This window comes from Eretmochelys imbricata, chromosome 23 (genome assembly GCF_965152235.1).
Source record: "Eretmochelys imbricata isolate rEreImb1 chromosome 23, rEreImb1.hap1, whole genome shotgun sequence".
Taxonomy (NCBI): domain Eukaryota; kingdom Metazoa; phylum Chordata; order Testudines; family Cheloniidae; genus Eretmochelys; species Eretmochelys imbricata.
The window spans coordinates 12,979,726-13,047,528 of NC_135594.1; the positions used below are offsets into that span (position 1 = coordinate 12,979,726).

The following is a 67,803-nucleotide window of genomic DNA, read 5'->3' on the forward strand; positions in this document are numbered from 1 at the left end:
GGCCGGGGCCGGGGCCGGGGCCGAGCTCGGTCGAGACAGAGGGTGAGCACGAGGAAGCGAGAGGGGCGACGGCGAAACAGCGACAGAGAGACATCCCGGCGAAAGGGGCAGAGCGAGGAGGCCGGAGGCGGAGGGAGCGGGCCCGGCTGGGAGGCGAGGGCCGGAAGCCGTGGGCGATGGGCTGGTCCCGGCCGGCGGGAATGCGCGGAATCCGGCCGGCCCGTCTGGTCCCAGGAATGCGGCCGGCCCCCGCCGGAGGAGAACCAGCGGCCCCCGGGAAGGGGGGGGGGGGCGCACTGTGTGGGGTCCGGCGGAGCACCCCACCCCAGAGCCAGTGTGCAGGGCCAGCAGGGGGCAGCACAACCTGTTGACATGCACACCCAGCATGTCTGGGATGGTGGAGGGGGGCAGGGGTTTAGCCACCATAAATGTATTAGCTGTGCTAATAGCTGGCCAGGGAGAGAACCCAGGAGTCCTGGCTCCCAGCTCCCCACTTCTCTAACCACTAGACCCCACTCCCTTCCTACAGCTGGGGAGAGAACCCAGGAGTCCTGGCTCCCAGCCCCACACTTCTCTAACCACTAGACCCCATTCCCTTCCTACAGCTGGGGAGAGAACCCAGGAGTCCTGGCTCCCAGACCCCCCCTTAGCCCCTCTCTCTCTCCCCCCACAGGCATTGTGTGCCGGCTGCTGGTGGCGCTGCTGAGTCTGTGTGAAGGGCTGCGGGGGCTCCCTGCCCCGCGCCTGAAGCCCTCTGACCCCCGGGCCGACTTCGACTCCATCATCAGCCTGGCCAAGAACCTGCTGAGTGACACCAAACACCTGTTCCATCACTTTGTACGTCCGGGTCTCCCCCAGCCACCCTGGGACCTGCCCCCGCCCCCGGATCAGACCCTGGGCACAGCTACCCTGGCCTCCCTCCTCCACCCCAGGCCACAGGTCCATCTACCCTGGTATTGCCCCCGCCATCTCCTTTCAGTCTATGGGACTGGTGTTGGGAGGGACTGGTGTGGTGAGAATACACACGGCTCTCCCAGCCCCACAGCCGTTCCCAGGGGAGGGGGCTGGGTGGAACGGCCTGGACCAGATCCGATCCCCTCCTTTCTCTCCAGAAATCCCGGTACCCAGCCGAGGGGGAGCACAAGATGGACACGTTGCCCGTGCTGTCCATGAGCGCTGTGGAACTGGCCAACATCCAGGTGAGCGGGTACACCCTGTGGGGGGCGGTTGGCAGCCTGGACCCCCACGTTCTATCCCAGATCTAGGTGGGGAGGGGGGTCGAGGGGAGGGGGGCTGGGAGCCTGGACTCCTGGGTTCTACCCCAGATCTGGGAGGTGAGTCGGGTCTAGTAGTTGGGGGGCTGGGACCCAGGACGCCTGGGTTCTATCCTCAGCTTATGTCCCTTTACATCTATATATAGAGGGGCTGAGGCCCCCCCACCTCTCCGGCCCCACTCCCACCAGGGCTGGGGGGGGAAGATGCTTGGCCACGTAGTGGGGCTGCAGTGCCCCTAGTGGCCATGCGCATTTCACCCCCCTCTCCCCCACTGGGGCCTCAGCCACTGATCGTAGGAGATCCTGGTGGGTGTAATGGGGCGGTGTGGGGGGGGGGGGAGGCTCAGGTCTAGGGGGATCCCAGCAGGTGCTGGGCAGGGATCCTGGCAGATCTTCGGGGCAGGCCCCGGGGGCTCCCCAGTGTGGGGGCTCCGTGGTCGTGGCTCATCCCCTCGTTGCCCCAGGTGCCCGGGGGCCTGGCGCGGCTCAGCGTGGACCTGCTGAACTACCAGAAGCACCTGGATTGGCTGCGCCGGGCGGGGCCGGTGCTGCGGCCCCTGGAGCAGGACTTGGGAGCCCTGCACGCCCGGCTGGAGCGCCTGGTCAAGCGCCTGGAGCACCTGGTACGGGGCGGGGGGGACACACACCTGTCCTGGCGGATGGGGCCTGTGGTACCTGGGGCAGGGCGGGGCCTGGGGGAAGGGGCGGGGCCTGGGGAGACAAACCTAGCATGGGGGGCGGGGCCTGGGGCAGCGGGTAAAGGGTGGGGCAGCGCCTGAATACACCCAGCATGAGTGGTGGGGGCAGGGCTGGGAGCAAGGGACGGGGCCTGGGGGGCTCTAGGGCTGGAGCCAGTGCTGGACAGATGGACACACAACACACCAGCAGGGGGCAGGTCTGGACACCCCCCCACACACACACACCAGCAGGGGGCAGAGCAGAACTAAACACACACACACACACACCTCAGCAGGGGGCAGGGCTGGACACCCCCCCCCACACACACACCAGCAGGGGGCAGGGCTGAACACCCCCCCACACACACACACACCAGCAGGGGGCAGGGCTGGACACCCCCCCCCCCACACACACACCTCAGCAGGGGGCAGGGCTGGACACCCCCCCCCCACACACACACCAGCAGGGGGCAGGGCTGAACACCCCCCCACACACACACACCTCAGCAGGGGGCAGGGCTGGACACCCCCCCACACACACACACCTCAGCAGGGGGCAGGGCTGGACACCCCCCACACACACACACACCAGCAGGGGGCAGGGCAGGGCTGCACACACAACACACCAGCAGGGGGCAGGGCTGGACACCCCCCCACACACACACACACCAGCAGGGGGCAGGGCAGGGCTGCACACACAACACACCAGCAGGGGGCAGGGCTGGACACCCCCCCCCCACACACACCAGCAGGGGGCAGAGCAGAACTAAACACACACACACACACACCCCAGCAGGGGGCAGGGCTGGACACCCCCCCCACACACACACACACCTCAGCAGGGGGCAGGGCTGGACACCCCCCCACACACACTCACACCTCAGCAGGGGGCAAGGCTGGACACCCCCCCACACACACACACACCTCAGCAGGGGGCAGGGCTGGACACCCCCCCCCACACACACACCAGCAGGGGGCAGGGCTGGACACCCCCCCCCACACACACACACCTCAGCAGGGGGCAAGGCTGGACACCCCCCCACACACACACACCTCAGCAGGGGGCAGGGCTGGACACCCCCCCACACACACACACCTCAGCAGGGGACAGGGATGGACACCCCCCCCCCCACACACACACACCAGCAGGGGGCAGGGCAGGGCTGCACACACAACACACCAGCAGGGGGCAGGGCTGGACACCCCCCCCCCACACACACACACCAGCAGGGGGCAGAGCAGAACTAAACACATACACACACACACCTCAGCAGGGGGCAGGGCTGGACACCCCCCCCCACACACACACCAGCAGGGGGCAGAGCAGAACTAAACACATACACACACACACACACACACACCCCAGCAGGGGGCAGGGCTGGACACCCCCCCCACACACACACCTCAGCAGGGGGCAGGGCTGGACACCCCCCCACACACACACACCTCAGCAGGGGGCAGGGCTGGACACCCCCCCCACACACACACCAGCAGGGGTCAGGGCTGGACACCCCCCCCCCCCCACACACACCTCAGCAGGGGGCAGGGCTGGACACCCCCCCACACACACACACCTCAGCAGGGGGCAGGGCTGGACACCCCCCTACACACACACACCTCAGCAGGGGACAGGGCTGGACACCCCCCCACACACACACACACCAGCAGGGGGCAGGGCTGGACACCCCCCTACACACACACACACCAGTAGGGGGCAGGGCAGGGCTGGGTGCACGCACACCCCCCCCCAGCAGGGGGCAGGGCTGGACACACACCCACTCTCTCTCTCTCTCTCTCCCTCCCCCCCACAGATGTCCAGGCTGAACTTGCCCCGGCCCAGCGACCCGCTGCCCGTGCTGCCCTCGCACGGCACCCACTGGGCGGTGGTGCAGGCCGGCCACGCCCTCTTCCACAGCCTGCACCTCTACCTGGACTGGGCCGCCCGCGCCCTGGTTCTGATCCGCAACAAGCTGTGACGACCAGCGCGGTGGGGGGCCCTGTCCCGGGGACACCTGGGGTCCCCCATCCAGCATTCCAGGGCACAGGGGTCCTGCCCCCCAGCTGTGGCACCCACTGGGCCCCCCCACACCAATAGGGGGTGCAGGGACCCTGCCCCCAGCCATGGCACCCATAGGGCCCCCCCACACCAATAGGGGGTGCTTGTTGGCTAGCCCCCCCGATGTAGCAAACTCTTATTTATGCAACCCACTATTTATTTATTTATTTACAGTAGGAGATGGGGGGGAAGGGGGCTCGTTAGCCTTTTCCTTTTTTTGTATTCATTTCTTGTTACAATTCTCCTCCCCCCCTCAATCTGAGGGGGGGTTATCAAGGCCCTTCAAGCGAAGGAATGAAGAAATGGGGCTAGAGGAGGAGAGTCTCATCCCCCCTCCCCCTGCATTTCACTCCTATCCCTACCGCACTGGGGCTGTCCCAGCCCCTCCTTCTGTGGGACCCTCCTCTGTTTGCTTCTCCCCCTTTCCATCTTTCCCCTCTCCTGTCTTTCCTTCTTTCTCTCCTTCTTTCTTTCGCTCCTTCTGTCTTTCATTCTCTCTTTTGTTCTTTCTCTCCTCTCTTTCATTTGCTTGTTCTTTCTTTCGTTCCTTTTGTTTTTTGCTCCTTCTTTCGTTTGCTCTTTTGCGCCTTCCTTCTTTTGTTCCTTTGTTCACTCGTTCCTTCTTTCTTCTCTCTCTCTATTCTCTGATTTTCCCATCCTTTCCCTCTTTCTTTCTATAGTCTCTTCTCTCTCTCCTCCTAGGGCAGCAGTGACTCCTAATGGCCGTGCTGCTGAACTGCAACCCCCAGGCTATGTAATTACAGATGGTCCATCCTTCATTTCCTGATGGGGGGCGGGGGGGGGGAATTTATTGCTGTCCGGGGTGAGGACGGCGCAAGAGCCACTCTCATGCCTGCGCCGGCCCTGGAAAGCCTGCGGCACTGTGCTCCGGAAGTTCACCACAGTCACAGATGCTGCTGGCCCTGCAGAGTTAATGGTGAAAAAGCAGAAGAGAGCAGGACTCCTGGGTTCTCTCCCCAGCTGTGGGAGGGAAGTGGGGTCCAGTGGTTAGAGCGGGGGCTGGGAGCCAGGACTCCTGGGTTCTCTCCCTGGCTCTGGGAGGGGAGATCCCAGACACAAAGTCACTGAGATCAGGGTCCCATCAGGCCAGGGCACTTCCCAGACACAAAGTTCCCCTACAGATGTTTACCCCCTACCATCCCGGATCCCGCAGCTGGGCCGTATTTCCATATAACCGCCCCCCCATCTCTGTATTTATGCCCTTGCTTTGGGTCACTCCACCCTCACGCTATTTATAAATCCATTGGATGTTGCTGTTTTAAATTATTTAATTTATTATCTATGCCAAGATTGGGTTGTTTGGCTAATTATTAATTATTGTTATTATTTGGGTCACGTTCACCTTATTTATTGAGCCAGCGATTTACTCCTTTTTTAAAAAAGCTTTAAAAAGAAAAAGAACGTGGAAAAGAAATACCGTTTTGAAATAAATCCTAAGCGGATGGACAAGGAATGCCGGTGTCTTGATTGGGCGGGAAGGGGGGCTCTTGCATCTTCATGGGTGGGGGTTGGGGGGGCAACCGCAGGCACAGACTCCTGCTCCGCAGCCCTAGGGACACCCCTCCCCCCCGGTCTAGAGCCGGGCTAATGAGTTTTTGGACCTGGGGATCTGGTTCCAGCCTGGTACATAGGGAGGGATCAGGTGTTGCCGGAGCATCGGGGGCTTCAGCCAGGGAAGTTCTGGGTCTGGCCCGGAATACAGACAGGGATCCGGGTGGGGCAGGGCGGAGCTGGGGCGGGTCTGGTTCTGACCCACTGCAGAGCCAGGGAACAGCTGGGAAATCCAGAGCTGGGCTGGAAAGTCTGCAGACCTGCAGGGGGGAGGATCGGATCCGGTACTGAGCTGGGAGGGGTCCGCTAGGAGCCAGGGAGAAAAACCACAACCCCACCCCACCCATCCTCCCAGAACTTCCCCCCACCTACCCAACCCCCCAGAGCCTCCCTCACCTGCCCCCTGCCCATCCCCCCCAGAACCTCCCCCAACCTGCCCATCCCCCAGAGCCTCCCTCACCTGCCCCCTACTCATCCCCCCCAGAGCCTCCCTCTACCTGCTCATCCCCCCAGAGCCTCCCCCCACCTGCCCCCTGCCCATCCCCCCAGAGCCTCCCCATCTCCCCAGAGCCTCCCTCCACCTGCCCCCTGCTCATCTTTCCTAGAACCTCCCCCCATCTGTCCATCCCCCCAGAGCCTCCCTCACCTGCCCCCTGCCCATCCCTCCACAGCTCCCCCACCTGCCCCTTGCCCATCCCCCCAGAGCCTCCCCCCACCTGCCCCCTGCCCATCCCCCCAGAGCCTCCCTCCACCTGCCCCCTGCCCATCCCCCAGAGCCTCCCCCACCTGCCCCCTGCCCATCCCCCCAGAGCCTCCCTCCCCCCATTCGACCTTCCAGCCCCACTTCTCCCCACAGCTCCAGTTGTCCCAGCCGCAGGCTCATGTGATCCCCACATCATATGATCCAAGGTTAATCCCCCCCCCCTCCGAGCTAGTCCCTCCTCATTGGCCTTCCGGGGCGCTTCCTCCAATCCCCATTGGCCACTCCGAACGCCCGTTGCCCTCTGGGCCCCGCCCTCTCACCCCCCAAGGGTCCGCGGGGCGGGTCTAGAACCCTGAGACCAGCTGGAGCCGGGTAGTTGGCAGCTCCCCCACGTGGGTCGGGGGCGCCTGGACAGAGCGACGGACAGAGCCCGGTGCCGGGGGGGGCGGGGCGCCGGGGAGGGGGTGGGGTGGGGTTGGGTTGGGTTGGGGGGCGGGAATCCTTGACCCTAAACCTCTTCCTGTGTTGGGGAGCGACCCCCATCTGCTTTAGCTCTCCGGCGTTTGTGGGGCTGGGTGTGGGGGGCAGAGGAGGGTGTGGGGGGATCCACTGTCTCCCTGATCTGCCCCCCCGGTTTGGATCTACCCCCCACACCTCAGATTCACCCCCCATTTCCCAGGGGGCGGGGAGAGAAAACTTTTCTCCCCTTCTGATCTCCGAGGTGGAAACTTCCGTGTTTCGGGGGCGGGGTTGCCACGTGGAGGGGTTCCCGAATTTATAAAGTCGGGGTGTCCCGTCCCCCCTTGTCCAGTCCGGCGGGGGGGAGTTCAACTGTAACCCTTCCCCCGCATTGGGAATCAAAAGGGGAAGTGTGGGAGGGCAGGGAGCAGGAGGGAGTGGCTAGGCCCCCCATTACGTTCCCACTCAGAAATCCAGTTGGGACCCCCCCACACACACACCCTGAACCCCCCAACCCCAGACCTCTGGAAATCAGGAATTCTGCCCCCTATTGAGCTCCCTCAAAGAGGTCTGGTGAGTGACTTTGATTCTCATGAACGCCCCCCATCCAGTTAACTGAACCTGACCCCCCCCACCTCGCTGCCCCCCATTTTTTAAAATCGCTGATTTTTTTTAAACTTTGGCCCCCCCAAAATAACCCAATTTGGGGGTTTGTGAAAACTTTTAAAAAACGTTTTCCCCTAGATACCCTGCATTCCCCAGGATCCCCCCCATCACACTTCCGCACCCCCCCCCCGCCCCAGGACTCCCCTCACGCCCCCAGGTGCCCCACCTCTGGCTTTGGCCCCTTCTGGGGGCAGTGGGGGGGTGTTTAAGAGCCTGGGAAACAGAGGGGTCCCCCGTTGGTCAGAGCTAGAGGGGAGGTGCCTGGATCCCCTGACTGGGGTGCAAGAGGGCAGGCTGCCTTTGGAAGACGGGGGAAGGGGGCTCCAGGGGAGGGGAGCAGGGCATGGAGGAGATTTTTGGGGAGGAAGGGGAGTCGGCCTCCCCTGCGCTCTGCGAAGAGCTGGTTTCGGGGCTGGCCGCGGGGCTGTATGGAGAGCTGGAGCGGCTAGTGGGGGCCTACGGGCGGGGGGCAGTGGCCGGGCTGCTGCCCCAGCTGGTCTCAGTGCTGGAGGCTCTGGAGCGAGCCGGTGGGCAGATCCGGGAGCGGGATGAGGCGCTGGAGCTGCTGCGAGACGACCAGCTCGGGCTCCTGGGCCAGTACGAGCGGGAGCGGGCCGGGCGCAAGAGAGCCGAGGAGGTGAGGTGCCCCCTGAGCCGGACCCGCAGCCCCCCACCCCATCCCCTGCCCAGCATCCCCCAATCCCGACGTGCAGCCCCCCACCCCATCCACCACATGGCGCCCCTCAATCTTGACCCACAGCCCCACAGCACGGTGCCCCCTGATCTGGACCCACAGCCCCCCACCCCGTCTCCTGACCAGCACCCCTCAATCCTGACCCGCAGCCCCCTTGTGTGGTGCTCCCCAGTCCCAACCCACAACCCCCCACCCCATCCCCCGCATGGTGCCCCTCGATCCAGACCTGCAGCCCCTCCACCCCATTCCCCACATAGCTCCTCAATCCCGGCCCGCAGCCCCCCCCCCGCACGGCGCCCCTGGATCCCGGCCCGCAGCCCCCCCCCCGCACGGCGCCCCTGGATCCCGGCCCGCAGCCCCCCCCCCGCACGGCGCCCCTGGATCCCGGCCCGCAGCCCCCCCCCGCACGGCGCCCCTGGATCCCGGCCCGCAGCCCCCCCCACACGGCGCCCCTGGATCCCGGCCCGCAGCCCTCCCCACACGGCGCCCCTGGATCCCGGCCCGCAGCCCGCCCCTGCACGGCACCCCTGGTTCCCGACCCGCAGCCCTCTGTGCCGGGGATGCAGTCTGGCGCCCGGACTCTTGGGTTCGCTGCCAGTGGCCTGTTCTCTGCAGCGCTACATGGAGCTGGAGGACGCGGTGGAGCAGGAGCGCAAGGGTCACAGGGCGGCGCTGAGCCGGCTGGACGGGCAGAGCCGGCGGCTGGAGGACAAGGCCCGGAGCTACGCGGACCAGTGTGAGGGCCGGAGAGCGGGCCGGAGGCGCTGGGGGGGTCGCAGGGCTGGGGCGGGGGTCAGGGAAGAAACAGAGGGTGGTGAGGGAGCCCGGGGGGGGACAGTGCCAGGGCTGGGGGGCATCCAAGGGGCTGTGGGGTCAACAGGAGGGGGACTCTGGGGGGAGGCTCCCCCCACTGGTGTCTCAGCATACTTAGGGCCCTACCAAATTCATGGTCCATTTTGGTCAATTTCACGGTCATAGGATTTTTAAAATCATAAATTTTGTGGGTGAAAGCAGACAAAAGACCAGATTTCACGCAGGGGGACCAGATTTCACAGTCTGTGATGCATGTGTCGTGGGTGTGAACTTGGGAGGGCTCTAAGCATCAACCTAGAAACCCTACAGTAACAAAGCGGGGATCCCCAGAGACCCTACAATAACAAAGCAGCCTCGGTAACTGAGACCAGATGAGATCAAACAGCAGCAGCTTGGGCCCTGGCGTCTCCCCGACGGGTTTTTCCGGCTCCCCAAGACCGGGGTGGTGGGTGGGTGTGGGCTGTGTCAGAAAAGGGGGATTTCCAGTGCCAAGAGGCACAGGGTGAGGCCCTGCCCCCTCACTGGCCCCGCCCCCTTACTCTGAGAGGGTTGGTGGCAGCATGGGGGCTGGCTGGGGGCAGGGGACAGCAATGGGGGCTGGCTCCCTGCAGACTCAGGATGGGGGGGGTCACTCGCTTCTCTTCCCCCCACCCCCGGCAGTGGCCAGCTTGGAGGAACAGAAAATTGCCTTGCTCAAGGAGCTGTCAGCCCTGGCCCAGACCCACGGCAAGGTGAGACCCCCTGGCCCCCACGGCCACCCCCTGCTGGCCCCATCCCCACAGCTGCCCCCTGCTGGTCCCGGGATCCCATGACTCCTACTGGCCCCACGCCCCATGGCCCACCCTTGGCTGCTCCCCCCCAGCTGCCCCATGCTAGCCCTGCCCCCCATGGATCCCCACACCTGCCCCTGCTGGCCCTCCCAGCCGCCCCCGTCACTGCCCCTCCTGGTGCCCCCTTGTGGCTGGACGTCGCCCCGCAGGACTGGGTCACGTTAGGGGTGGGGTCGGGGGGAGGGCGAGTGTGTTGTCCATGAGGGGCACTAGCCCCCACCCCCTTGTCATTGGCAGATGGTTCAGAGCTACAAGGAGCTGAAGGCCCTGACGGTACCACCCCCTGCCCCTGTGGCCCCCCAGCCCAGCAGGTATTAGTCACAGGGGGTGGCAAAGGAGCTGGGGGGCACTGTGCTGTGAGGAGGGGGGGCTCAGCAGGGGGGCGCTGGGTTGCGGAGAGCCGGGAGGGGTCTGGGTGGGAGTGCTGTGCCGGGGAGAGAGGGGGTGTGTGATAGGGAGGGGGCTCTGGAGGTGGGGGACTGGGAAGCTGGGGAGGCTCGCTGGGGGTGCCAGGGTGTGTTGGGAGCTCAGGGGGTGGGCACCAGGGAGGGAGGGCAGCTCGACCCACAGGGAGGGGGCTCGGGCAGGGAGTGGGGGGGTACCGTGGCGAATGTCTGACCTTTGACTTCTCCCCCCAGTGCTGCATCCGACCCCCACTGGCCTCCCCTGTTTCTCCCCAGCACATCGGACCCTGGCTGCCCCGGACCCCCCAAGGTGGGTCCCCCGCATTTGTGCAGTGAGTTGCTGAGGGCGAGATGGGCTGCTGGGCTGACCCCTCTACCCCCTCAGGGGGTATCTATGGGGCAGTGGGGAGCTCGGAGGAGTTCAGAGAAGGGAGCTATGGGGGAGATTCTCCTGGGGGGATACATTTGCGGGGGGGGAGGAGGGTTGCCCTGGATTAGGGGGTTCCCCTGGGGAGTACCTTGGCAGAGGGGGGTTGCTGTAGTGGGTAGGGGCTCCTTCGTTGTTCATGGGGGGCTGGTGGCTTGGCACCTTTCACCAGGGTGACCTGGCTCCAGGCCTTCTCCCAGGGCAAGGGGAGGGGGCACCCCAATATCCAGTGAGGGGAGTCCCTTCTCCCTGACTTGGCCTGCTCCTCACCCCGTCTGTGTCTGTTTTGGGGGGTGTAGGGCGCTGCGGAGGTTCCGGGCCCAGCCCCGGCGGAGGGGACCCCTGACCCCCTGCAGGACGGGGCAGGCCCCACCGGGAACAGCCACCCGCTGGCTCAGGAGCTGCCTCTGCCCACCAGAGACGGTACGGAGAGTGTGTATGTGGGGCCCAGGGCCTCTCCCCTCTAGGGGGCGCTGGCTCCCATCCAGCCGCAGGGCAGGGACTGGCTGGCTCAGGAGGGTAGGGAATGGGGCCTTTCCCCTCCAGGGGGCAGCGGGGTGCGGGGGGGAGCTGGCTGTCTCGGGGGTGTGGGGGTAGCTGGCAGATTGGGGAGCCAGCAGTTTTGACTTGTCTGTTTCTAGGCTCCCCGCAGAGGTGCCAGGAGTTGGCCGAGATCTTGAGCTCCACCCCGGAGTTGGACCGCACTCCAGATCTGCCAGCCAGGTAAGAGGGCTAATGTGCCCTGTGGCAGGCCCTGAAACATCCCCCCCACAGCCCCTGTTTCTCTTCATGAGCCTGGCACCGGGGGAGCCCCCAATTCCCAGAACATCCTGTATGCCCACAATGGTACTCCCATTCCGGGCACGACCCCTTTCCAGTGCCAGTCTCCGCTCCATGGCTCCGTTCCGGTGCATGCCTGTCCCTCTCCTGTCCCCCCAGCACGGGAGGCAGCCAGATCGGGCTCGTGGGGCTGCAGTGAAGCAGGGGAAAGATCCAGCCTGGGGCGGGTCTGGGGAGTTTGGGAGTTGGGATCTGGCATGAGCAGTGTCCGATTCCCGGCTTGGCGTGGCTGGCTCTTACAGCCCGTGGCCAGCCCCCTAGCCCCAGCACAGACATACCTCCCAGCCCGGCAGGTAAACTGAGGCACAGGCTGGGGGAAATATCCTCTCCTTGCCATGTTCTGGTTCTAATCCATCCGGCCCCCAGCGCACTGTCTCCGCTGCGGGGGAGGATCTGGGGGGGTGTGTCCCGGCTCTGACTGGGCGTGTCTCTGCCCCGCAGCCCCCCAACCCCCCAACGCAACATGGAGTCGCTGTTCGCTGAGGTGTCGGGCCTGAGCCTCGAGCTGCTGGGGGACGTGGACGAGGGGGCCGATCTGCAGGGTAAGCTCAACGCCCCCCCCCAGCCTGGGCCGACCCTGGGCCTGGTGCCCACCCTTCCCCGACCCCTTTCCCTCCCCATCCCTGCACCAGTGTCTCTCTCTCACCTGCTTCCTGCCCAGCTGGGCATCAGGTCCTGCCCTGCCCAGCCCCTATCTGGCCCCCTGATATGGCCCCCACATGCCCGCAGCGCCAGGCCACGGGTCTCACTCCCAGGATCCAGCCCTGGTGCCCCCGTGTGGCAGAGCAAAGGGAGGCGTTGGGCCCTAGGGACTGGGGGGTTTGGGGTGGTCAAACCTGCCCCCCCACATTGACTCCCCCTGTCTGCAGGTGACGCCGTGCAGACCCTGATGATGGAGAACGCCGAGCTCCGGGATACCAGGTAAGAGTCCCCTGAACCACCACACCCCAGCCCTCTTAGAGCCTCCGCTCCTCCCCAGCTCTTACTGTGTGGGGGACCCAGAGGAAAGCCCCATCCCTGGGGATCTGAATGGAGACCCAACAAACTTGATTCACAGTTGTGGGGAAAGGCCCTGGGGCCAGATGGGAGCTGGCGCCCCCTAGAAGGGAAAGGCCCCGAGCCCCATTCCCCACCCCCCTGAGCCAGCCAGTCCCTGCCCTGGGGCTGGATGGGAGCTGGCGCCCCCTAGAGAGGAAGGGGTGCGGACGGCCCGGGCAGAGCTCACTGTCGCTCCCTGCAGGCTGGTGCTGGACACTGCGCGCCGACACCTCATTGCCCGGGTAGAGGAGCTGACGGGCGAGCGGGAGTCGCTGCGGGGGGAGCAGGACAGGGCCGCCGAGGCCCTGAGCCGCTGCCAGGGGCGTCTGCGTGAGACCGAGCAGGATCTGAGCAGGTGAGACTGGGGTGGTGGTGGGGACGGGGGACACAGACCCCCTGGGGTGCCCCCTGGCTGGCTCTCTTCCTGCCATGCCAAGCAGGTGACCCCTCCTGGGTCTGTGGCACGCGGAGACACACCCAGCTAAGCCACTCACGAGCCACACGCAGGCTGAACACCCCCCCCCCCCGCTCAACGTCTTTGGCCCCCCCAGTGTTCTTGTTGCCTTCAGGGTGGGTGGGGCAGGAGAGAGGCCCTGGGCTGATGTCACGGACCCCAATTTATACCCCCCAGGCCAGGGGGAGTCGATTGTTTTGTGGTCAAGGTGCCAAATTTCTTGGTCCAAATCCAAATTCCGGAGAAAATAATAAAACAATCGTAATTATCATTATCGTGGGCGGGGTGGGAACCCCCAGTTGGGGAGGCTAGTCCCCAGCCCCACCCCTTTTGCCTGAGGCCCCGCCCCGACACTGTCCCTTCTGCCCCCCCTCACCCGCCAGCGTTCTGAGCGCCCCTAGGCAGAACTAACCCCGAGCACTGGCCCGCTCACCGCACCTGCCCTGAGCCCCAGGCCGCTGGCCTCCCCGGTTCAACCTGAACTGCCCGCCAGCCGGGCTCTGAGCTCCAGGCTACAGCCCGAGCCTTCGGGGGACAGGGGAAGCGAGGGCGGGGCCTTGGGGTGGAGTGGGCGGGGCCTTGGGGCGGAGTGGGAGGGGCCACAGCCTGGGTTCGGGGAGGCGTGGCTTCCTCTGGCCTATTATACCCGCTCCCCAGGGTCATTATAAAAAGTAAAGCAAAAGAATTTGGGGTCGGCTCCAAGGTGTCTGGGGGTCCGGATTGTTCCTGCAGCCTCTCGACTGCCCCTGCCCCGATCCGTGGGCGCAGAGAGGTATCGGCGCAGACGGGGGTCGCGGGGTCGCCAGGCCCTGCTGAGACGCTGTGGGGCAGGCCTGTGGGGCGAGCGGATCGTGGGCCATCAGCACGTGGCAGGCTAGATCGGTCCTTTGTCGCCAGCGAGCCCGGTCTGGGCGTCTCCCAGACTCCCGTCGTATTTCAGTGACACACACGGCGAACTGCTGAATATGTGGTTATGCGAACTGCTGAATATGTTCCCACCCCACCCACGATAATGATATATGGCACAGGGTGTCATTTTGGGGTACAGGGTGTCACAGGGCCCCCCCAACGACACCGCCTTCCTCCATGTCCCTCTGTGTCCCGGAGCCCGCAGGCCTAGGACCCCCAGCCCAACCTGAATTGGGGCCCCCTCTTGTCCGAGTCCCCCAACGTCCAGCTGCAGGGGGTACACACCAGGGTCTGACCCCTCCTGACCCAGGATGGGGAGGTCTGAGCCCCATTAAAGGGGTGATGGGTACAGGTGGGTTTTGAGGACCCAAGATCTCGTCCCATTGTCCAAAGCCAGTTTGGGGGCCCTAAAATAATCTTAACCCTCCCCCCAACCCAGGATATGACAACATCGGCCCTGGGCTCCTCACCCCCCAGCTCTGCCGTTGCCCCTTAATCCTGACCTGCAGCCCCGGCTAGCCCATCCCTGGGCTCCCCACAGCTCTGCTGGTGCCCCTCACTCCCGACCCGCAGCCCTGGGCTCCCCACTCTCAGCTCTGTCCCCAAATTGTTCTTTCCCCTCATTTTAGGATTCGGCAGGAGCTGGAGGAAATCAAGAAGCAAAACAGTGACGACGCTGAGGTACGAGATGGAGGGGAGTGGGGTCTAGTGGTTAGAGCAGGGAGGGCTGGTACCCAGGATTCCTGGGTTCTCTCCCCAGCTCTGGGAGGAGAGTCGTGTCTAGCGGTTGGTGGGGGGGGGAGCTGGGAGCCAGGATGCCTGGGTTCTATCCATGGTTCTAGTGGGCATAGGATCCCCTTGCTACCCCAGGCATGGCGGCAACCCTTGGGGGGGCAGCTATGGGGGAGAACAGTGAGCTCCCCTCTCACTTCTCCATTGCTCTGGCCTAGCAGCTGACCCACAGGCCGGGCGGGGGCAGGGGGGGAGACCGCCTGGAGACGGGGCTGGAGGGTTGTAAATCGGGGCGCCAGTGACTCCCACTGGCTAGGGAGAGACACAGAGTCATCGGCCACCCGCTGGGCGCCTGGGAAGGCAGAAAGTGGGCAAAGGGGACCCTCCCCTGGGAGGCATGTGGGTCAGAGCAGGCCAGCAGAGGGGAGGCTGGGAGCCGGACGCCTGGGTTCTCTCCCCGGCTCTGGGAGGGGAGTGGGGCCTGGTGGTTAGAGCAGGGGGGGCTGGGAGTCAGGACTCCTGGGTTCTCTCCCCGGCTCTGGGAGGGGAGTGGGGCCTGGTGGTTAGAGCAGGGGGGGCTGGGAGTCAGGACTCCTGGGTTCTCTCCCCGGCTCTGGGAGGGGAGTGGGGTCTAGCAGCGGGGCGGGCGGGGGGCTGGGGGTTATCAGTGACTCCTGTGGCAGGTGGAGGCCCCGGCCTCGCAGCGGAAGCGGTTCACGCGGGCGGAGATGGCGCGGGTGCTGACCGAGCGTAACCTTTACAAGGAGCGGCTGATGGAGCTGCAGGACGCCGTGAGGCGCACGGAGCTGCTCCGGTGAGAGACCCTGACAGATGGGCCCCTCTGCTGGGGTGGGGCGGGGGACCCGGGGACCCCTCGCCCGGCGCCGGGACGCGGCCCCTCTGCTGGGGTGGGGGCTGGGGACCCGGGGACCCCTCGCCCGGCGCCGGGACGCGGCCCCTCTGCTGGGGTGGGGGCTGGGGACCCGGGGACCCCTCGCCCGGCGCCGGGACGCGGCCCCTCTGCTGGGGTGGGGCGGGGGACCCGGGGACCCCTCGCCCGGCGCCGGGACGCGGCCCCTCTGCTGGGGTGGGGCTGGGGACCCGGGGACCCCTCGCCCGGCGCCGGGACGCGGCCCCTCTGCTGGGGTGGGGCGGGGGACCCGGGGACCCCTCGCCCGGCGCCGGGACGCGGCCCCTCTGCTGGGGTGGGGCGGGGGACCCGGGGACCCCTCGCCCGGCGCCGGGACGCGGCCCCTCTGGGATGGGGGGGCAGGGGCTGGGTATTCGAGGGTCCTTATTTAAACTCCTTTGTAAGCCGCTCATGTCAGGCTGGGGCGGTGGCCCGCCCAGCCCCTGGCACGGCCCTGGGGGCCCCTGACACACGACTTTGTTTCCTCCCTTCAGAGCATCTCGGGAGGTCCAGGCGGCTCAGATGAAGAAATCATCCTTCTGGAAATTGTACGTCCATGACCCCCCCGCCCCGTCCCCCCCAGTTCCCCCCGCCGGGCGAGGGCCGCGTTCTTCACGGGGTCTCTGAGCTGCTTGTTTTCTCTGCGTAGCTTCGACCGGCTCTTCAGCCCCAGCGACTCCCCTGAGCGGGTCCCGGCGTCGCCCCCGGTGTCTGAGCACAGGGGCAACGGGGGCAGGGCGCCCCCCACTGTGAGGTGCCTGCCCCTCCCCGCCTCCCCCACAGAGTGAGTATGGACGGGCGGCCCCAAGCGCCGGACAGGGGAGGGGGTGGAGGACGGCACCCCCTAGCGCGAGGCGGGGGAGATGGGGCAGCGACGGGAGGAGGGCAGACGGAGGGCTGTGCCCGCTAGTGTCTGTGTGTCTCTCTGTCCCCAGCACAGGGGAGCCCCCCAATCTCTCCCCCCAGCAGCAGAAGCGGGACCTTTACCGCCAGATCCGCTCCCACATCTGGAAGCAGCACGGCCGGGCCCCGGTTCACGGCTGGAGCCCCCCGGCCGTCCCCCAGGTAATTGCCCCCCAGGGTGCCGGGAGCTGGAGGGGTGGGGGTGGAGGTGGGGCAGTGATTGGGACACACTGTCCCTTTAAATCCCCAGGGATGGAACGGTCGGGACGAGGTTTGGGGGGGCGGGGGGGGCCCCGCAGCTGAGCCCAGGCCTCTCTCATTGCAGGTTCGGGCGGAGCAGGCTGAGGGCCAGGACCTGCCCATGCTGGCGCAGCTGCGGCTGCTGGACCAGAAAGATCCCAGCACCAAGGTGAGGTGAGGGGCTCAGCAGGAGGCGCTGGGCTGCAAGGAGCGGGGCAGGGGCTCAGCAGGGGGCACTGGGGCTGCGGGGAGTGGGATGGGGGGGGCTTGGCGGGGTGTGTTGTGCCGCAGGGAGCGGGGTGGGGGGCTGCAGGGGGCACTGGGGCTGCGGGGAGTGGGGCGGGGGGCTTGGTGGGGTGGGGGGCTGCGGGGAGTGGGGCTGGGGGGCTTGGTGGGGTGCGTTGTGCTGTGGGGAGCGGGGTGGGGGGCTCAGTGGGGGGCGCTGGGCTGCAGGGAGCGGGGCGGGGGCTCAGCAGGGGGCACTGGGGCTGCGGGGAGTGGGGCTGGGGGGCTTGGTGGGGTGCGTTGTGCTGTGGGGAGCGGGGTGGGGGGCTCAGAGGGGGGCGCTGGGCTGCAGGGAGCGGGGCAGGGGCTCAGCAGGGGGCACTGGGGCTGCGGGGAGTGGGATGGGGGGGCTTGGCTGGGTGGGGGGCTGCAGGGAGCGGGGTGGGGGGCTGCAGGGGCACTGGGGCTGGGGGGCTTGGTGGGGTGCGTTGTGCTGTGGGGAGCGGGGTGGGGGGCTCAGTGGGGGGCGCTGGGCTGCAGGGAGCGGGGTGGGGGCTCAGCAGGGGACGCTCTCCCCTGGCGGTCAGGGCTGGTCCTGTTGCCCCAAGCTGGCACTAAGCTGGCAAAGGTCTATAGGTATTGAAACACCAGAGTAACCATCCCCGGCACCACAGCCCAGAGGTGGCTGCATCTCAGTGCTGGGCGAGGGGTCCCTGTATAACCAGCCCCTGCACCCCACCCCAGAGGGGCTGTATCTCAGTGTTTGGGGGGGCCAGCAGTGGGGCTGGGTCCGACATCTCATCCCCACTCTCTCCCTCCCTCCCAGTTGTGGTGTGCCGTCGGGATGGGGGTGCCTAGGACAGACGGCGGGGACTCGGTTAGTGTCGGGCGCGCAATCCCTCCCATCTCTGCAGTGGTCCCTTCCTTTGCTCCCTGATGCCAGGGATGGATCCGGGGACCCCTTCCCTCCCCCCCATGTGGGAGAGACCCCATGTCTCCCTGGTTGCGGGGGTGGCATGTGGGGCACTTGACCCCTCCACGGCAATCCTATTTGGTGACCCTTCCTGCCCCTTTGGATGGTCCCCCCCAAAGTAGAGGAGACTCCCCAAACCCCCACTGTTCTCTGAGGGTGGAGCACAGACAGGGGGCCTATTTTGGGGCGTGCCCTGGCCCTCTTCTTCTCAATCTAGGCAGCCCCCAAACTTTTGGGGAGACCTTGCCCCTTGAGCTAATGCCGTACTTCAGGGCACCTCCCCTTTTTATCCCCAGGGGACTTTCAGTGGGGTTCAGTGGGTCTTGGGGAGCCCTTGTCAATCAGTGCTAAGCCCCACCCCCCTGAGGGGAGGGGACAGTGTGGGGAGGGGTGGGGTCCCCCTCCCAATAGGTGCCCGGCTTTTGGGTCCCTGAGCCAGCCTTGCAGGGTGCGAGCATCTGTGTGTCTCCCCCAGGGGGCACCCCAGCCTGCCCCACCGAGCCTGGTGTGGGTCTGCTCTGGGACACACTCAGCCAGTGAGGTCACGGTGATGGATGCTGCCCGCGCCAACCTCGTCCTGGCCCAGTTTGTGCTACCCAACACCCATGTGCTGTGTGCCGCCTGGCTGCCCGGTGAGTGTGGGGCACAGGGCTGGGGAGGGGTGGGGGGCAGCTGTATGGACCACAATGGGTGGAGGGAGCTGTATGGACTGGTGTGGATGGAGGGAGCTATATGGACCGGGATGGGGGCTGTATGGACTGGGGTGGATGGAGGGGGCTGTATAGTCCGAGGCGGATGGCTGGAGGGGGCTGTATGGCCTGGGATGGGAGCTATATGGACCGGGATGGGGGCTGTATGGACTGGGGTGGACGGAGGGGGCTGTATATTCCGAGACAGATGGCTGGAGGGGGCTGTATGGACCGGGATGGGGGCTGTATGGACTGGGGTGGACGGAGGGGGCTGTATATTCCAGGACAGATGGCTGGAGGGGGCTGTATGGACCGGGATGGGGGCTGTATGGACTGGGGTGGCTGGAGGGGGCTGTATATTCCAGGACTGATGGCTGGAGGGGGCTGTATGGACCGGGATGGGGGCTGTATGGACTGGGGTGGCTGGAGGGGGCTGTATATTCCAGGACTGATGGCTGGAGGGGGCTGTATGGACCGGGATGGGGGCTGTATGGACTGGGGTGGCTGGAGGGGGCTGTATATTCCAGGACTGATGGCTGGAGGGGGCTGTATGGACCGGGATGGGGGCTGTATGGACTGGGGTGGATGGAGGGGGCTGTATATTCCGGGACTGATGGCTGGAGGGGGCTGTATGGACCGGGATGGGGGCTGTATGGACTGGGGTGGATGGAGGGGGCTGTATATTCCGGGACAGATGGCTGGAGGGGGCTGTATGGACCGGGATGGGGGCTGTATGGCCTGGGGTGGCTGGAGGGGGCTGTATATTCCAGGACTGATGGCTGGAGGGGGCTGTATGGACCGGGATGGGGGCTGTATGGACTGGGGTGGATGGAGGGGGCTGTATATTCTGGGACAGATGGCTGGAGGGGGCTGTATGGACCGGGATGGGGGCTGTATGGACTGGGGTGGCTGGAGGGGGCTGTATATTCCAGGACTGATGGCTGGAGGGGGCTGTACGGCCTGGAAGAAGGATGCTGTGCTGCGCAGGTTATACAGGCTGTATACGGCCCTAGCTTCCATCTCACGGACCTGGCTGTCCCTGCTAGGTCACCGGCCACCCAGTGCCGAGAGCATGGAGCTGGAACCCGAGATCCTGGAAGACCCCCTGGCCCCCGACCCCCCAGAGCTAGAGGAGGAGATGGGGACCCTGGACGCGGACAGTGATGGTATTGGCACCACGGACACTGTCTGGCTGGGCACCCAGGAGGGCAGGTACGGAGACACCCCTGTATACCCAGCCCCCGCGCCCCACCCCAGAGGGGCCGCATCTCAGCACCAAGTCCCTGTATACCCAGCCCCCGCGCCCCACCCCAGAGGAGCCACATCTCAGCGCCGAGTCCCTGTATAACCAGCCCCCGCGCCCCACCCCAGAGGAGCCACATCTCAGCGCCGAGTCCCTGTATAACCAGCCCCCTTGCCCCACCCCAGAGGTGGCCGCATCTCAGCACCGGGTGCGGCATCCCTATATAACCATCTCCCCCTCCCGCCGCCCAGAGGGGCCGCATCCCAGCGTCAGGTCCCCGTGTACCCAGCCCCCGCGCCCCACCCCGGAGGAGCCACATCTCAGCGCCGAGTCCCTGTATAACCAGCCCCCTTGCCCCACCCCAGAGGTGGCCGCATCTCAGCGCTGTCCCAAGCTGTCATGCTCTTCCTCCAGCATTTCCATCTATTCAGCTGGTTCTGACTGGCGCCGGTGCTTGCGGACGGTGCAGCTGAAGGACGCCGTGCACAGCGTGGTGTGAGTGTGGGGCTGGGCCCGGGGGGGACAACGGGGGCGTCGGCCAATGATTCTTGCATTGGCCGGGTCGGTGGCCGGGTCGGCAAGAGCCAATCCAGGCGTGGTGACATCCTGTCTTGGGCCAGCTGCCGTTGGGAGAGAGACCCGCTCCGGAGCTTTCCCAAATAGGGTGGCCCAGTTGCGTTGGCCATATTCCTCGAGGTTTCATCCCATGACACAGTCTTGAATTCAAGATTCGTGTGAAATTCCTGGAGACTCCAGGACGATCCGGGAGCATTGGCCATCAAGAGATGTGGGTCTGACACGAGCAAATGCCTCCCCCAACCCAGCTCTCGGATGACTATTTCCGTCTATCGAGGTTGAGAAATGTCCAGCTTGATCACCGGTCGTGACCTGACTTGTCAGCATCGGGCGTCAACTCGCCCGGGAAACGGCCTCAAAGAGGACCCTCGTTAGTTCCCCAGCCGCGTTAGCCAGACTTGGCCTCTGGAATCCTGCCGGCGGCTTAAGAGTCGGGTGCGCCTGCGATTGCCCGCCACGTTTGTCTCCGTGCCCGTGGGGCCAGCCCTCGCGTCTGTCAGGGCCCAGTGCAGGGGGCTCCTGGCAGGCATCAGGAGCCCTCTGGCGACGGGTTCCTATGCGGCCCAGGTCCCCGTTGGGCCGGGGCGACCCGCCCCATGTCAGGCCGGCGGAGGTCCGTGGCCACTCATGACCGCTGTGAGCCAGGCTGTCGGGTGATCGCAGGCGCTGTACCCTCGGGCTGGGGGCCTTCACCGAACTGCGGGCCGCCCCAGGGCATGCTGGGGTGTGGCCCTTGGCGTGAGTGGCCTGGCCGCCCGCTCCGATTGGCACGCGCGCTCTCTCTCTCTTATAGCCACGCCCAGGGCCGTGCAGTGGCTGCACTGGGGAACGGGACCGTTGTCGTCTTCCACCGGGACGCCAGTAAGTACCAGACCCCCCATCCCCAGCCCCCCCGCAGCCCCCTACCCCACTCACTCCTCTCCCTTGCCCCCTGCAGCTGGCCGCTGGGACCTTCAGCGCCCCCGGCTGCTGGACTTGGGGCGCCCCCACCAGTCTATCCGCTGCGCGCTGGCTGTGGGGGGCCAGGTCTGGGTTGGCTACCGCAACCGGGTCTACGTGGTGGAGCCACGCAGCGCCAGGGTCCAGGTGAGGTGGGGCGGTGGGGGAGCCGGGGATCAGTGAGGGTACAGGGAGGGGAAGGTGGGGCAGTAGAGAGCTGGTGGGGGAGCAATCAGGTGCAGGGGGTGGGTGGAGCCAGGTTGAGGAGCCGGGGGTCGGGGGGTTCACTCAGAAGGGAGCGAGGGATCATGGAATCCAGAGGTGATCTCATGGGACCCACTTAGAAATAGTGGAAGATCCTGGGGATCCACTCAGGTGGGGGTGCGGCACACCGGCAGGATCAACTCCCGTGATGATAGTAGATCTTTATGGAGATCTCATGGGACCCATTCAGGGGGGTGGGGATCGACTTGGGTGATATCAGTACATCTCCTGGGATCCACTCAGATTGTGTTGGGGGTCTATGGGATCTTGGGGGAATTGACACGTGATGGAAGTAGGTCTTATGGGATCCACTCATGGGGTTGGGGAGCCATGGGGTCCTGTGGGATCAATTCAGGTGACACTGGTAGATCTCATGGCATCCACTCTGGTGGGGTGGGGTACTCGGGCAGGAGCATGTGGGATCGACTCTTGTGATATTAGTAAATATACATGCTGATCTCATGGGATCCACTCCGGTGAGATTAGGGTATCCACGGGGTTGCATGGGATCAACCCCGGTGGTATCAGTAGACCTGGTGAGATCCACTCAGGTGGGGTTCAGGGAACCATGGGATCCTGTGGGATCAACTCAGGTGAGGTTGGTGGATCTTGTAGGATCCCCTTGGATGAGCATGGGGGGGTCATCTCAGGTGATCTTGCAGGTCCACTCCTGCCATGGGGTTCCAATGGGATCTTGGGAGATTGATTGGCTCAACTAGGCTGGGGATGGATTCGGCGTGCCCTCATGGGTCCGATTCAGGGGAGTGAGGGATCTGCCAGCCCTGCCTCCAGCCCTTCGCTCTGCTCCCCCCCACCCCCCAGTGGTACTTTGAGGTGACCGGGCACCCCGAGAGCCAGGTGAGGCACATGGTGTTGGCGGGCGACGGAGTCTGGGTCTCGGTGCGACTGGACCCCACCCTGCGCCTCTTCCATGCAGCCACGGGCCAGCCCCTGCAGGAGATCGACCTGACACCCTTCGTCCACAGCATGTTCGGTGAGTGGCTCGGGGAGGGGGGGGAATGGGGCGTGGGGCGTTTCCCCTGTGTGGGGCGCCGGCTCCCATCCGGCCCCAGGGCAGGGACTGGCTGGCTCAGGGTGGGGTCTCATCAGCCCCGACTCTCTCTCTAGGCCCGAACACTCTGGGTTTCTCCCTGCACGTCTCGGCCCTGGGCTGCTTCTCCCAGCGGCTGTGGATCGGCACAGCCAGCGGCACTGTCTTGACCGTGCCCTTCGCACCGGGTGAGTTGGGGTGCTTGGGGGAAGGGGGTCCCCCAGGCATGGCTCAGATCCCACGGCCAGCCCAGCCCTGCCGGTGTGAGGGGGGGAGAGGGGCGCGGGTGTGTGTGTTTCTCCGGGATCCCATGGGCAGTGGGGGGGAGGAGGGGGCCAGCATCCTGCCCAACTGGGATGGGGGCGTGGGGGGCAGAGGGTCCTCAGTTAGCCTGCTGGGGGGAGGGTCTCTGCAGGCCACACCCCCAAAGCTCTGACCCTCCCCATCTCTCCTGCCCTCTTCAGAGTTCTCAGGGCGCTCAGAGCCCCCCCCGGCCACTGGGTCCCAGCCAGGCCCCTCGCCCGCCAGCACCCCCTACTGTGCGATGGAGAGCGCCCAGGCTTCCTACCACGGGCACCGTGATGCCGTCCGGTTCTTCGTCTGCATCCCAGGTACCTGCCAGGAAGCCTGGGTTCTGTCCCCGGCTCTGGGAGGGGAGTGGGGTCTAGTTGTTAGAGCAGGGGGGCTAGGAACCAGGACTCCTGGGTTCTCTCCCTGGCTCTGGGAGGGGAGGGGGGTCTAGTGGTTAAAGCAGGGGGGCTGGGAGCCTGGAGGCCGGGGTTCTCTCCCTGGCTCTGGGAGGGGAGTGGGGTTTAGGGGTTAAAGCAGCGGGGCTGGGAGCCTGGATGCCAGGGTTCTCTCTCTGGCTCTGGGAGGGGGGTGGGGTCTAGTGGAGATGTGGGGGCTGGGAGCCAGGATTCCTGGGTTCTCTCCTCACTCAGCTGCAGCCCTGGAGCGCTCCCTAGAGGTAGTTTCTGGGGTAACAGCTTGTCTTCCCTTCCCCCCCCCCCAAGGCTGCCTTAACCCTTCGCTGGCCGGGAGCAATAGCCAGGAGGAGCGGGCTGGGCAGAAGCAGCCCACAGCTTTGGTGCTGAGCGGAGGAGAGGGGTATATCAATCTCCGGATTGGTACGTGCCTTGTGGGGGGGTGGGAAACAGCGCTTCTGTGGGGGTCTCCAGATACCCAACCCCCGCCCCACCCCACCCCATCCCATCCCAGAGGGGCCACGCCCAGTGCCAGGCAAGGGGTCCCCATATACCCAGCCCCCACGCCCCAGCTCAGAGGTGGCCATGTCCCAGCACTGGGCGAGGTGTTCCCATATACCCAGCCCCCGCACACCACCCCAGAGGTGGCCGCATCCCAGCATCGGGCAAGGGGTCCCCGTATACCCACGCCCCACCCCAGAGGTGGCCACGCTCAGCGCTCGTTGTGGGGCGCCCCTGGGGCTGCTGTGACTCTTTTTCTCTCTCTCTCTCCCTTCACAGGGGATGACACGGACGATCAATTTGGGGACCTCTTGGTGGCCAACCCCCATCTGCGCCGCTCGGTGCGCAGCCACCTCATTGTGTGGCAGGTCCAGGCCTGAGGCTGGGGTGATGGTCGCAGGCGCTGGGCCTGGCCTGCCCTGTGAGGGGCACTGTCTGCTCCCTGGGGAGCCACTGTGTCCACCCCATCACACTCAGATACCAGCTCTGGGCTTGGGGGGTAGATCTTCCAGCTCCTGATGGGGGGGATGTGTGTGTGGGGGGGCTGAGTTAACCGCTTGCTGCCCAGGGTCAGGATGATGCTGTGACCCGAGTTGCTGGTGTTCAGTGGCTGCCGAGGGGGCTGGGGCGGGGGGATAATTGGCCTGTCTCCCTCCAGCCCCCCACCCCATCCATCTACTGGATCTTCCCCATGTCCCTTTGCAGCTGCTGCCCCCACCCCCGTTCCCTGCCAGTCTGAGCCCCCCACTGACACCTGCCCCACACCTCACCAGAACCCCTGGCCCTGCCCCCTTTCCCAACCCCCTCCCAAACTCCCCTTCCCACCTTGCCCTGCCCCTGCTAGACCAGCCCCTCCTCACCATGTCCCCCCCCCGACTGTCCCCCACATGCCCCCCCCCAACAAAGCCCCCCCATCACAGCTCTGTCTGTCCCAGCTTCTGGCCCTCCCTCGCAGCAGGGGGACCCCACCTCCAAGCCTGGCTACTGTAGCTCCTCTGTGCCTTTAAAGGGGGGTGGGGCCACTGTCACACTCAGGAGTATAGATGGCAGCTGCCATCAGGAATATTGTTTACAAGCTCCGCCTCCCTTCCAGGACCCATACATGTCTCAGGGCCCCTCCCCCTGCTGCCACCTAATTTACATCCCTCCCCTCTGGCTGCACAGACTCCGCTCTCCCTGGCAGGCTTCACCCACATCTCAGAACCCCTCCCTCTTTTGTCCTTTTACATGCAAAGTGGGTGGGGTAGGGTGGAGTCCTTGGCCCTTGGGTTCTCTCCCTGGCTCTGCTAGATCCTCCCCCTGCTTTGTGCCTCAATTTCCCTTCTGTGCACTGGGGCAGTGGATCCCCAGGCCCTTTCCTTGAGGCTTTAGGGCTTGGAGCCTGGCCCTGAAACCACCCAATGGAATCCATACTGACCTTAAGCCAGGGGGTTGGGGGTCTCCTTGTACCCGCCCCCCCGCACTGGAGACACAGGGGGGGCAGGCTAAAGGGGCTTTTTCCCTGCACTGAGTTACCCCTACCACAGCTCCTCACTGGGGTTATGCCAGCTGCCCCCTCCCCAGGGCTTCTCTGCCTCGTGGGGGGCACAGGCATGGGGTGCCCCATTGCTGCTACACGCTCAGGGTTGGGCTCTGTCCCATCTGTGAGTCTGTCTGAGCCACGCCACCCCCAGCAGCGTCTGGGAATCTTTCTGTGGGACAATTTCTAATAAAGCTTTATTTTTCTGGGCTAAAATGTTGTTAGGGTGGTACGCAGTGAGCCGGTGGGGGGCTCCTATCTGGCCCAAGGGCAGGGGTCTGGCTGGTTCAGGGCACTGGCTCCCATCCAGCCCTGGATGGTGGGAGGAGGGGAGGAACTGGCTGGCTCAGGGGTGTGGGGAATGAGGCACCCAATCTGGCCCTAGGGTGGGGGGAGCTCCCTGGTGTGCAGGGTAGCAGGGATTGAGGGGCTGGGGGAGTGGTAGGCTGAGAGGGGGACGGGCAGGGAGCCCCCCTGGCTCTTCCCCAGCCTCCCACATCGGGGGTCCCTGTGTGCTGAGCCATGGGGCGGCGGGAGGTTTGACAAAATGCTTTTCCGAGCACAAAAGGCTTTTCCAAGACCTTCGTCTCTGGGCCAGGGTCGCCACTTCGCGCCCCCTTCTCATGCCAAAATCAGGCCTGGGCAGGGGGAGGGAGCTTCAAGAACTGGTTCGGCCCCCCTCCCCTGAGCTTTTGGGATTTTCTGCCTGAGAAAAAGGTCCAAAATCTCCCGCTTTTTACCCCTGAGCTTTCCTTCTCGTCTCCATTTCACAGATGGGGAGACTGAGGTGCAGGGAGGGGGTCTGCCGGCAGGCCAGTGGCACAGCTGGGAATAAGGCCCAGGTTTCCTGAGGCCCTGGCTGGTGATCTACCCACTAGGCCCCACTGCCTTGCTTTTCCCAGACCCCACCCCGTACCTCCCAGCCTGGCTCCAGGGCTACCTTCCTTCCAGCTCTTGTGCTTCTGGGCTGCCAGATTGGTCCCCTGCCCCCGAACCTCTCTGGGGCTCTCAGACCTGGTTCAGGTGGCTTAGTGGGTGTGGGACAGCCCTGGGCAGGGACCCCAGTGCGCCAGGATCTGTGCCCGGCTCTGCCCCCAGCCTGCCTCAGTTTCCCCAGCTGCAGGAGGCTGTTCCCGTCTGAACTGGCACCAGGTGGGTGTTTCTCTGAGATGGGTTTGATTAGTCGCGAAGGGCCGGGGTGTCTGACCATGGCGGAGCTCGGGGATGGGGGTCCCAGCGCCCCCGCCCCCGCGATCCCACAGCCAGGGCTAGTCACGCAGGGGCTCTAGGGGCGGCAGCCCAGGACTTCGGCTTTGGAGGACCCCCCCGAAAAAACAAGGGGCGCAGGTAGCTGAGACTGGAGGCACCCCCCACCTCCCCTAAAAGTGACAGGTGCTGAGGGGCCCCTTGGGAAACCCCTATGGGGCAGCCCCACGCCCCTAACATCACCCAATGAGGGAACCCCAAAGCCCCCCCACCTTCAGAAGCCACCTCCGACGTCACCCACTCCCTGATTGGGTGGGGCGTGGTCTTTGGAACGTTGTGTCAGCCCTCCTTCCTCTCTCCCCTGCGTGATTGGATAGGAGCTAACGGGGGCGTGGTCTTTGAAACCTTCAGCAAGGCTGGACTTATTAAGTCATCCCCTCCCTCTCCTCCCAGATTGGGTGAGAAAGGGAGGAGGCGTGGTCTTTGGAACGTTGTGTCAGGCCCGCCTCGGTGTACATCATACCCCTTCCCTTCCCTGATTGGGTGGGAGGGGGGGCGTCGTCTTTGGAAAGTTTTGTCAGGCCAGCCTCTGCGAACATCAACCCCCCTCCCTTCCCTGATTGGATGGCTGGGCTGGAGGAGGGGGCGTTGTCTTTGGGACGTTCCGTTTGGCCAGCTGGGACAGCTCTCAGCGCGCTCCCATTGGCTGGGAGCCGAGGGGGAGGGAGGTGGTGGGGGCGTGGCCTACCCTGCTTGGGCGTCTCTGATTGGTCGAGGGTGGGTTTAGCTAATTAGGACCTTGGGGAGCAGCTGGTGGGGTGGGGGTGTTCTAGGGGAAGCGCAGAGGTGAGTGGGGCAGAGCGTGCAGGGGCGGGGGCGCCCAGGGGACCCACCCGCAGGGGCATGGGCTGGTCAGGGGACCCTGTGAAACCGGGGCGCAGGCAGCCCAGCGCGCCCCACGGACCAGGCGGGCTGAGTCCTCGCCCCCCCCCCCCCTAGCGCTTAACTGGGGCACAAGCAATTATCTCACTGACACACCAGCCCGCACTGCCTGGCCCCCAAACCGCGGGAGCTGCTGAGCCCGGAGAGATCAGAGTCCCCCGCAGGGCGGGGACTGGCCGGCTCGGGGGGGCGGGGAACGGGGCCGGGGCCACTCCCGTTCAGGGGGCATCCGCTCCCCGTCCGGTCCCATCCTCTCCTCTTCTTCTGGCTGCAGGGGCAGAGATGGCGCTGGCCCGGCTCGGGAAGGTGTTTCCCAAAACCAGCATCCTCTTCCTGTGCGACATGCAGGAGAAGTTCCGGCCCAACATCGCCCACTTCCCCCAGATCGTGGCCGTGGCAGCGCGCATGTTGCAGGTGAAATGCCCCCGGGCAGTGATAGGGGTGCTGGGTTTTGGGTGGGGGGGTCAGAAGGGGGTGCTGGGCCCTGGCAGTCAGGGCTGGCCCCAATGCACTACTGAGGGGTGCTGTCCCGTTGCCCCAGTGTTTTATGCAGCTGTCAAAAAGTGGGCCTATCCCACCCCAGAGGTGGCTGCGTCTCAGCACCGGGTGAGAGGTCCAGCCCTTGGAAATGTGACGTTCAAGAGGCTCAAGGAGGCAGCTGATGTCCCCGGGGGCGGGGGGAGGTTGCGCTTTCTGGGTGTCCTGATGAAAACAGGGCAGAAAGGGCCAAAGGACTATTAGGCAGTTGCAGACGCGGGCCACTGGATGGCGGCCTAGCCCTGGAGGATTGATGGTCATTAGCACCCCGTGAAATATTTTCTACTATTTATAATAGTTCGGGAAGGGTTGGTGGGAATTCCATGTTATTTCATTTTATCCAGCCTGGGTCAGGACCCGCCCTTGGGGGCAGGTCTAGGAGGTGTTGGGACCTGCCCCTGAAGGGGTGGGGCCTGTAGGGGGGGAGCTTTTAATTTTTCACATTTCCAAAAATCACCAGACTTTCATGATAATGCTGAGCATTCACCCCCTCCCATAAAGCTTATCTCTAACTGCTAGACCCCACTCCTCTCCCAGAGCCCAGGAAGAGAACCCAGGAGTCCTGGATCCCAACCCCCCTGCTCTAACCACCCCCCCCCTCACTCCCCAGGTGGCACGGCTGCTGGAGATCCCGGTGGTGGTGACGGAGCAGTACCCCCAGGGGCTGGGCCCCACAGTCCCTGAGCTGGGGGCCGAGGGGCTGAAGAAGTTCCCCAAGACCTGCTTCAGCATGCTGGTCCCGGAGGTGGAGCAGGAGCTGGGGGCACTGCCCCACCTGCGCTCTGTGCTCCTGTGTGGCATTGAGACCCAGGCCTGCATCATGGTAGCGGGGGGGGGGGGGGGCTGGGAGGGGACCCAGGAGTCTGGGTCAGTGCCCTTGTGAGAAGCTACCCACTGGGGATAGGACCCAGGAGTCCGAGTCAGTGTTTGTTGGGGGGTACAAGGCTGTCTGGGCCAGGGAAGGGCAGGGGGTCCAGGCTGGCTGGGCCTTGGCTGTGATTGGGGGGGGGAGGGGTTCGGGCTGGCTGGGGCAGAGCTGTGGTGAGGGAGTGGAAGCGGGGGGTCTGGGCTGGCTGGGCCTTGGCTATGATGGGGGAGGCGTGGTCCGGGCTGGCTGGGCCAGGGCTGTGATGGGGGGATGGGAGTGGGGGTCCCGGCTGGCTGGGCCAGGGCTGTGATGGGAGTGGGGGTCCCGGCTGGCTGGGCCAGGGCTCTGACCCATCTCCCTCTCCCCAGAGCACAGCGCTCGACGCCCTGGAGCGGGGACTGGATGTTCACGTGGTGGCCGATGCATGCTCCTCCAGAAGGTCTGGCTGTGGGGCTGGGATGGTGGCAGACAGGGGTCCTGGCTGGTAGAGGAACTGGGGGCACGGGGAGGAGTTCCCGGCAGATGGGACTTGGTGGGAGTTGCGGGCGGCCTGGGCTGGAGGGGGCTGAGATGAGCCTGGCTTCAGGGGTTCCCAGCAAACAGGACGGGGGGAAGTTGGGGGGGTGGGGACCTTAGCTGGCGGGGATGCGGGGGAGGCAGTGTGGCTGTGGTGGGGAACTGGAGCGAGGGGGGACCCCTGCCCCCCCACCCATGGCCACCGTGACGTCTCTCTCCCCCAGCCAAGTGGACCGGCTGGCGGCCCTGTCCCGCCTACGGCAGAGCGGTGCCTTCGTCACCACCAGCGAGGGGCTGATCCTGCAACTGGTCAGAGATGCTGCCGACCCCCGCTTCCGACAGGTACCCCCCTGCCAACCAGCCCCCCTGCCCTGGGGCCGAATGGGAGCCGGCGCCCCCTAGAGGGGAGAGGCCCCAGGCCCCGTTCCCCACCCCCTGAGCCAGCCAGTCTCTGCACTGGGGTTGGATGGGAGTTGGCGACCCCAGAGGCAAGGGCGGGATGTGGGGCCCGGGGCCTGTCCGTCAGTCTGGCGTCTCATGCTCTGTTCTGTCCTTCCAGATCCAGAAGTTCATTAAGGACCCGGCCCCGGACAGCGGCCTCCTCTCCCTGTTCCCGGGACAGAGCCCCGGCTTCAGCTAACCCTGTGGCCCCCAGACCCCGTGGCCAGCCCCCCGAGCACATGGGAGCAGGGCAGGGCTGGAATAAACCCTTCAATTCAGTGATCAGCTGGCACTGTGTGTGTGTGTGTGTGTGAGAGAAGGGCTGCCCCCTGCTGGTGTCTGTGTGGGTGTCAGACGTGCTGCCCCCTGCTGGCATGTGTGTGTCTTTGCCTGTCCACTGTCGATCGACCCTTTTGTTCAATATCTTCTTTAATGATCTGGAGGATGGTGTGGATTGCACCCTCAGCAAGTTTGCTGGTGACACTAAACTGGGAGGAGAGGTAGATATGCTGGAGGGTAGGGGCCCTAGACAAATTAGAGGACTGGGCCAAAAGAAATCTGATGAGGTTCAACAAGGACAAGTGCAGAGTCCTGCACTTAGCAAGGAAGGGGACAGCCTGGGGACCGAACGGCTTGGCAGCAGTTCTGCAGAAAAGGACCTAGGGGTTACAGTGGACAAGAAGCTGGATATGAGTCAACAATGTGCCCTTGTTGCCAAGAAGGCCAATGGCATTTTGGGATGTATAAGTAGGGACATTGCCAGCAGATCAAGGGACATGATCGTTCCCCTCTATTCAACACTGGTGAGGCTTCATCTGGAGTACTGTGTCCAGTTTTGGGCCCCACATTACAAGAAGGATGTGGAAAAATTGGAAAGCGTCCAGCGGAGGGCAACAAAAATGATCAGGGGACTAGGACACATGACTTATGAGGAGAGGCTGAGGGAACTGGGGATGTTTAGTCTGCAGAAGAGAAGAATGAGGGGGGATCTGATAGCTGCTTTCAACTCCCTGAAAGGGGGTTCCAAAGAGGATGGACCTAGACTGTTCTCAGTGGTAGCAGATGACAGAACAAGGAGCAATGGTCTCAAGTTGCAGTGGGGGAGGTTTAGGTTGGATATTAGGAAAAACTTTTTCATGAGGAGGGTGGTGAAACACTGGAATGCGTTACCTAGGGAGGTGGTGGAATCTCCTTCCTTAGATATGTTTAAGGTCAGGCTTGACAAAGCCCTGGCTGGGATGATTTAATTGGGGATTGGTTCTGTTTTGAGCAGGGGGTTGGACTAGATGACCTCCTGAGGTCCTTTCCAACCCTGATATTCTATGACCCTCAAAGCCTTGTGCCCCCCAGCAGCCCCCCAGTCCCAGCGCGCTCCCATTCCCAGACAGTGTCCCTCCCCCACTTCCCTCACCCCATCACCCCCCAGTTCCCACCCCTATGATCCCCCTCCCACATTCCCCTGTGGGGGGGGGGGCAGCTGTGCTCAGCCCCCCAATGTCCACACCCCCCCACACTCCTATTGCTCTTAGTACCAGCCTCCGACAGGGGCAGGCCTGGAACAAAGACCCAGCCGGTTACCGTGGTGCTGCTGTCTCCAGGGCAACGGGATTATGTTCCACGCCGGGAACATCGGTTAATTGAGCAAATTGCCACATTTTGCTGATTCCAGCGACAGCCCCTTCCCCTCCCCCCAGCATCCCAGCCTCTGAGAGCAACCCAGGAGCCCCCGCACCTGGATGCGGCCCCTCTGGGGTGGGGCACGGGGGCTGCGTATACAGGGACCCTTCGTCCAGGGCCAGAACAAGGCCCCTCTGGGGTTAGGTGTGGGAGCTGGGTATATGGGGACCCGGCACTGGTATGTGGCCTCTCTGGGGTGGAGCACGGGGGCTGGGTATACAGGGACCCCTTGCCTGGCGCCGGGACGCGGCCCCTCTGGGGTAGGGCGTTGGCCTTGTTATACAGGGACCCCTTGCCTGGCACCACATTGCAGCCACTTCACTTTGAAAGTGAATTAAACTAAATTCAAATTAATAAAATTCAGGACATTTTAATTCTGAATGTGCATCCGCCCATGGATTTAAAATGGCTCAACTAAGTCATTGAAAAAGGTGATAAAGGGTTAATAGTTTGTTAAGAAGGGGGTCACGAGGACAGTTAATCCACTTTCAGAATTAATTTGGATGAGTTAAACCACATTTTATCCCTGTGTGGACAGGTTTAGTTCAGTTTCAGGGCATGACGATAGAGCAAAATCGGGACACTTGAATTTGGAATGGGCGCATTCACGCCAGAGCTTAATAAGGTTTAACAAATTCACTTTGAATTCAGACCTGGAGTTGATCCGGATTAACCTTCCCAAGTGTCCCCGTGTAGACAAACTGAACCGAATTAAGCAGGGGTTTCTGATGCAGACTAACCAGCCTGCTGTGCATTCCCACCCATGGGGAATCCAGTTCCGTTGCCCTGGTGAGGATGATCTCTCACAGGGTTAACAGCGTCGCTGGCATGAAGTGCGTCTCCTGGCCTGTTTATGCCAACGCAGCCTTGGGGGCTGGAGTGGGCGCAGGCGTTGTAGGCTGGGCTGTAAAGGTTATCCAGGCCTGGCGGGCACAGAAGCTTGCCAAGCTGCATGGAGGGAAGCCTGGGTCAGTGTCAGCGTTGGGGGGATGCTGGATTTGTGGGGGAACCTGATCCCATCCTGTCCCCCCCCCAGCACCCCATCTCCCCAGCCTGGGGCTAGAGGGTGCATCCCTCCATTCTCCACCCCTGGATGTTGTCACGTTCCCGGGCAAGCCAGCAGCATGTCCTGTCTCCAACAGCCCGGTGCCCAGTGCCAGCTGGGAGCGTAAGCAAACCCAGGGGCACCAGTGCCAGGCCTGGGAATGGGTAGAGAGGTGAGAACAGGGAGCAGCTGGGCGGGGGCAGGGAGATGCTGCCTAGCTGGGCTCAGTAATAGAAGGGGTCCACGCCTCCCATCTGGTGGTGTGAACAAGGGCCTGTTGGGGCAGGGAAGGGGGCCTGGCATGAGTTGTGGGGGGCTGCAGGAGGTATAAGGAGCCTGGCTGGAGCTGAGATCCAGACCCCCCTTAGCTCTGATTCACCACCCCCGCCCCAGCTGGCCCTCCAATCCCTTTTTATCCTCCGCCTCTCTGGCTACAGCATCTCCTGGCCCTGGGTGATTTGAACCAGGGACCTCCAGCACTGACAAGAGCCATCTTGCTCACTTGAGGGAAAGTAGTGACTCTGTGAGTGGCTCACAATAGTAGATTGTCATCCTTCTAAGAGGAAGAACTCCTGGGGGACTCAGCAGCCTGCTGGGGATCCCCTTTCAAGTCCTTTCGCAGGTTTCCGTGGTGTTCCTTTCGCTGTTAAAATTGTGTGGCAAATGCGCCCATCTCTGGGGTGCACCTAAGAAGTCTGGTTCTTCTCGGGCTACAGGCAGTGTGGGCTAGCAGGTAGAGCCCTGGGCTGGCACTCCGGACACTGGGTTTTATTCCCACTTCTCCTTTGGGTGACCTTGAGCAAGTTGCTTCCTTTCTCTGTGCCTCAGTTTCTCCTTCATGGGGGACCTGCTGTGACTATCCCGACCCCCTGGAGTGTCCAGGCCAGAGACCAGCCCCTAATAATTCCCAGCACAGAGCGTTTAGAAAAACAGCCCATCTTGATTTAAAAATGGCCCTGTGCTGGAGAATCCACCACAGTCCTTGGGAAAGTATCCCCATGGTTAATTACTCACACGGCTCAACATTTACACCTGATTTCCAAGCGCAGGTGGTCTAGCTTCAACTCCAACTCTGCTAGACGAAGAGCCCATTATTCAATATTTGTTCCCCATGAAGACGGGGATCGAGTCACCCCTTAACCTTCTCTAGCTTGGGCTCCTGAAATCCGTCGCTCCAATCGTTCTCGTCGCTCTTCTGTGAACCCTCTCCAATTTATCAGCATCTTTCTTGAATGGTTGGCACTAGAACTGGGCACACCCGGGCCAAATCCAGAGGCCCAATAGCCTGTCTGTGCCCACTCTAGATGCCCCTGTTTGCACATCCCCGGATTGTGTTAGCCCTGTGGCCTCAGCAACACGTGGGGAGTTCAGGGTCAGATGATTGGTGTCCAAATGTTTCTCAGATTCGCTCCTGCCCAGGAGCGAGTCCCCCAGCCCGTAAGCATGACTGGTGTCCTTTGCTTCTAGGTGGACATGTTGGTCTTTACCTATATTAAAACACCCGTTGTTTACTTGTGCCCGGTCGCTCTGAATTGCCGACCCACCCGCTGCATTGGTTTATTTTCCCCAATCGTTGTGCAAAGCTCATCAGTGGTGAGCGTACGTTTTCTTCCAGGCTGTTGATGAAAATGTTGAATAGTGGAGGGCCCAGGGCTGAGCCCTGAGGGACCCCCCCCGGAAACCGTCCCGCTCCATGACAATTCCCTGTTTGCAGCTATATTCTGAGATCTATCAGTTAGCCAGTTTTTAGTTCACGGAGCATGGGCCATGGTAATTTTCAAGCAGGCTAGGGTTTTTTTTGTTTTCATCAAAATGTCGTGCCTTCATCGGCCAAACTCGGCATCTCCCCAAAATAGCTAGTGAGTGAGTTTGACAAGCTCTCCTGAGTTTCAGCCCCCCACCCCACGCCCTTCCCACCTTTCCACCATGCTGGCCGGCCATGGCTCGGGGGTCCGGCCCCTTCTCTGGATGCCGTGGCTCGGCTTCTTTTTCTTTAATCTTGGGCCCAGGGTTAATTTGTGAGGAGGAGCCAGCCCTCCTGCACCTCCTGCAGGTGAGGCGTCCCATCAGGGCCTTAGGAGGGGAGTTAGCAAGATGCACCAAAAGTTACAGGGTCATGGCTGGCTGACTGGCTTGCTATCTCTTCATCCCCATTTGCTTGCTTGCTTCTCTCTCCTATTGAGCCCCGCCCTAGTTTTCTTCTCTCTCTCTGCCCCCCGATCAACCCCACCCCTTTAAGCTAAACCAGCCACCAGCCCCCCAATCCCCCCTTCCCAACTGAACGCTGCAAAAAGGATGGAGACGGACAACCAGCCCCGGCCAATCAGGCTCTCCTGCATCCCACTCCTCAGCCAATCAGAAGCTGGGAGTTCACCCTTTTTGTTAATGAAACCTTCCCTCCCCCCCTTCCTAGGGTAGAGGGAGTGGAGAGCAGAGCGGAGGGTGGGGGGGATTTCCAGGGATTCGGAAAAAGGGGGGGCTGTAATTACCCCCCCCATTGGGCGGCCTCAACCAATGGAAAACCTCTCCCCCCTCCCTATCCCACGGCTGGCCAGCCAATGGCATGGCCCCAGCAGAATGTCTAATTCACCCGCTGGCTTCCCCTCCCCAGCCAAGGATTTGTGGAGGGGGAGGGGGGGTGTCAATAGAAAGTGCGGAAAGATTTTTTTTTTTTTTTTGGGTAGGGAAAAGGAGGGGTGGGAGGGGTGGGGCACTGGCCTCTGTCCAAGCCGGGGCTAGCCGAGGGGGCACCGGGCACGAAGTGGGGGCGCTGGGCACCGGCTCTTTGGTCCTCCTCCGCATCTTTAAAAAAAAAAATCTTTTTTTGCATCTGCCACTGCGATATTTTTCAAGCCGAAGTAAAGGCACTTGGGGTTTTGTAAACGGGAGCTGGTTTTCTACTGGCGGGTCGAGGTAAGAGCGAGCCCCCGCGCCAAGGCACCACCCCACCCCATTTGCCACCTGTGCTGGTTACGGCCTGGCCCCCCACTTGGGCGCCTTTCTCCAGGGAAGCCGGGTGCGGAGGGGCGCGTTCGGGCGGCATGAGCCACAGCCCAGAGGGCACGGCGAGGGGAGGGATGGTGGGCAATGCTTACCTTGTGCCAGGGCTGAGCCCTGGCACCTCTGGGCTCAGCAGTTCCTCGCCCCGGCACCTCTTTCGTTACAAATTAAGCACGGAGGGAGGCTGTAACTCTCTCTCTGTGTGTGTGTGTGTGTGTTTTCTCAGAGCAGCTGATGCCTCTGGGGGCTTAGTTCTTGGGTGCCGTTCTCGGGCAAAGAGGGGGGGCCCGCTAAGAGACGGGTGTCATACAGGATGGGTGCCTTGTGTTTGTGTGAGTGTCTCGTTGATTGCAGGCTGGCATGAGCACTGGGGCTTGTGTGTGTGTGTATGCGTTAATGCCGTTGTGTGCATCACGGTTTGTGCTGATTGTGTGAGAGCTGGGGGGGGGAGGTGTCAAGGGTTGTGTTGAGTGTGTGTGAGTGAGTTGGGCTGTGTGTCAAGGGTTGTGCACTTGTGTGAGTTGTGTGTGTCAAGGGCTGTGTGTGAGAGAGTTGGTGGGTGGGTGTCGAGGGTTGTGTTAAAAGAAAAGGAGGACTTGTGGCACCTTAGAGACTAACCAATTTATTTGAGCATGAGCTTTCGTGAGCTACAGCTCACTGCATCGGATGCATACTCTGAAACCTGAGGGTTTTGTTGAGTGTGTGTGTGTGAGAGAGAGCCAGTGTGTGTCAATGTTTGTGCTGATTGTATGTATGAGCTGGGGGTTGGGTTGTGTCTGTGTGTGTGTGTTTGGGTGTGTCAAAGTTTGTGTTGGTTTGTGTGTGTGTGCATGTGTGTCAAAGGTTGTGCTGAATGTGTGTGAGACAGTTCAGTTGTGTGTCAGTCTTTGTGCTGGTTGTGTGTGTGAAGGTTTGTGTCAAGGGATATGTTGATTGTGTGTTGATTGAGAGAGAGTAGTGTGGCATGGTTTGTGCTGAGTGTGTGTGTATGAGAGAGGGTTCAGTTGTGTGTCAATCTTTATGTTGATTGTGTGTGCTGCTATTGTTGATTGTGTGTGCGAGTTGGGGATATGTCAAGGTTTGTGTTAACTCTATGTGTGTGTTTGTGTGTGTGTGTGTACTGCTTTTGGTTTGTCTGTGCCTGTGTGCATGGAAAGCTTGTGTTGATTGTGTGTCAAGGTTTGGGGTGGTGCGCGTGTGCTGCTGCTGTTAGTTTTTGTGTGCATGACCTGGTGTGCGTGTGCATGCGTGTGATGTGATTGTGATGACTCTTGGGGCATGTGTGTCATGGCTGGTGGCCATGTGTGCACTCCAGTTTGTGTCAGCGTGTGAGACACACAGCATTTGTGCTTTGTGGGGGTGTTGTGTGTTGTGTGTGGCTTCCGCTTTGTATGTGTTGTGTGAGACAATTTATGTGGACATTGCTGAAGTGATGTGTGTGTGTCCCATATTGCGTGTATGTGTTGTGGTTATTTTTAATATGAATCCAAAGCATCTGAATATATCCAGCTTTTCTCTTTGTAATTCTTGGCTTAAGACCTCCAGGAAATACACCATGCAGGATCTATTTGCATTTTCTATCACAGACACAAACGCGCACACACCATCTAATGCTCTCTCTCTCTCACATACCCTGAGTCAAACTGATGCGAGATGACTTCTTTGGTATTTTCCTGGCTGGAGCATACGAAGCTGATGAGCCATTTAAAAAACAACAACCCCTCATTGCCGCATCTTCCGGGCTTTTGACATGTTTATTCCTCTTTAAGGAAACAGGTGCCGTGTGTATGTGCCTAGAAACGTACACCGGTGGCCGGGTGTGCGCCCATGCACGTGTGTTGTGTGTCAACGACTGTTAAGAGCGACTCATCAACGATCGGTCACTTGCCGATAATCAATAACCAATTCATTGATAACCAGGCATTTCACTAGGCTTAGAGGTGGGATTCGTTTGATAAATCCACCTGGATTGGATTTATTGATTGCCGGTTGGCAAAGAGAGGTGCACCGACAGTCCTGGACGATGGTCGTTCTCTGCCAGCCTGCATCCCGGCCGAGGGTATTAAATATCCTCGTTCCTCTTTAGATCAGGCCTGGAACGATAGCATTTCCTTCTTTTGGTGCAGGCTCCGTCTGCACTTTGGTTGATTTCAACATTCTCCGTTGCCTTGTGTCCAACAGCCTCAACACCTCAATGTTTAGCCCCCTTTTAGGGGGGCTGTTATCCGTCACCCCCTTTGCATTCTAGCATTATAACATCGCTTTGCCGCCATGGTGAAATCTGCACAAGGCTCAGTAAAATGCTGCTCCTTAAAGTTAGCTTAACTGCAAAGGATCCTGGGATGCTCGCTCACTGGGGCTTTCTTTGGCCTGTTGTCGGTGGTGACAGCTACCCACGTTGTTAGGGTGTGAGTTAGTCTCCCAGTAACACGCCCTAAATGGGTTGTTACACACACACGCAGCTGACAGCTTCCAGAACGGTTACCTTGAGCCGTCAACCAGTTCCTTTAGCTAGCGGTAACCCAGCCGTTGCGTACGAACCAGGACATGTTCCAGGGGGCCTGGAGGGAACACAAGGCCAAACACACGGGTGAGCCAGTTGTTGTTTAGCCACGGAGTCGGTACAATAGGCGACACTTGCTGAGCCATACGTGGGATCTCTGTCCGAGGATGTGCAAACAAGGAATGTCTCCGGCTGGTTTAGGGAATTGTTATCCTTTGGCCTGCTGCTGCCAAGATGTAGGCCATGGGTGGCTTTGCGCACCAGTTATAAGTTTAGGCGGCGAGATACAGGGCTGAAGTGTAGGGCCGAGGGAGGGGTACAGTCATCCCGCCGCCCCTGTGAGCTCCTTACTGTCAGTTGCAGAGTCCTTGTCGGAGATGGGGACCGGTGTGCACGGCTGAGCGTGCGTGTGTCCATGATTGTGCATGGCGGAGTGTCCGTGCGTCCAGGACTGCACGGCTGAGCAGCTGTGTGTGCGTGTGTCAATGGTTCTGCACGGTGGTGTGTCTGTGCGTGTGTGAATGATGGTGCATGGCCGAGAGGTCGTGTGCATTTGTCCATGATTGTGCACGGCGGAGTGTCTGTGTGCATGTGTGTGTCGATGATTGTGCATGTGTGAGGGCTGCATGTGGTCCGTTAAGGCACCCGGGAGTGCTGGGGAACAAATGTGTGGGCCCGTGTGCGAGTGCACCGGTGTGTGTGTGTGTGCAGGTGTGTGTGCATGAATGGTTGTGTGGGGCAGGGCATGGGAGTGTGTGTGTGCAGGTGTGTACATACTTCGGGTATTGGAAGTCTGCAGCCTCCTTAAATTCTCCTTCAGGGACTAGTCCCGCTGTTGCTGTCAATGGGTGTTTGCCCCCCTGCAGCTGACTAGTTAACGCCCAGGCAGTTGGGCCAGGGATGGCGCACATGCTGGGGGCGACTTCCCTGGGGGGTGGAATCGCTCCCGGTGTGGGGCATGGGCGAGACGGAGAGATGGATGGAGGGGGGTGGGGATGGATGGCCAAACGGATGGATGGACAGACAGACAGACATGTGGGGTGGGGGATGGACGGATACACAGACAGACGTGTGGGGATGGGCAGACAGAGGTGTGGGGATGGAGGATGGACTGACAGACTTGTTTCAGAGTAACAGCCGTGTTAGTCTGTATTCGCAAAAAGAAAAGGAGTGCCACAATTACTCCTTTTCTTTTTGACAGACTTGTGGGGCTCAGGAGCTGGCTCGGACCCCTGCTTGTGGGGCTGATGGGCCCTGCTGAAGCCCCATCACCCCCCGCCAGGGCCCTGTGAAAGCCCATTAGCTCCAGTGGGGCTTTGGGAGGGCTGGGGTGTGTACCCCCCACGCCCCCGCTCTCTGAAGGGGAAAGGGGATGGGGGGGGAAGAGACAAGGTGGGGGATGGGCCTGCAGTTTCCATGGAGCTGTCGCCATGGAAACAGCACAGGCTGCCTGGATCCTTTGGGCTTCGGGAAGCTGTCGGATGAATGAGGAATGGGGGGGGTGTTTCCATGGCAGGATCCTCAGGGATCTGCAGGCCCCAGGGAACACCCCCACTGCTGGGTGTGGGGATGTGTGTGTCAGTGGGGACCCACACAGAACAACCTGGCCAAGGAGCCCATCTCAGGACTCCTGGGTTCTCTCCCTAATACTGAGAGGGCAGGGGTCGGTCTAGTGGTTGGGGGGAAGGAGGGCTGGGAGCTAGGACTCCTGGGTTCTATCCCTGGCTCTGGGAGGGTACTGGGGTCTAATGGTTAGAGAGCGGTGTGGGGGGAGGGGGCTTGGAGCCAGGACTCCTGGGTTCTCTCCCCAGCTCTGACAGGGGAGCAGGGATGAGGGTCACCACCTGCCCAGGTTTTCCCAGTGCCGTCTCTTTCCCGAGGTAGCCGCGCCGGGGAACCCGTCTGGGCATGGAGAACCCATGGGGAGCTGCACGGTGGTGTGGGTGTGGGCACGTCCCACATATCTAGGACCCACCCCCTGTGCTTTTGCATCCTGGGCTTGGGCGACTGGCTCGGTGAGCCCCAGACCCTGCCTGGTTTCCGGGGTGCAGCAGCCCGGGCGCTGCTGGCTTGGGCCCCCTTTCACTGCCACAAGCAGGGCCCCCTGTGCTGAGTTAGCCATGGGGCGATTGGAGCAGCTAGGCTGGGGGGCATCTCCTCTCGCCCAGCCCCGTCCTCCTCTACTGGCCAGGAGCAGGGGATTGTGGGTCATTGCCCCGCCGAGGGGCATTCTGGGAATGCCTGCCCCATAGCCACGCTGCCAGGAGCAGGGGATTGTGGGTAATTGCCCCTGCAAGAGGCATTCTGGAAATGCCTGCCCCATAGCCACACTGCCAGGAGCAGGGGATTGTGGGTCATTGCCCCGCTGAGGGGCATTCTGGGAATGCCTGCCCCATAGCCACGCTGCCAGGAGCAGGGCATTGTGGGTAATTGCCCCTCCCAGGGATCTCCGCTTTCTCAGTGGCTCTGTCAGGAATCAGGAGCAATGGGGGCTTGTGGGTAATTGGCCAACGCAGGGGCATTGTGGGAGCAAGGGGAGCCGAGGATTATGGGTAAATGGCCAATGGGTGGCTGTGCATTGTGGGATAGCTGAGGTGCCCGTGTTGCAGCCGTGGCTGGGCTAGGCCCCCCCTGCAGTGGGGCCCTGCTTGTGCCAGTGAAAGGGGGCCCAAGCCAGCAGCGCTTCCATAACCCTCCCGCTCACCCTCAGAGCTTCTCCACACGTCCCGAAGAAGGTGAGTGCCGACAACAGGGTGAGAGGTACACAAACTCAGTGACACACAAACACACCTAGCGACCCCCCATGCACTGCCCCAGCCACGCAAACACAAGAACACACATACACACCCCTCACTAACACCCTGCTGTGGATTCACACATCCACTAACAGTCACAAACTGGGCAGGGAGGGAACACAGGGGAGTTTGAGATCTGGGGGTTCCCAGGAATGTGATACAGCAGAGGGGAGACGGGTGTCTCAGATCCGGGGGTTCCTGGAAGCTGTGATACAGCAGAGGGGACACAGGGGTGTCTCAGATCTAGGGGTACCCAGCGACTGTGATACAGCACAGGAAGACAGAGGTGTCTCAGATCTGGGGGTTCCCGGGGGCTGTGATACAGCAGAGGGGATGCTGCGATTTCTCAGATCTTGGGTTTCCCAGGAGCTGTGATGCAGGAGAGGGACAAAGGGGTGTCTCAGATCTGTGGGTACCTGAGGTCTATGATACAGCAGAGGAAGACAGGGGTGTTTCAGATCTTGGGGTTCCCAGGAGTTGTGATGCAGCAGAGGGGACAAAGGGGAGTCTCAGATCTGGGGGCACCCGGGGGCTGTGATACAGCAGAGGGAACACAGGGGTGTCTCAGATATGTGGGTTCTTGGGGGCTGTGATACAACAGAGTGGAGGCAGGGGTGTCTCAGATCTGGGGGTTCCTAGGGGCTATGATACAGTAGAGGGGACACAGGGGTGTCTCATATCTTGGGGTTCCTAGGATTTGTGATGCAGCAGAGGGGATGCAGGGGTGTCTCAGATCTGGGGTTACTCAGGGACTGTAATACAGCAGAGGAAGATGGGGTATCTCAGATCTCGGGGTTCCTGGGGGCTGTGATACAGCAGAGGAAGATGGGGTGTCTCAGATCTGGGGGTTCCCGGGGGCTGTGATACAGCAGAGGAAGATGGGGTATCTCAAATCTCAGGGTTCCTGGGGGCTGTGATACAGCAGAGGAAGATGGGGTGTCTCAGATCTGGGGGTTCCCGGGGGCTTTGATACAGCAGAGGGGACGCCGGGGTATCTCAGATCTGGGAGTACATGGGAGCACTGTTCCCTCTAAGCTGTGTGTGGGCGCGCACACACAGACCCTAAACCCCGTGCACACGGCGAAACACCGCACGCACAAACGTTTGCACAGAAACACAATTTGCACAGAAGAAATTTTTTGCGCACACGGCCTGTCAAAAATTAGAGGGAACATTGCTTGGGAGCAATGATAAAGCAGAGTGGACACAGGGGTTCTCAGATTTTGGGGTTCCTAGGAGTTGTGATGCAGCAGAGGGGAGGCAGGGTGTCTCATATTGTCACGGACTCCGAGGTTGTGCCTACTCTTGGCCCGTACGGTCCCTGGGGGGAACCCCCTTCAGTGCGACAGCCCTTCTCGGGGGTCCACTCTCTCTCGGGGGTTAAGCCCCTCCACCTCCTGGAACCGCACCTCTCTGAGCCTTAGCACGCCTGTCTCTGCCGTGGGCCCCCTCAGGGAGGCCACTCACTCTGGACCCCCAGGGCCCCCACTCCCAGATGGAGTAATGCCCCCCCCGATCTCTAGCCCGGAGCGACTCTCAGCCAGCGTAAAACAGGAGGGTTTATTGAGCGTCACTCTCAGGGCCTCAGGCCTGGCCTCCATCAGCAGAGCTCATCCAAGTGTCCCCTGCATCCAGGTGGGCTCTGCCTACTCCCTCTCTCCAGCCCAGAGTGCCCCCCCCCCCCCCCCCGCTTCCCAGCTGGGCATCTGATCTCACCGGCCCCAAGCCCCACCTCTGTCCATTGTCTTCTCTCCTGGTAAACAGGGGCACCTGGGCCCCCTCTCCCCCCTTCTGCCCTCTGGCTGGAATTCACCAGGGTTCTCTCTTCACAGCCCATTGTCCTCCCACTGGCGGGACCGGTTGTGACTCCTGAGCTGGACCTCCCGGTCACCAGTCACTGGGGTCTCCATTCTCCAGGCCATTGCCTGGGGTCCCAAGTTCCCGAGCGGGTCCCCTGTAACAACAAACTCCCTCTCCCATCACCCCGTTAAACCAGTAACACCCAGGGAAACTGAGTCCCACCCCCTCTGCATGCAAACCATTGGAAATCAAGGAAAAACCAAGAAAACCCCCCACTTCGTCACACTCACTTCTGGGGATACCTGGGAGCTGTGATACAGCAGAGGGGATGCAGGGGTGTCTCAGGTCTAGGAGTTCTGGGGGGCAGTGATATAGCAGAAGGAGGCAGGGGAGTCTCAGATCTCAGTGTACCCAGGTGCTGTGGTATAGCAGAGGGAATACCAGGGTTCTCACATCTGGGGGTTTCCAGGAGCTGTGATGCAGCAGAGGGAGACAGGGGTGTCTCACGTCTGGGGATACCTGGGGAGTTTGATACAGCAGAGGGGACACAGGGCTGTCTCAAATCTGGGTGTACTCGGGTGCTGTGATACAGCAGAGGGGAGGCAGGGGTGTCTCACATCTGGGGACACCCGGGGGCTTGATAAAGCAGACGGGAGGCAGGGGTGTCTCAGGTTTGGGGGTACGTGGGGGATGTGATACAACAGAGAGGACGCAGGGGTGTCTCAGGTCTGGGGGTACCTGGGGGCTGTGATACAGTAGAGGGCAGGCAGGGGTGTCTCAGATCTGGGTGTAACCAGGGCCTGTGATGAAGCGGAGGGGATTCAGGGGTGTCTGAGATCTGGGGGTACTCAGGGGCTGTGATACAGCAGAGGGATGCAGGGGTGTCTCAGATCTGGGGGTACCTAGGGACTGTAGCTCAGAGACCTAACTTAGCTTTTCATTTAACGGTAACTCAAGGACTCCCCAGGCCCGTGGTTTGAGTCTTTATGGTCAAGTTTGAGGCCTATGAGCCTTAGCATAAGGGGCCCAATGGTGACACAGAGTTTTGGGGTCCTGACAACATTTGGGGGGGGTGGCATCTGTCCCAAATGATACCGGCCAATTGCAGGAACACTGAAACGATACCACGTTGGGCTATTCTAGGAGAAAAACATGTCTCCTGAGGGTGAACCCTTCTCCCAACTCTGAGTCCTACCCGGAAACCCAGCCGCTGCGTTCACAAGGCGACGTGGGGAGCATCCCTTCCGAACTTTGCTAGGCCTTTCCTGGACCCGGAGAAGAGCTCTGGGCAGCATGAAAGCACATCTCTCTCCCTGTCAGAAGTTGGTCTGGTGAACTATATGGCCAGACCTGCCTTGTCTCTCAAATATCCTGGGACCAACGTGGCTGCAACAGCCCTGTCCAGTAAAATGTTGCAGTCATGGACTATTACGCTGCTATTTGGTACCATTCCTTAGATAGACTCACACCCTTTCTTGGGGAGCTGGTGGTAGCGAAACAGATGGGCATCCTACTCCGTCCCTGGCATGGCAGACGAGTCTGATGGTCTGGATCTCCCCTTTGTTGATCTGGGCCGGATGGGTGCTGCGGATATTCATACAAATGCCCATCTCTAACTTACTCACCCTAGTGATGTTGGGGTGTCCTTCTTTGACAGGTTAGTCTATTAGCCATCTTCACTTAAGATCATCGGTATCAATTCCTTGCCAAGGCAAATTTTGCGTGAAGCATCGGATTGCCTGGCTTCACCCACATTGCTGTGACTGGGGCATTTGGTCCACTGGATGGGGGACACCACGTTTTGTGACTGGCGTGTGCAAGACCCTTGGCTCTTGAAAGCTGTTGATCATTGTAGTGGTGGAGATATGGCTGCTGGTTTTGTATCTCTCGGGAGACAGGCCAGTCCTTGCCTACAGACAGCCCCGCAACCTGAAGCAAATACTCACCAACAACCACATACCACACAACAGAACCACTAGCCCAGGAACCTATCCTTGCAACAAAGCCCGTTGCCAACTGTGCCCACATATCTATTCAGGGGACACCATCACAGGGCCTAATAACATCAGCCACACTATCAGAGGCTCGTTCACCTGCACATCCACCAATGTGATATATGCCATCATGTGCCAGCAATGCCCCTCTGCCATTTACATTGGTCAAACTGGACAGTCTCTACATAAAAGAATAAATGGACACAAATCAGATGTCAAGAATTATAACATTCATAAACCAGTCGGAGAACACTTCAATCTCTCTGGTCACGCAATCACCGACATGAAGGTCACTATCTTACAACAAAAAATCTTCAAATCCAGACTCCAGCGAGAAACTGCTGAATTGGAATTCATTTGCAAATTGGATACTATTAATTTAGGCTTAAATAGAGACTGGGAGTGGCTAAGTCATTATGCAAGGTAGCCTATTTCCCCTTGCTTTTTCCTACCCCCCCCCTGCCCCTCAGACGTTCTGGTTAAACTTGGATTTAAACTTGGAGAGTGGTCAGTTTGGATGAGCTATTGCCAGCAGGAGAGTGAGTTTATGTGTGTGTGTGTGTGTGTCCCCGGGTCGGGGGGGGGGGTGAGAAAGCCTGGATCTGTGCTGGAAATGACCCACCTTGATTACCTTGCACATTGTAGGGAGAGTGGTCATTTTGGATGAGCTATTACCAGCAGGAGAGTGAGTTTGTGTGTGTATGGGGGTGGGGGGGGGGGTGAGAAAACCTGGATTTATGCTGGAAATGGCCCACCTTGATTATCATGCACATTGTAGGGAGAGTGGTCACTTTGGATAAGCTATTACCAGCAGGAGATTGAGTTTGTGTGTGTGGTTTTTGGAGGGGGGTGAGGGGGTGAGAGAACCTGGATTTGTGCAGGAAATGGCCCACCTTGATTATCATACACATTGTGAAGAGAGTGGTCACTTTGGATGGGCTATTACCAACAGGAGAGTGAGTTTGTGGGGGGGGGGGCGGGGGGCGGAGGGTGAGAAAACCTGGATTTGTGCTGGAAATGGCCCAACCTGATGATCACTTTAGATAAGCTATTACCAGCAGGACAGTGGGGTGGGAGGGGGTACTGTTTCATGGTCTCTGTGTGTATATAATGTCTACTGCAGTTTCCATGGTATGCATCCGATGAAGTGAGCTGTAGCTCACGAAAGCTCATGCTCAAATAAATTGGTTAGTCTCTAAGGTGCCATAAGTACTCCTTTTCTTTTTGGTTTTGTATCTGTTGATCTGGCTGGGTTTGGTGTTGCATTGAGTTGGTGGTTCCTGGTCTGTGGGGAGCTTGCTTCTGCTGATGAGCTTGAAAAGGTTGGTGGGTGGTTGAAAGGCCAGGAGAGGAGGTTCAGAAAAGCTTTCTCAGAATGGGGTCCCCATCAAGTATGGGTTGTAGTTGTGGGGTGTTAGTTTAATAGGCAGCAGGTTTAAAACAAACAAAAGGAAATATTTATTCACCCAGTGCACAGTCAACCTGTGGAACTCTTTGCCGGAGGATGTTATGAAGGCCAAGACTACAACAGAGTTCAAAAAAGAACTAGATAAATTCATGGAGGATGTGTCCATCAATGGCTATTAGCCAGAATGGGCAGGGATGGTGTCCCTAGCCTCTATTTGCCACCTGTTGGAAGACAGGATACTAGGCTAGATGGACCTTTGGTCTGACCCAGTCTGGCCATGCTTATGTTCTTAAATAGGCATGTGCAGTCAGAGGAGGTTTTATTTCTGTATTGAAGCAGGTTCTCTTGGGGTATTTGTCTCACCCGTTCCATGATACGATCGACTTTTCTGGCGGAGTGTCTTTGTTTGGTGATGGCGGTTTTCAGCGTGTTAAGGTGAATATCCCGGACTTCCTTCTCGGAGTGTATTCTGCAGTATCGGAATGCCTGGCTGTAGATAACAGACCCATTGGTGTGTTTTGGGTGGGGACTGGATCTGTGATGGTAGCCAGGGTGATCCATGGGTCTCTTGTATATAGTTGTCTGTCGGGTTCCAGGGTGGAAGAGGACCGTGGTGCCCAGAAAGTTGATCCTAGTGTGGGAGGATTCCAGGGGTGGTTGTTGAAGCTGTGGTGGAAATGGACGGGGGAGGTTGGGCCATCTGCCCACGGGGAAAATATCATTGGTGTAGCTCAGGAGCATCATTGGGTTTGTGGTGCATTTGCCCAGAAATTCTCTTGGGAGGCGGCCCATGAAGAGGGTCGGCCTATGGGGGAGCTGTGCGAGTGCCCATGGTCTGGACCAAGCGTTTGTTGTCGGATGTACAACTGTCACGGCTGAGGATGAACTGGCTGTGTTTGGCCACGCATCTGGGGTGGATCTCCGAGGGGCGTCCATTGTCCCGCAAATCTCTGAGGCGGGTGGAGATGATGGAGATTCCACAACCTCCCTGGGCAATTTATCCCGTTGCTTAACCACGCTGACAGTTAGGAAAGTTTTTCCTAATGTCCAACCTAACCCCAACTTGCTGCAATGTAAGCCCACTGCTTCTGGTCCTGTCCTCAGGGGTTAACGAGAATTTTCTCCCTCCTCTTTGTAACTTCCCTTTATGAACTTGAAAACTTATCACGTCCTCTCTCAGTCTTCTCTTCTCCAGACTAAACAAACCTGGTTTGTTTTTTTCAATCTTCCCTCACAGGTCACGTTTTCTAGACCTGAATCATTTTTGTTGCTCTTCTCTGGACTTTCTCCAAATCTTTCCTGAAATGTGGCGCCCAGAACAGGACACAATACTCCTGTTGAGGCCTAATCAGCGCAGAGTAGAGCGGAAGAATTACTTCTCGTGTCTTGCTTACAACACTCCTGCCATAAATCCCAGAATGATGTTTGCTTATTTTGCAACAGCGTTAGTGTTGACTCATATCTAGCTTGTGATCCACTTTGACCCCCAGATCCTTTCCGCAGTACTCCTTCCGAAGCCGTCCTTTCCCATTCTTTATGTGTGCCACTGATTGGTCCTTCCTAAGTGGGGCGCTTTGCATTTATCCTGATTGAATTCCATCCTGTTGACTTCAGACCATTTCTCCTGTTGGTGGAGATCATTTTGAATGTGCGTTCACCACTGATGCTAACCTATCTGCCCAACCTTGTATTTAGCTGGGACACGCAGAGTGCCTTTCCCAGACCCAGAGACGAGCTCTCTACAGATGGACAGCTGGTCTCTTTCTCCAACAGAAGTTGGTCCAATAACAGATATTGCCTCGCCCGCCTTCTCTCTGCTCTGTTTTTATGTGGCTTGGAGCGTCTGTGGCTTTACAAATGGTGCACTAAAAATTGCCTTAAGTTTTGCTTTCCCCTCAACATGTCACACTTTGGGGATCCCAGCCTCAATCCCCTTGATTCTGTTGTGCCTGTTGCTGGGACTAGACACCTACAATCGCTCAGCTCTTTAAACTAGTAATTCATTGGAAATCAATAATAATCAATAACCACTAAAGAATCAGACACCAGGACACGGGGGTGTCTCGGATCTGGGGTTCCCAGGGGCTATAATATGGCAGAGGGGATGCAGGAGTGTCACAGTGCTGGGGTGCAACGGGGCCCCGATCTCGGTGACTCTGTGTCTGGGCAGCGCCCGGCATGATGGGGCCCCGATCTTGGTGATTGTGTGTCTGGGCTGCGCCCGGCGCGACGGGACCCCAATCTTGGTGACTCTGTGTCTGGGCAGCACCCGGCGCGAGGGGGCCCTGTTCTCGGTGACTCTGTGTCTGGGCAGCGCTCTGGCCATCCCCCCGATCTGCCCCCGCTGGGCTCTGGGGGACAGAGATCTGCCACAGCTCACGACTCCGGAAGCCGGGGCTCTGGGGAAAAGAGCCTGTCCCAGGAGTGGGGATGACGTTATGCTCGTTGGGGTCATGGTGCGATAGCTGCCGACTCCCCCATCTCTCTCTCTCTCTTTCTCTGCAGATTTCTCTCTCGGATTCTTTTATACGGATTGATCCATTTTTTATAACCACAAGAAGGAACCCGCTAACGGGGACCAGACGCCCTGACCTCCCCCGGCAACTCTGCGCCGTGTCAAGGCACCCTTCTGCGCCCCCCCCCCACCGCCACCCAGTGCCATCTGCTGAGCCCCTCCATTCCCCCTACCCAGGGTTGTCTCACGGGACCCACCGTACCCCCCACCTGGTGCCATCTCCTGGTGCATCTCCCATCTCCCCGTCCCTGTGCCCTCACATACACCCCAGCTGCCCATTTACTTGCATCTTCTGGGGCCCCTCTGTGCCCTCCTCACCTCCCCCAACCCAGGGCTTCTCCCTGCCCCCCCCATTTGCTCCCCGTCTCCTAGGGTCGTCCCCCCGCACACCATGTACCACCTGCTGACTGTCCTCTGCGCCGCCCTGGAGGCCCTGAGCTGCCGGCCGGCCCTGGCAGTCCTCCAGGCCCCTCGCCCAGCCAACCACAGCCGGGCGCTGCCCAGCCTGCTGGCTCACCTCAAGCGGCTGGCGGGGGGCAATGGCACAGGGGCGGGGGCCTGGGGGGGCCGGGCGGCCGAGACGTGCCAGGGCTACTACGACGTCATGGGCCAGTACGATGCTGCCTTCAACTGCACCACGGGCGGCTACCGCTTCTGCTGCGGCACGTGCCACTACCGCTTCTGCTGCGAGCACCGGGCCATGCGGCTGGAGCAGGGCCGCTGCACCAACGTGGAGACCCCCTTCTGGGCCCACACCCAGGCCAGCAGCACGGCCGGGCCCGGGGGCCGGGGGCCGGGGGGCTCCGAGGCCGCCCGCCAGCAGAGCAACAGCACCGTCTACGTGGTCTGCGGTGTCATCAGCTTCACCCTGGCCGTGGGCCTGGGCATCAAGGTGGCCTTTGGCAAGGCTTCCCGCCGGCCCCAGGGGCGGGAGATCAACATGCCCAGGTGAGGGGGGAGAGTCGGGGGCCACGGGGAAAGGAGGGAGGGGAGGGGGGAGGAGGGGGAGTTGGGGGGCCATGAGGAAGGGGGAGAGGGGAGGGGAGAGTCAGGGGCCACGGGGAAAGGGGGAGGGGAGAGGAGGGGGAGTTGTGGGGCCATGAGGAAGGGGGAGAGGGGAGTCGGGGGCCACGGGGAAAGGGGGGAGGGGAGGGGAGAGGCAGGGGGACTTGGGGCACCATGAGGAAGAGGGAGAGGGGAGGGGAGAGTCAGGGGCCATGGGGAAAGGGGGAGGGGAGAGGAGGGGGAGTTGGGGCCCAGGGGAAGGAGCCATGATTGGAAGAAGGGAGGGGGTTGGGGAGGGGAGTGTCAGGCGGCCATGGGGAAGGGGGGGAGGGGAGTATCAGAGGTCATGCGGGGATGGGAGTATTGGGTTCATGGGGGGAGGGGAGGAGAGTTTCTGGGTTCATGGGGAGGGGAGAAGCAGGGGGAATTGGGGCCTGGGGGAGGGGGCTATGACTGGGACAAGGGAGGGATCGGGGAGGGGAGTGTCAGGCAGCCATGGGGAAAGGGGGGACGGGAAAGGAGGGGAGTTGGGGGGCAATGAGGAAGGGGAGAGGGGAGGGAAGAGACAGGGGGAGTTGGGGCCCAGGTGAAGGAGCCATGACTGGGAGAAGGGAGGGGGTCGGGGAGGGGAGTGTCAGGCGGCCATGGGGAAAGGGGGGAGGGGAGTATCAGAGGTCATGCGGGGATGGGAGTATCAGGGGTTCATGGGGGAGGGGAGGAGAGTGTCTGAGTTCATGGGGGAGGGGAGGGGAGAGGCAGGGGGAATTGGGGCCCGGGGGAGGGGGCCATGACTGGGAGAAGGGAAGGGATCGGGGGAGGGGAGTGTCAGGCGGCCATGGGGAAAGGGGGGAGGGGAGAGGAGGGGAGTTTGGGGGCAATGAGGAAGGGGAGAGGAGAGGCAGGGGAATTGGGGCCCGGGGGAGGGGGCCATGACTGGGAGAAGGGAGAGGATCGGGGAGGGGAGTGTCAGGCGGCCATGGTGGTGGGGGGGAGGGGAGAGGAGGGGAGTTTGGGGGCAATGAGGAAGGGGAGAGGAGAGGCAGGGGAATTGGGGCCCGGGGGAGGGGGCCATGACTGGGAGAAGGGAGTGGGTCGGGGAGGGGAGTGTCAGGCGGCCATGGTGGTGGTGGGGAGGGGAGTATCAGAGGTCATGGGGGGATGTGAGTATCAGGGGTTCACGCGGGAGGGGAGGGGAGAGGCAGGGGGAATTGGAGGCTGGGGGAAGGGAGTGTTGGGGGCCATGGGGAAAGGGGGGAGGGGAGTGTCTGGGGTTCATGGGGAAGGGGGGAGTGGAGAGGCAGGGGGAGTTTGGGGTGGGAGGAGGGCGGAAGCAGGGGGGAGTTGGGAGCCAGGGGGAGGGGGCCCTGGCTGGGAGAGAGGAGGAGAGGGGAAGGGATCGGGGGTCAAGGGGAGAGGTGGAGGCCAGAGGGAGGGGTGCAGCTGGGGGGAGAGGTGTGGGGAGTTGGGGGCCATGGGGAGACGAGAAGGGAGGGGGCACGGGAGTGGGGCTGGGTGTGGGGCATGGCAGTGGGAAGGGGGGCCGGCAGGACAGTGGGGGAGCACCTAGTGGCGAGGCCGGGTGGGGCAGCCCCAGGGTCTGTCTGGGCCCAGAGCCCCCTAGTGGTGAGGCCAGCGGCGCAGGCCAGGGCAGCCCCAGGGGCTGGGGCGGGGGACTGTGCCCCGGCGGGGGGGGTTACCTGTGGGTGTCTGACGGGCGCTGCCCCCCCCCCCTCCGCCCAGGGCTCTTGTCGACATTCTCCGGCACCAGGCTGGGACCAGCTCGCGCGCCGAGCGCAGCAACAGCACCGCCCTCACCTCAGCGTCCCAGGACAACGGCCCGGCCCGGCCCCCGAAGAACCTCTACAACCCCATCAAGCCCTGCCAGAGCAACCACGGTCGGTACAGCGGCACTAGGGGCCCTGCGCCGCGGGGAGTGGGGCGGGGGCTCGGCGGGGGGCACTGGGCTGCGGGGAGCGGGGCAGGGGTTCGGCAGGGGGCGCTGGGCTGCGGGGAGCGGGGCGGGGGGCTTTGTTGGTGGGGGGCACTGGGCTGCGGGGAGTGGGGCGGGGGGCTTGGTGGGGGGGCGCTGGGCTGCGGGGAGCGGGGCGGGGGCTCGGCGGGGGGCGCTGGGCTGCGGGGAGCGGGGCAGGGGCTCGGCGGGGGGCGCTGGGCTGCGGGGAGTGGGGCGGGGGCTCAGCGGGGGGCGCTGGGCTGCGGGGAGCGGGGCGGGGGCTCGGCAGGGGGCGCTGGGCTGCGGGGAGCGGGGCGGGGGCTCGGCGGGGGGCGCTGGGCTGCGGGGAGCGGGGCAGGGGCTCGGCAGGGGGCACTGGGCTGCGGGGAGTGGGGCGGGGGGCTTGGTGTGGGGGGCGCTGGGCTGCGGGGAGCGGGGCAGGGGCTCGGCAGGGGGCGCTGGGCTGCGGGGAGCGGGGCAGGGGCTCGGCGGGGGCCACTGGGCTGCAGGGGGCGGGGGCTTGGTGGGGGGGGCACTGGGCTGCAGGAAGCGTGGCAGGGGGCTCGGTGGGGGGCACTGGGCTGCAGGGAGCGGGGCGGGGGGCTTGGTGGGGGGCACTGGGCTGTGGGGAGCGGGGCGGGGGGCTTGGTGGGGGGGGCGCTGGGCTGTGGGAACGGGGCAGGGGCTCGGCGGGGGGCACTGGGCTGCGGGGAGCGGGGCGGAGGGCTTGGTGGGGGGGCGCTGGGCTGTGGGGAGCGGGGCAGGGGCTCGGCGGGGGGCGCTGGGCTGCAGGGAGCGGGGCGGGGGGCTTGGTGGGGGGCGCTGGGCTGCGGGGAGCGGGGCAGGGGCTCGGCAGGGGGCGCTGGGCTGCAGGGGGCGGGGGGCTTGGTGGGGGGCACTGGGCTGCAGGAAGCGTGGCAGGGGGCTCGGTGGGGGGCACTGGGCTGCAGGGAGCGGGGCGGGGGGCTTTGTTGGTGGGGGGCAGGGGCTGCAGGGGGTGGGGCGGGGGCTCAGCGGGGGCCGCTGTGCTGCGGGGAGCAGGGTAGGGGGCTCAGCAGGGGGGGCTGGGCTGCAGGGAGGGGGCTGGGCGCTGTCTCCCCATGGCCGGATGTACTGTGTGTGTGCCCGCATTAGGGGCGTGCACTGGGTGTGTGTCTGGGGTATCCCCCATATCGCTGCCCACCCCTCTCTTGCGCCCCGGCTGCTCCACAACCAGCAGTTTCTCCCCCAAGGACACTGAGCTGAGTTGGGTCGGGGGGGGTCTGTGCCAGGGGGTAGGACATCCTGGGCGGGGGGGGGGGGCGGCTAGCACTCACTTACCCTGGCGCATCCCACGCCCCACAGGCTGTTAACCCACGGAGTGCATCCCCTGCCCTCCTGCCTCCCACGGGGAACACTGGCCATGCCAAGGGGTGAAACCAGGAGCTGGGGGGGGGGGGCGGATATGCTTGGCTGCATGGCTGTCATCGTCACCCCACCAGCCTGTGCCCCACGATCATCTCCCAGCTGGGCAGGGGGGCAGGGGGGTGTTTGTCTGAGCGCCCCACTGGGAAGCTGGGTATCAGGGCAGATGGATCAGGGGTGGGGGTCAGGGGCTTACTGGCAGGGGAGGCCATGGGGCCTGGTATCGTAGGGCCGGCATTAGGGGGTTAGATCTGGGGATGACAAGGGAGGGGTGGATTAGTCAGCTCCAGAGTCAGTTCAGCCCCTCCCCGACACTCAACCTTCCCCCATCACCAAGGGGCCCCCTTTCCCGATGGAGCCCCCCTGTGGGGAAAGGGGGGCGCATTGTCCATGGATTGGTCAGCCCGCCCTCTTCCCTCCGCCAGGGCCCCCCGGGGGGCAGCTTGCTGAGACTTAACAAACTCATGTCACACCCGGGGCTGTTAAACAGGCCTGCGCCTGGCTTGTTTGGGATTGGCGTCCCCTGGACGGGAAAGGCCCCGGGCCCCATTCCCTGCCCCCCACCCTCACCCCCCAGCAAATCTTTGGGCAATGGTACTTTGGAGCTGGTGATTTCTGGGCCCAGGCATTACGGCGCAGGGTCTGATGGGAGATCGCGGTTTGCTATGGCAACCGGTGCTAGCTGTCGTGGGGTGTCTGTGGCTGAGCATTCATGGCAGGGCTGGGGGGGGTGCGGTGGCTGAGTCATTCCCCCCCCAGGGGATCCGAAAACCTCCTTGAGGCATGTTCTGTTAAAGGGGGATTACGGGGTCTTGGGGGAGGGGATCTAAAGCAGGGGGTGGGGGGAAGCAGAGAAATTGGAGAGGGGTCCCAGCAGCTGGGGGGGCAGCAGTGGAGTGCAGGACTGAGGGTGGACTGGGGAGGGGTCCCAGCAGCTGGGGTGGCGAGGGGCGTGCAGGACAGAGGGTGGATTGGGGTGGGGTCCCAGCAGCTGGGGTGGTGAAGGGAGTGTGGGCTGGGGGGGTGGATTGGGGAGGGGTCCCAGAAGCTGTGGGGGGCGGCAGAGGAGTGCAGGCCGGAGGGGCGGATTGGGGAGGGGTCCCAACAGCCGGGGTGGCAGCAGGGCAGTGCAGGCTGGGGGGTGGATTGGGGAGGGGTCCTAGCAGCTGGGGGGCAGCAGGGGAGTGCGGGCTGGGGGGTGGATTGGGGAGGGGTCTCAGCAGCTGGGGGGTGTGCAAGGGAAGTGTAGGCCGGGGGGGTGGATTGGGGAGGGGTCCCAGCTGCTGGGGGAGCGCAGTCAGGGGGGCGGATTGGGAAAGGGTCCCATCCCCTTGGGGAGAGAGGGGAGTGCAGTCGGGGGGGGGTTGGATTAGGGAGGGGTCCCAGCAGCTGGGGGTCATGGCCAGCAGGACATTAGCTAGCGGGGGTCAGTGTGGGCTGTCAGTTTAACTCTATCCTGCTGCCCCACATCGCCTCCTGTGGGGTGCAGGATCCCACTTCGCTCGCAGGCCCAAGCAGGCACTTTGTGCTGCCATGACACAGTGGCTGCACCCCAGAAGTGGCTGCATTTGGGAGCGATGTGGCCCTCGTTCTGCTTGGCATGGTCGGTGCCTTTACGGGGGCTGGGTATTTCCGTCCATCGGGAGGGGGACGGAGACACCCCTGGTCGTCATGAACTGAGCTACTTCTCTAGCGCCCGTCACCATAGCGTCTGGGCTCCTCCCGCTCTTCTCCTGACACACCCAGGGAGGCAGGGCTGTCGTCTCCATTGTGCAGAGGGGGAAACTGAGGCAGGGAGCTACTACAGAACCTGGGCTGGGTCCCTGCAGCTGGGACTTCAGAGGCTGCAGCTCCGTGCGTGGCGCAGGCCCGGGGATGAGAACTGATCCCTGTTCATGCGGGGTGGATTCATTTTCCAGGGTAGGCTCCAGGGTCTCATTAGTGGGGGACCACGTGGGTGTTCTGGGGGCACTGGAGGGCACTCGACCCCATCACCCGCACCTAGGAATTGGGGCCCATTGAATATTCTTTGGGGGGCAAATTTCCCATTTGTGGCCCCCTGCCTGTAATGCCGGCCCTGAGCCTTCCCTACCATTCTACACTCCCCTCCCCGAGCCAGGAGAGAACCCAGGAGTCCTGGCTCCCAGCCCCCCTTGCTCTAATCACTAGACCCCACTCACCTCCCAGAGCTGGGGAGAGAATCCAGGCATCTGCTGGGGTGCACCCTGGTACTTGGGCAGCTTTAGGCGGGCCCAGGGAGACACCCAGTGGCTGTTTGGAGAATGGCAGGTTTCTTCATTACACTGCTCCAGAGAGTATCCATCCCTCCCTCCCTCCCCTGCAACCCACATCCCCCCAATCCCTCCAACCATCCCTCCCTTGCACCCCCACATCCCCCGATCCCTCCATCCATTCGTCCCCTGCACCCCCACATCCCCGATCCCTCCATCCATCCATCCCCCTGCACCCACACATCCCCCCAATCCCTCTGTCCATCCCTTCCCTGCACCCCCACATCCCCAATCCCTCCATCCATCCTCCCCTGCACCCCCACATCCCTGATCCCTCCATCCCTCCCCTGCACCCCCACCCACATCCCTCCATCCCCACCTCTGCACACCCATATTCACTAATCTCTCCATCCATCCCTCCCCTGCACCCCCACATCCCCCTGATCCCTCTGTCCATCCCTCCCCTGCACCCCCACCTACATCCCTCCATCCCCACCCCTGCACACCCATATTCACTAATCTCTCCATCCATCCCTCCCCTGCACCCCCACATCCCAAATCCCTCCCTCCATCCCTCCCCTGCACCCCCACCCACATCCCTCCATCCCCACCCCTGCACACCCATATTCACTAATTTCTCCATCCATCCCTCCCCTGCACCCCACATTGCCCCAATCGTCCCTCCATTATTCCCTTGCACCCCTACCCCGATCCCTCCATCCCTCCCCTGCACCCCCATATTCCCGCTCACCCCAGAGGTATCTGCCCTCACACATTACCTTTAAGGGTTTGGGGTTTTTTTGTCCCCAGACAAAAAATACATCAGGCGGACCCAGAGGTGTCTGAGCTCATACATTACCTTCAAGGGGCGTGGATGTTTGTCCCCAGACAGAAAATAACATCAGTCAGACCCGGCAGTCTGACCTTGCACCTTACCTTTAAGGGGCTGAGGTTTTTTTTATCACCAGACAGAAAAGACCATCAAGCGGACCTGGGCCAGAAGTGTCTGACCTTGCACCTTACCTTTAACGGGCTGGGGTTGGTTTTTTTTTTGTCCCCAGACCGAAAATACCATCAGGCGGACCCAGAAGTGTCTGACCTTGCACATTACCTTTAAGGGGCCACTTTTTTTGTCCCCAGAGAGAAAATATCATGAGGCGGACCCAGAACTGTCTTACCTTGAACCTTACCTTTAATGGGCTGGAGGGGTTTTTTGTTTAGTTTTGTGTCCCCCAGACAGAAAATACCATCAGGCGGACCCAGAAGTGTCTGACCTTGCACCTTACCTTTAAGGGGCCACGTTTTTTTTGTCCCCAGACAGAAATAGCACCAGATGGACCCAGAAATCTCTGACCTTGCACCTTACCTTTAAGGGGCTGGGTTTTTTTTGTTGTTTTTTGTTGTCCCCAGAAGGAAAATAGCACCAGGGGGCCCGGGACCGGGTTCACAATGGCGCCAGTGGTGCCCTGGAGCCGGGCCCAGGCTCAGAAGGGGCCCTGGCCTGCTCCGCTTACTCTGCACCCCGGGACCCCGCCAGCCCCCTGGCCCCAGCCGCCAGATCCCCTCTGCCCCCCGGCCGGACCCCAGTGCACCCCCGGCCCCAGGCAGTCTCTGCTTCCTCCCCACCACCTGGGGGGCCCCCCTGTCCCCCCCCCGGCGCTGAGCCACCCGGGACTGGGGCAGGAGCCCTGCCAGTCTCAGCCAGTTGATGGGGGTGCAGTGTGGGGAGCTTGGCTGGGCCCCTCCAGGCAAGTGGGTCCTGAGGGAGCCTGGCCGGGGCAGGCCCTGGCCTGGCTGATCGCGCCACTCCCGAGGGGCCGGAGCGATTCCCGGCCCCGGGACCAGCCCTGGCTGCGCTGCCGGCTCAGCCCAGCAGACAGTCGCCTCCCAGCAGGGCCGGTAACTGCGGCCGGGAGCCAGGGCGTGGGGGACGGGATCTGGGGGGTGCTGGGCTGCGCGGGGGTGGGGTAGATGTGTGTGTTGGGGCACATGGGAGTGGGGGCTCTGTGGGGGGTGCTGGGCAGTTGTGGTGGGGCAGTGGGCAGGGGGGGTGTTGTGCAGGGTGCTGTGCATTTGTGGGTGGGTCTGGGGGCGGTACTGGGCATAGTGGGTCGGGGGGGGCTCTGGCCATAGGGAGCTGGGGGGGTGCTGGGCAGGGCGGGGAGGGGCTGTGTGGCGTGACATGGGCCCGCCCCCCCCGAGGGGAAGGGGCAGGCCGGCAGCACATGGCCGGGCAGCCGGTTTGTAAATAGTGCCCTGCACTGGGCTGGGCGGAGGGGGGCCAGCCCCTCGCTCGGGGGGCTGACGTCCCCGCGCCACGCTCCACTGCCCCCCCGGGGGCCCACAAATACGTTTGGTGCCGGGCCCACAAAAGGTTAATCTGGCCCTGGGGGGACCCAGAGGTGTCTGACCTCGCACATTCTTTAAGGGGCTGGGTTTTGCTGGTGGGGTTTGGGGTTTTTTTGCCCCCAGACGACTAACCCGGCTTTGCCTTGCAGACAACCTGCACCACAACTACGTGCACCTCAGCGTGAGCAGCCCGAAGCACCACGCCGCCACGCTGGGTAGGTGGCGCGGGGGGGGGGCCGGCCCAGCTCTGGGCCCCAGGGCCGGGGGGGGGGGGGCCCCGTTTTCTCACCCGAACTGCCCCAGGGAATCCGAATCCTCCAGCCAGGAAACGGGGGGTAGGGGGGAGGGAGATAAAATGGCTCCGAGCGTTAATCTCTACCTTCACCCCTCCTCCAACCCCCCTCTCCCTGGCCCCCTCCTCCTGACCCCTCTCCCCACACTCCCTCTTCCCCTCCCCCTTCTCCCCCGTCTCTTTCTGCCCACCCCAGACTGGCGAGTGCATCACACCCCAACGTCGGGCCTGAAGTACAACTCGCTCACCTGCTCCCGCTCCTTCCACAACCTCTCGCACCTGCCCCCGTCCTACGAGTCGGCCATCAAGTCGGAGCTCAGCCGCTACTCCTCGCTCAAGAGGCTGGGTGAGCCAGGGGCCCTGCCACTGGGGGGTGCTCACAGCCCGACCCCACCACTTCCACCAAGCCCTGGGGACTTGCCCCGGGGGCCAGAGCTGGCCTGGGGAAGAATGGGGCCCAAGGCCTTTTCCCTCTAGGGGGCGCCAGCTACCATGTGGCCCCAGGGCAGGGACAGGCTGGCTCAGGGGGGTAGGGAATGGGGCCCAGGGCCTTTCCCCTTTGGGGGGGGCCATCGGTTCCCAGGACTGACCGGCAGCCTGCGGGGGAAATGAATTCATTCACAGTGGCCCCGTCCGGCCATGGAGCCTGTGAACGTGCAAAGGAGAGTTGGTCACATTGTCCTTATCTTCCATCCCCCTGACCCGCCCCTCCTGCCTTTGCCCCTCCCATCCCCCCCTTCCCCTGCTGCCTTTGCCCCTCCCATCCCCCCACCGCTCCCCTGCTGCCTTTGCCCCGCCCCCCAGCGGAGAAGGACATGGATGAGCTGTACCTGAAGCGACGGCACCTGGCCGAGCTGACGCGGGGCACGCTGCCCCTGCACGCCATGAAGATGAACTACGAGCGCTACGGGGAGGCGGCCCAGCACCCGCGGCGGGTGATGTCCCAGGAGCACATCCTCTCGGACGGCTACCGCCCCTCCCCCTACGACTGCACCGGCCCCCGGGAGCGCGTTGTCTCCCACGAGCGGCTGCTCTCCCGCGAGGTCCTGCACTCCCAGGAGGCCTCTGCTGTCGCCTGAGCGTCTGCACCAGGGCACGGGACCCTTCCAGGAGCTGCGGCTGGGCCACCAGAAGGCCCTGTCCCAGACCAACATCTGTGCCGCTGGTACCCCCGCTGCTCGAACGCCACCAGGGCCACAAGATGAACTCCCACCCGTCCTCCGCCAACTCGGCCCAAGCTGCCTGGGAGGTGGGCAGCAACCACACGGCCAACCGGCGCCAGGGCTTCGGCTCCCGCCGCCAAAGCACCATCGAGCAGCTGCAGTTCATCCCCGGGCACCACCCCAGCCAGCACCTCCGCACCGGGAGCAAGAATGAGGTCACCGTCTGAGGGCCCGGCTCAGGTGGACTCCACTTTCCAAGGCCGTAGCTCTCTTCCTCCTCCTCCTCTGCGTCTTCCCCCCCGTCCTTCCCGTCTTCTTTCTTGGACCGGGCGGCCTGCTGGGCTTCAAGGCCTTTGCCGGGCTTTGGTGGCATCCGCCTTTGATGACCTCAGCGCCATGAGTCCTGTCAACTTTTGATGATGTCAGGGTTAGGTTGAACCCATCCACGCTGGATGACGTCAGCCCCTGGGGCCCTGTCGACATTGGGTGACATCGAGGTTGCCTTGTCTCCGTCCATGTTAGATGATGTCCACAACTGGTGACATCACTGCTGTGGGCCCTCTTGACTTGTGATGATGTTAAGATTGCCTTGGGCCCGTCTGTGTTGGGTGACCTCAGCGCCACAGGCCTTGTCAACTTTTGATGATGTCAAGGTCACTTTGAAGCCATCCACGTTGGATGACGTCAGCCCCTTGGAGCCTGTTGAGATTGGGTAATGTCAATATTGCCTTGTCTCCGTCCATGTTAGATGATGTCAGTGCCCTGGGCTCTATCGACTTTTGATGTCAAGATTGTGTTGAGCCTCTCCATGACTGATGACATCAGTGCTCGGGGCCCTCTCAACTTTTGTTGATGTCAGGATTGCCTGGGGCCCATCCACATTGGGTGACATCAGCACCATGGGCCCTGTCAACATTTGATATCAAAGTGGTGTTGGGCCTGTCCCCGTTGGATGACATCAGGACCATGGGCCTTGCTGACATTTGATGATGGCAAGATTGTGTTGGACCCATCCACGTTCGATGATGTCAAATTGCATTTGGCCTGTCCACCGACATCAGTGCTGTGGGCCCTGTTGATGGTTGATGATGTCAGGACAGTCAGGCCTGTCCATATAGGATTATGTCAGTGCTGTGGTTGTGTCAACATTTGATTCCATCAGGACCAGCTGTCCCGTTGACTTTTGATGATGATGTCAGCACTGGCCATCTTTGATGACATCTGCACTGTGGCCCTTGTCTATGTGTCATGATGTCAGTACCACCAAGCCCGTCAACCTGTGATGATGTAAACACTGTGGGTCAACCTTTGATGATGCCAAGAGGGCTCTCAACCTCTGCTGTCAATACTGTCTCCATCTCATGACATCAACACTGTGGACCTTGTCGGTGATTGATAACATGAGTGCTGTGGGCCTTGTCGATGTCTGATGACATCATCGCCGTTTCATGGTCTCAACACTGTGGACCTCGTTGACCGTGGATGACACCAGTGTCCTGGGCGTCAGCCTGCTGGTTTTGACATCAGTCCAGTGGCTCCGTCGCCGATTGACGATGCCTGTTCACTGGGCGTTGTCACTGATGATGTTACAGCAGTTGGCCTGGTCAATAGTTGAGGAGATCAAGCACTGCCAGGCCATCATCAACCCTTGATTATGTCAGCACTGCGGACTTTGTTGGTGATGGATGATGTCAAGATCATCAGGGTCTGTTGACCTTTAATGTCGGCCCTGTTGATATTCAGTGATGTCAACTCTGTGGACCTGGTTCCTTTTTTTGATGACATCAGCACTGTGGGCTTTGTCTATCTTTGATTATGTCAGTGCTGTGGGCCCAGTCCACTTGTTGATGATGTCACCGCTGTGGACCCAATCCCCTTTTTTATGACATCACAGCTGTGGACCTGGCCCGCTTTTTGATGCTATCGCCGCTTTTGAGACTCAGCCCGCCCCATGATGTCATGCCCGCCGGCCCCGTCCATTCAATGAGGACGCCATGGTGCCTTCCGATGACATCAACACTCCCCTCCAGCAGGCCAGATGCCCCCTGGCGCCAGGGTGGGAGCAAGCGGCCCCCTCTCCCCGGATCTCATGGCCGGGGCTGAGAGCTCATCAGGTGGGCCATGGTATGGCCAAACCTCCACTTCCATCCCATCCCACCGCTGAACCCCATGTACATATCTTTATATAGTGCTCTCTGGTTTCTCTCTTCCAGTGCTTCGGCTCTTTGGATTTCCAGCCCACTCCACTGCCATGGGGCGGGGGAGCACGAGCCCCCACCCCTCCAGCACACGTGAATGTAGTTTGAACAGCCTCAGCTCTTTCAAACCCCGCCCCTCTCTCCCCAAGATCGTGGGTCACCCCCACGCCATGGGGGGGCGGTAACTGGGTCTTCATATCATGCCTTTTTCTTTATTTCTCTTCCGTTTCTTCGCGGGCCGCTTGCTAGGCCCTGGGATCTTCGATTTCATCACCCAGTAGAGTTCTGACGGGTCTCAGCCTCAAACCTTTTCATCCCTTCGTCCCCCTCTGCGCTCAGACCCCGACCATCCAGCGCCAAAACATGCTCCTCTTCTGCACTGCGGTATGCCTACGGGGCATGGCCGGCTGCTACGGATACAGAGGCGCTGAGATGGGGTCCTGCCGCGCTGGGCGCTGCACAGATATTGTCACTGAGAGCGGAGTCGCATCAGGCCAGGCGCTGCCCCATCACACCGGGTACTGCCCAGACAAAGAATCACTGAGATCGGGGCCCCGTCGCGCCGGGCACTGCCCAGATACATACTATCTGTGTCTTCCCCACAGAGCTCTCCATCTAAATGTATCAAAATCAGCTGGAACCCAGGCTAGCCCACAGGGCTCCCTCTCCCCTTCGTGGCTGTACCATGGATAGTGGTTTATAGGCCACGTACCATTGGAGCTCTTTAGCCCAGGTGTAACACAATCCTATTCTTCCCCAAGGCATTAGAAACTCCCGAGGGCCTTGGCATGGCTTCTGGTACAGACCGTCCAGCCTTAAATAAAACCCCTCTCTTCACATTGGCTCCTGACCTCAGGGGACTCTCTGCAACCCGGGCAGGCAGTAGCTTAAACACCAATACAAAGAGTGGCTTTATTGGCCTGCGGAACTCCCCACCACTGGATGTCGCTGTGGCCAAAAGCTTAGGTGCCTACAAAGGATCAGCTTCTCTAGGGGTCACTGTGACTCATGGCAATTCAGCCGGGCCCTCTGTCGCCAATCTCTTCAGCTGGGGTTATAAATCAAGAGCTGAAATAATTTAAAGCCAACCCCCTGGGTGGGTTAGTCTATTTGCCCCCCAGGGGATGTCTTGTCCCTTCCTCTGAAGCAAGTCTGTAGGGACCACTGGTGGAGACCCGGTTACCGGGCTAGATGGGCCTGCCCACTGGTCAGTTCTTAGACTCCTGTGATTTTTGCGGGGGATGCTTCAGTGTTTGGGGTGCCCGTCTCAAGCGGCTGATTGTGAGAGAGGCGGGCGCTCAGTGCTGCCAGGTGATTGGGAATGCCTTGATGGCATCCGGAAATCACAGGAAGAGAGGAAATTGACTGGAGCCGATTAATGGGCCCATCTAGCCCATCCTGTCTCTGACTGTGATCAGTACCGGGATGCTTCAGGGGAAGGTGGTTAAAGCAGAAGGTTTGGGGACTCAGGACTCCTGGGGTCTATCCCTGGGGAGGGGAGCGAATTAGTGGTTAGAGCAGGGGAAGAGGGTCAGGTGTCAGGACTCCTGGGTTCCATGCCCCCTAAGACTGGTTGGATATCCCTTCCCACGTTATGTTCCCGCTGGAGAGCCCTGTTCTCCATAGAGTCTGGGGCCTGTTGGGAGCACTGGGATTGCCTAGTCTATCCCCCAGCGTAACGCAGGCTGGACCTGTCCTCTCCCCTTTTGAACCACCCTAAATTCTTGTTTTCAACAACCCCCGCCACGGTGAGTTCATTCCACATCATGTGGAAAAAAGCATTGCCTTTAACTCCCCTTGTCCTTTTAGCCAATCTCTCATGCTCCCCTCCCTGCCTCCCCCTTTCAAAACACCACCCTGCCCCCGGCAGTTAACCCTTTGGACACTCTGAATTCAGAGGCCGCTCCTTTTAAGGCTCAGGCTGCAGGACATACCAGGCGGGGGGGGGGGGTTAGGATTTGTTTTTTTAGGGCCCCCTTTTGAGGGGCGATTTTCTTTCCCCACATCCCCCTGCCTGATCATCCAGGGGTGGCAAAGCTATAAGCTTACCCTTCCGGATGGGGAGCCCCAGCCTCCAACCTTCCCCTCCCCCAGCTAGATTTCAGCCCCCCTGCTCCCTTCTCAGGATCTTTGGATGAGGTCAGCTGGGCTCTGCCCCCTTGACTTCACTGGTGCCATAGGGCAGAGAATAGCCGTGGCGCAGGACGCCCCGGCCTTGACCCACAGCTGCCCCCAAAGGGCCCCAGGGGACAGGGAATAGCCACAACTCAGGGCACCCCTGCCATGCCCCCGATCTGCCCCCATGGGCCCTGGGGGGCAAGGAATAGCTATAGCGTCAGGGGCCCCAATCTGCTCTCTACTGCCCGGTGTGGGTGCAGCACCTTCATCCTGGCTGGGGCAGAGCACCCAGGGGCCCAAGCGTCTGGGGGAGAAGCTCATGGGTTTTCTGCCCCACAACACTGGCGACGGCAGCACAAGCCATTCCCCCCACCTCCCCACTACGTCGTGCCCCCGGGATCTGTGGGGGACCCCCTCCACTCCCCCATTCCTTCCCGAGCCCCCTTCGTCCCCCTCCCCAGACATCCACTCCTCCGCTGAACTCGAATCAAGGGCTAATGTTTCCTCTTCCTCCCCTCCTTGCCCCAGGGGTATTTTCGTGTTGGGAGGGGCAGGTCGGGGGGGGCAGGGTTTTGTTGCTGTTGTTGTTGTTTTTTGGAAGTATCTCAATGCAAAACTTTCCCCTGATGGGGGGGACCCCAGGCTTTGGGGGGCAGAGGGAGCCGAGCCATTGGCCCCATTCACGCTGCCCTTTGCCCCCCAACTCGAGCCACCACCACCCCCCAAATAATCCCAGGGATTTTGGATCTTCCCAGTCAGCTCAAACCCAAGATGGGTTTGGGAGGGGACCGGTTTGGGAGACCGCTGTGGGCCTCCCTTGTGTGGTCCTCCTGGGTCGGGGGGGGCGGGGGGGTGTCAGTGCGTCCTCCGCCTCGGTCCCATGCCTCCAAGCATAAGCCATAGTTGACCTGGGGCAGGTTGGGTCCCCGGATGAACAGCCATTTGGCCAGGACGGGACCTGGAACCCGCCCTGTGGGGGTCCGTGTTAGAGGAAAGGTGCTGAGATGTGGGGGGACTGGCTGGGGGGGATCCCTAGTCACCCCACGTCACTGGGAGCAGGGCGGGAGGGCGGTCATGGCATCCTCAGGGATTGTACAGACCAGAGTGAGCACGAGGATGGGGGCAGTATGTGTAGGGGGTGGGGGCAAGGCGGGAGGTATGAGGGGAGCGTGGGGGGAGGTGGGAGTTTGGTGGAAGAAATGGGGGGATGGCAGAGGTGGGGAGGTTCAGTAGGAAGTGGTGGGATTGGCAGGGATGACAGAAGTGGGGGGTTGGCAGGAGGAATGTGGGGGACAGCAGACGTGTGTGAGGAATGTGGGGGGGTGGCAGGAGGTGTGAGGGGACAACGGAGGTGGGGGGTTGGCAGGAGGAATGTGGGGGGACGGCGGAGGTGTGGGAGGAACGTGGGGGGACAGCGGAAGGTGGGAGGTTGTGGGGAGGTGGGGGTTGTTGTGAAGTGTGTGAGGAATGTGGGGTTCAGTGGAAAGGTGTGGAGGGACGATGGAGGTGTGGGGGGACAGCAGAGGGGTGAGGGGTCTCTGGGACGTGCAGGGGTTGGGAGGGGCTGCGTGGGTGGGTTGCGTATGAAGAGAACGTGTGTGTGGGGTGCGCGGACGTGGGAGTGGTACCAGCGTGGGCATGCCGGGTTGTGCCCGGCTGTTGGCGTTGGGTGTGTTGGCACGCGCACGGCGGGATCCGGGGAGGCTCAGCAGGGGCACAATGTGTGTTGTATGGTGTGTCCTTTGCTCCATGCCTGAGACCCAGCTCTCCCTGCCCCTCTCAGGGCCAGGGGGCCCGCACCCTGCAGAGACCAAAACCCACCATCTGGGCCGATCCCCCCACCCAATGCTCAGCACCCACTCCCCATGGGAGTCCACGGCACATCCTCCCCTCCGGGGCTGGGATATGTCGCTCTTCCGTCCCGCGGCCCAGTTCTGGAGAACTCCCGGCATGATGCCGAGGGGCCGGTTCTTCAGCCCCCGGGTGTCTTGTTTTGCATTTTTTTTAATATGAAAAATAAAACGGTGTCTTCTATTTTTAGAGCCGCGACTGTTTTGACCAGTCGCGTCACACGCGCTAAGGGTTAAGCCATAGGCTCTGACTGGAAAGCCCAGCCTCGGCTTGCGAGGCACCCTCCCCACTCCTGATGGGCCGACATGTGGCGTTGACTCCGGCCCGTCTGTTTCGCCGGCCGGCAGGTACGGCAGCGCCTCCCACGAAGTTCTGTGTGATCGGACGGGTGCGTCGGCTCCCCGGCTCCCACGCTCGAGGTGTGACCAGCCTCAAAGCCGGCCTAGGCCTCGCTTCGCGGCCACCGGGCTCTCGTCGCTCCTCAGGAGGCCCTAGTGCATGGGAGCTCCCCCGGCACGGCGGAACGAGGCACGCAGCATCCGTGCCCAGCTGTGCGTGTGGGCGGGGCGTCCTGGGTTCTGAGCGCAGGGGAACAGCTGTATAAATGGCCTATAAACAAGGGTCTACACTGAGCTTGTTACCGCTCGTTCACCCTCTGCCATTCACCGTCTGTTAGGCACTTGGCAGCGTGCTAGTGGTGAGCATGGGTGTCTTGATAGTCATTTGCTATTCACTCCTCCCTGTTCACTGCTCTCTGTTCACTTTGTTATTCACTTCCACTGTCCCCGTTCACTGCTCACCTTTCACTATTAGTTATTTGCTATTCACTGTTCACTGTCCCCATTCACTCCTCACCGTTCACTGTTCGTTATTTGCTATTCATTGTTCACCCTCCCCATTCACTGCTCACCGTTTCACTCTTAACCATTCATTGCCCGCTATGCAGTTTGCACTCTCAGATATCCCTCACTATTCTTCATTCACTATTCGGCCTTCGTGTTTCATTCTTCGCTCTTCCTGTTCACGGTGCAGCTCGCTCTTTGCCGTTCACTGTTCTTCTTTCTCTTGTCACCATTTCTCATTAAGCTCCCCTCGTTCCCCGTCCGCTGTGCTTTGCATACAATTCCCTCTTCATCGCTCACTCTTCCCTGCGTCTTCACTAGTTCTCATTCCCTTGCCGCTCTTGGCTCCTTGGCTGCCAGCCGCTACTTGCCCAGTGGCCATTGGCTCCTCCTCACCCACCAGGCCGTTTTGAGAAAGGCCCAGGAAGACAGCAGGTGGCCAATCCCACGCAGTGCGAGATCCCCACTGGGGAGCCCCACCATGGGCGACAGGTGCCGAGAGTGTCCCGTGACCAATCAGTTGGGCTCCTGTGGCTCAAACCCAGGGAAATCAGGACTAAACCCAAGGGAACAGGAGGGGCCTTAGCATCAGGTTGTTCCACTTGCCCCGGTAGTGGAAGGGCCCCGATAACCAGCTGCTGAGGACGGGGAACCCATTTCCCCTGCCGCACTTTGACTCGTTTTCTGCCAGCAGAGGCTGCGGTTCCTAGTGTACCCCGAACACGCCATCTTTCGACAAAAAGGGAAATGTTGCCCCCTGCTGATCTCCCTGCTCCACAGCCCAGTGCCCCCTGCTGAGCCCCTGCCCTGCTCCCTGCAGCCCAGCACCCCCGCTGAGCCCCCCGCCCCTTCCCTGCAGCCCAGCACCCCCGCTGAGCCCCCCGCCCTTTCCCTGCAGCCCAGCGCCCCCTGCGGAGCCCCCTGCCCCTTCCCTGCAGCCCAGCGCCCTCTGCCCCAGTCCCGTCAGCACAGTGGCCCTTGCTGAGCCCCCACCATTCTCCCCGCAGCACAACACCACCTAGCACCAAACTGGGGTATCGGGGCCTGCACAAACTGCCTGGGGAGAGTGCCCCATAGTGAGCAAAGGGTCCATTTAGCCTTGTACCCTGCCCTCTCTCTGCCCCCCCACCCCAAATAAGACCCATGGGCCCATCTAGTTCAGTAGCCCACCCCCTGCCAGCTCACTCCAGATTAGACCTGTGGGCCCATCTAGCCCGGTATCTGATCCCGGCTGATCGCATCTCTGGCAGTGGGCAGCACCAGCTGTCTCAGAGGTAGGTACAAGGACGCCCCCTTGTGGGCAGCCGGGGGGCAGCCTTCCAAACCCCAGTGCGGCAGGCAGAGTGCGGGGAGGCGAGTTGGTGGGGTCGCCCTTCTGGCTCTGAACTCCCCCGGCCTGGCATGGGGGTTCACGTGCTTACCCCTGCGGGAGCCCCGTCCAGCTACAAAAATGACGCAGCCCCTGGATCGCACAGAACTCGAAAGGCGCCAGAACCAAATCAGGTTAATTTAAACGGAATTACAAGCAAAAAAACAAAACAAAACCCTAATAATTAATAATAATCAAAGTAATTAACTACCGACTCAATGAATCAGGGGACCACGCCAGCGGGTGCGGCAAATCTCGAAGGACTCTGGGCTCAACCCATAGGCCAGTGACTCCATATGTATTTAAAGGAGAAATAAAGTTGTTATAAAGTACCCGGGAATTGCTGTAATTTTGGGATTTTGAATAAACTGATGTTTCCTGCTGCTGGTTTTGAGTCCTCCCCTTGCTGTCAGCTGTTACGACAGTGTGCAGTTTGGCCCCTCTAGGGGGGCAGAGGCCAGTTACATGGGGACCCCCCTCGCCTGCCGCTGGGACATG

The 67,803-nt window shown here is 61.6% G+C and overlaps 3 protein-coding genes across 7 annotated transcripts; all 3 read left to right on the forward strand.

Annotated features, from left to right (window-relative positions):
• Window positions 1-6,867: 6,867 nt before the first annotated feature.
• On the forward strand, window positions 6,868-25,489 carry LOC144279004 (C-Jun-amino-terminal kinase-interacting protein 4-like). Of its 3 annotated transcripts, XM_077840416.1 has the most exons (27): window positions 6,868-8,044; window positions 8,717-8,837; window positions 9,575-9,645; window positions 9,982-10,055; window positions 10,383-10,458; window positions 10,875-10,998; window positions 11,217-11,298; window positions 11,857-11,957; window positions 12,285-12,336; window positions 12,656-12,808; window positions 14,446-14,497; window positions 15,232-15,362; window positions 15,953-16,006; window positions 16,108-16,242; window positions 16,394-16,523; window positions 16,687-16,770; window positions 17,653-17,703; window positions 18,275-18,431; window positions 19,535-19,700; window positions 20,146-20,226; window positions 21,101-21,168; window positions 21,245-21,393; window positions 22,333-22,504; window positions 22,639-22,749; window positions 23,026-23,172; window positions 23,575-23,688; window positions 24,046-25,489. In XM_077840416.1, the coding sequence occupies exons 1-27, from the start codon at window positions 7,751-7,753 to the stop codon at window positions 24,144-24,146; spliced, it is 3,051 nt and encodes a 1,016-aa protein (XP_077696542.1). In that variant the 5' UTR covers window positions 6,868-7,750; the 3' UTR covers window positions 24,147-25,489. The 3 variants fall into 3 exon arrangements, with proteins under 3 accessions (XP_077696542.1, XP_077696544.1, XP_077696543.1); XM_077840418.1 differs by lacking the exon at window positions 23,575-23,688; XM_077840417.1 differs by lacking the exon at window positions 17,653-17,703.
• A 1,754-nt stretch (window positions 25,490-27,243) lies between these two features.
• On the forward strand, window positions 27,244-30,077 carry ISOC2 (isochorismatase domain containing 2). 3 transcript variants are annotated; one of them, XM_077840491.1, is made up of 6 exons: window positions 27,244-27,268; window positions 27,708-27,847; window positions 28,581-28,793; window positions 29,207-29,277; window positions 29,579-29,696; window positions 29,914-30,077. In XM_077840491.1, the coding sequence occupies exons 2-6, from the start codon at window positions 27,716-27,718 to the stop codon at window positions 29,992-29,994; spliced, it is 615 nt and encodes a 204-aa protein (XP_077696617.1). In that variant the 5' UTR covers window positions 27,244-27,268; window positions 27,708-27,715; the 3' UTR covers window positions 29,995-30,077. The 3 variants fall into 3 exon arrangements, with proteins under 3 accessions (XP_077696617.1, XP_077696616.1, XP_077696615.1); XM_077840490.1 differs by lacking the exon at window positions 27,244-27,268 and adding an exon at window positions 27,284-27,337; XM_077840489.1 differs by lacking the exon at window positions 27,244-27,268 and having other exon boundaries at window positions 27,640-27,847.
• Window positions 30,078-48,923: 18,846 nt separating this feature from the next.
• SHISA7 (shisa family member 7) lies at window positions 48,924-59,154 on the forward strand. The gene is given in 7 exon segments (XM_077840439.1): window positions 48,924-49,480; window positions 51,278-51,432; window positions 57,622-57,687; window positions 57,961-58,110; window positions 58,569-58,825; window positions 58,827-58,934; window positions 58,936-59,154. Coding segments are annotated over 7 exon segments (1,512 nt in total).
• The last annotated feature ends 8,649 nt before the right edge of the window (window positions 59,155-67,803 follow it).

Coding starts and splice junctions, on each gene's coding strand:
- LOC144279004 (XM_077840416.1), top strand. CDS start 7,751: ATGGAGGAGATTTTTGGGGAGGAAGGGGAGTCGGCCTCCCCTGCGCTC. Junction 11,958..12,284: donor CGAGGGGGCCGATCTGCAGG/GTAAGCTCAACG, acceptor CCCTGTCTGCAG/GTGACGCCGTGCAGACCCTG. Junction 12,337..12,655: donor GCCGAGCTCCGGGATACCAG/GTAAGAGTCCCC, acceptor CGCTCCCTGCAG/GCTGGTGCTGGACACTGCGC.
- ISOC2 (XM_077840491.1), top strand. CDS start 27,716: ATGGCGCTGGCCCGGCTCGGGAAGGTGTTTCCCAAAACCAGCATCCTC. Junction 28,794..29,206: donor AGACCCAGGCCTGCATCATG/GTAGCGGGGGGG, acceptor CCCTCTCCCCAG/AGCACAGCGCTCGACGCCCT. Junction 29,278..29,578: donor GATGCATGCTCCTCCAGAAG/GTCTGGCTGTGG, acceptor TCTCTCCCCCAG/CCAAGTGGACCGGCTGGCGG.